The 67500-nt window shown below is 39.6% G+C and overlaps 2 protein-coding genes across 2 annotated transcripts in view; one reads left to right on the forward strand and one right to left on the reverse strand.

Moving 5' to 3' along the window:
• Nucleotides 1-12467: 12467 nt before the first annotated feature.
• On the forward strand, nt 12468-58591 carry LOC137620642 (dynactin subunit 1-like). The gene is made up of 20 exons (XM_068350947.1): nt 12468-12650; nt 16433-16533; nt 21964-22163; nt 22383-22508; nt 24975-25134; nt 25735-25941; nt 26387-26560; nt 28288-28420; nt 30397-30587; nt 32111-32248; nt 32385-32570; nt 34194-34437; nt 40157-40350; nt 40471-40743; nt 41715-41847; nt 42548-42750; nt 42875-42994; nt 43163-43318; nt 52997-53086; nt 57776-58591. Exons 1-20 carry the CDS (start codon nt 12545-12547, stop codon nt 57917-57919), a joined length of 3279 nt encoding a protein of 1092 aa, XP_068207048.1. The 5' UTR covers nt 12468-12544; the 3' UTR covers nt 57920-58591.
• A 7743-nt stretch (nt 58592-66334) lies between these two features.
• The window catches only part of LOC137620864 (uncharacterized), a 9794-nt gene continuing 8628 nt past the window's right edge, over nt 66335-67500 (reverse strand). Inside the window, exon 9 of the mRNA XM_068351311.1 lies at nt 66335-66436. Within this exon, the coding sequence (XP_068207412.1) occupies nt 66335-66436 (102 nt within the window). The remainder of the gene's footprint in view (nt 66437-67500) is intronic.

Raw genomic sequence — 67500 nt, forward strand, 5'->3', positions numbered from 1 at the left:
AGCACATCCATTACAGTACACACCATTCTAATATGGTATGACTGCATCTGATTTGCGTTTCATGTTCGATTTAATTTTACTACGTATTGAATTATCGTATGATCACATTCTCTTTTCGTGTTTTATTTCTTTCTGTGCTGAATTATATATCATATGTAATGCAATGAACAATCAGTAAGAGCAGATATTACTAATTACAGTATTAATGGAATTACAGGTAACAAAATATCGTTTGTTCCGTAACCGAAATACAAACCACGCTATTTACAAAGGGTTATTACTTTTAGCGTAGCTGAAATGGCGAGCCATTAGAATTTAACGAGGGTGTATTACCCCCGCGCTAGTTAGCGGGGGGGTAGGGGAGTGGTAGCTAGCTACCCCTCCTCCCCCTCACACACAGGTGAATACCCACTTTTTCACTTTTGGCTCGGACTGTGACAGACGTCTCTCTGTCTTGGTCCTCGCTTGGCAGCCATTGTCTGTTTTGTCTTTACTTATTCGCTTACTTTTCTTTTACTCAATATATATGTAAACATGTTTTCATGTTTGTATATATATTTGAGTATAGAAATAAGTAAGTTTCCTTTTCAGATGTGTGTGTAGTGTACGATATCTACGTGGAGGCCTCGGCAGTTAGGCCACCACGGCCTAATTTTATGGGTTGCGATCGAGTTTGACTTCGGTCTTTCTCTCTCTCTCTCTCTTGAGGTCGTTCACCCTTTTACTATGTTTTACTACTCCCTTGTAGCTTCCTTCCCGTGTGGGTGGGGTTGCTACGCCGTACATTTTGTCTCAATTAGTTTATGAATCTAATTGTAGTTGTTAATTTTTCAGCTTGTAGAACGATTCCTTTCGGGGTTTTCGTTTTTTTTTTTTTCTTTAGTGTTCATTCATTTTTAAATTACATAATTACATAGTTACATAATTATAATTGTTATAATTCTGTTTTGGTTACAGCTCTCCTTCCGCGAGTGTAAGTGGTTGTGAGGGCACGTGCCTGTTGTGTAATTCTTGTTCCCTTTCCTCGGGATTCCTCTTCGAGCCTTCCCGGGGGAATGAATGTGTACTAATATTATTTGTTTTATTTTTTACAGTTACCGATCTAGTTCGTTTCTGTAATATAGCAACGGTGTGAGCTGTCTGGTTGAGTCCTGGGATTCGGCTGTTGCTGCCTCCCCCCTTGTATTGTCGTCAGGGGCGTGTCTCCTTCTACTGGTAGTACTCCCGTGTCGACGGACAGCTCTCCAGTTCATTTTAGAACAGTCAGGAGGCTTGCCTCCTTGGGCGGATAACTTTCCTTCCGAGGGAAGTTTTTTCCTGTCCAGGCTTGAGCTTTTCCTCTTATGGGGGGTTCTTCTCTTGCCTTTTTTTCGTGCGACTATGCTCTTGGTGCTGAGCGGTCGCACCTGCAGTTTCGCTCAAGGGGCTGGGCAACTGCAAGAGCTCCTCTTCGGAGGATTGCCCCTTTTAGGTCACTGGCTGACCAGTCTCTTCCACGAAGTGTTTCTCTTTCGTTCGCGAGAGAGTACACTCATAGAGACTCCTCTTCGGAGGTTTCTTCTGTTGCTGTTGCTGTTGGCCTCCCTCGCCGTAAGGCCCTCCGTCCGCCTCGTCGTAAGGGCCTCTCATCTCCCTATAAGGGTGCTTGAGGCGCCTTTTTGAATCTCCGTTTGCAGCCTACAACTTCTTTTTCTCGATCTTCCGTCTTGGTGCAGATGGACAGCAGTCTAATCTCGTCTTCCGACGGGCAACGGTCTTCCCGACGGACAACGGTCTTCCCGACGGACAGCGGTCTTCCGACGGACATCAGTCTCCCGGCGGACAACGATCCCTTCGGGGCAAAGGGTTGCCCCCACGGGGGTTCTTCCCTTGCGTGTCAGGGTTTCCCTGCGCGCCCTTCTGTTCGTCAGCGCTCTCCTGTTCGTCAGCGCTTTCAAGATGATCTTCCCTGCGGTTCCTGTTACGTGCCCTGTGCGCCCACGTTCGCCCTCGCGATCTAGAACTTCGGTTCAGGTCGGGGTCAAGGACTCTTCTTTACGCAGGCTTCCACGCGTAGCCTTCTGCTCGTCAGCGATCATCAGCTCGTCAGCGATCATCAGCTCGTCAGCGATCATCAGCTCGCCAGCGATCGTCAGCTCGTCAGCGATCATCAGCTCGCCAGCGATCTCCGGATCGCCCACGTGTGTTACAGCTGGCACGCCAACGTTCTCCAACACTTCTGAAGGAACATGGTTCGCCAGCTACTAGCTCAACTGCGGATGCTGATCGCCATCGCGCGACCCTCAACTGCAGATGCTGATCGCCATCGCGCGACCCTCAACTGCGGATGCTGATCGCCATCGCGCGACCCTCAACTGCGGATGCTGATCGCCATCGCGCGACCCTCAACTGCAGATGCTGATCGCCATCGCGCGACCCTCAACTGCGGATGCTGATCGCCATCGCGTGACCCTCAACTGCGGATGCTGATCGCCATCGCGCGACCCTCAACTGCGGATGCTGATCGCCATCGCGCGACCCTCAACTGCGCGCCATCGCACAACCCTGAACGATTGCCCGCTTACGCATGCTGCTCCTCATCGCACCACCCTGAACGATCGCCCTCCTGCAGATGCTGATCACCATCGCACCCTTTCACGCGATCATTCACCTGCGCATGCTGCTCGCCATCGCACAACCCTGAACGATTGCCCGCTTACGCATGCTGCTCCTCATCGCACAACCCTGAACGATCGCCCTCTTGCGGATGCTGATCACCATCGCACCCTTTCACGCGATCATTCACCTGCGCATGCTGCTTGCCATCGCACAACCCTGAACGATTGCCCGCTTACGCATGCTGCTCCTCATCGCACCACCCTGAACGATCGCCCTCCTGCAGATGCTGATCACCATCGCACCCTTTCACGCGATCATTCACCTACACATGCTGCTCGCCATCGCACAACCCTGCACGATTGCCCGCTTACGCATGCTGCTCCTCATCGCACAACCCTGAACGCTCGCCCTCTTGCGGATGCTGATCACCATCGCACCCTATCACGCGATCATTCACCTACACATGCTGCTCGCCATCGCTTACCGCCAGCGATCTTCTTCACCTACGCGGCAGCACGATCCCTCGCCGTCACGCCCATTCACCCGCGCGATCGCGCGCCCGCGCGATCGCTCGCCCCGCGCGATCGCTCGCCTGCGCGCCCGCGCGATCGCTCGCCTGCGCGCCCGCGCGATCGCTCGCCTGCGCGCCCGCGCGATCGCTCGCCTGCGCGCCCGCGCGACCGCTCGCCTGCGCGCCCGCGCGACCGCTCGCCTGCGCGCCCGCGCGACCACTCGCCTGTGCGCCCGCGCGACCATTCGCCTTTGCGCGACCGTTCGCCCTCGCGCGACCATAGTTCGCGGCGAATTCCACAGCCGGTGGTAGCAGCAGGGACGCCTGCTCCTAGGCGGCACTCGGGATCACCTCCATCCAAGCACAGGTTGGTAGTGCAGGACGAAGACAGGTCAGTACAGCATTCTTCCCACCTTCTTTTCAGGCAGGAACCGTCGTGTCCTCTCCAAAGGATCGCCCGATCCCTTTCACCTTAGCGAGGATTTCGGACTCTGTGTCCTTGGAGCAGCAGACATGGTTTGATCCGCTGGCACGGGCGTTAATGAGGGTTATGAAACCAGCACTCACCGGCCAGGGTAACAAACCAGCGGCTGTCTCTCCTACGCTGAAGAGAAAGAGAGGAGTGGACTTCGTGGTGACTTCCCCCAGGGCGAAGTTGGTTCCCAAGAGGTCGGTCTCGAGGGTCCCCACTCCTGCACGAGTACTCTCTCCTTCTCCCGCCCTGGAAGGATTTTTGGCGGGGGGGCTTTCCGTTGAAGATTTCTCCATCGGACAAGGGGTGACTGCTTACCTCTTCCTCTGGGAGCTTACCAGGTTCTTTCCCTCCTCGGTTACGGCCCGAGGTTTGGTTCAAGGAAGCTACAGGAAGATCAAGGGTACTTTCCTCCTCTCGAGCTCAGGCACCTTGGCCTTTCGTCGTTAAGTATCTACTTGCGGACAAGCTCGATGTTGTACCATCTGGACGCACTGACTGAAGGCTTCCTTCGGGTGTCTCATCTGTGGAGGTCAACGACCTCAGACACCCTTCCATCCTTGAGAAGAGTTTTGTCTTTGCCCAAGGACAGAGTCTTAAACATCTGCTGTGCGGAGTAAATCGACTTCCGGTTTCACTCCTCCAAGGCGCTTTCTTCCAGACTCTGCAGGGCTCCAGCTCCCTTTTCTTTCAACCACGTCGGCCTAAGTTATCGGCTACGACAACTGGGACAAGGTGTCCAATTGCAGTTTCCTCCTGTCAGGAACAGATGGCACGGGAGACTTCCCCGGGGGAGGGCATAGTCCTAAAAGGAGTTCACGAACTCTAGGATTGCAGGTTTTTTCGCTGGGAGGATGCTTAAGGTTACTCATCCGAATGACAGCTTCCCGATGCCCATTCCCGCACAATCTCTGTGAGTAGCCAAGGATATCGCGCCTGCCGTCTCTGTCAGCGAATTCAGTGTCTCTGAACCTCTATGCCATAGCATCAGCAGAGTTGCCCGGTTGGGCAGAATGATCCATACCTTAGGCGAAGGTCTTCCTTAGGATCATCGACGGCTTCACCCCCGGCCCCCTCAGTCGATCCTTTCTTGTAAGGAAGGATCTGAGAGGGGATGTCCATAGTCGACCTCTCAGCCCTGATCAAGTTTGTCGAACAAACTTCGGCCAGCGTAGACCAGCAGAATCGATCAGACTGGTAACGAGGCGACAGGACTCCTTTAACCCTGGATCGGAAGGACGGGCACTTTCAGTTTCCATTCCATCCATCTTCCAGGGTGCTCGTCGAATTCAGCCTAAACTGCAAGTATTCCTGCTTATGATGCAGTGTGGCTATCCCGCCGTGGCATAGCAGGTGTGTTTCCCCAGAGAACTCTCCCTGCCTTCCTTTTGGCCGCTCAGGTGCAGACTTTCGCCTCCTCTGCTGTTTGGAGGGCTGGTCAACTCCGGTAGGCTCGGGTTTCGACCTTCTTCAGCGCCGGGAAAAGCTTCCGAATGCTGACCATGAGTGTGGGCTCATGGTATTTTGCTTGGAGCCTTCTCTTCCTCTGCCTCAACATCTGGAGTATCTGGCCATGATATTGAGTCAACCGCCTTACCACGTTGGAAACCCCGCTTCTCGTCCGTCCAGCGAGGTTAAGCAACGTCGGTACTTGGATGGGTGACCACCTGGGGACGCCAGATTCTGTTACCACATCCTCCGAGCCTTCCTTTCGGTTGACTGTGGCAAGACTGAGGAGAGTCGCAGTACCTGTTCTCAGTCAAGCAGAGTTTTCAGCCCTACCTTGGAACGTTTCCTAGTTCTTCTTTCCTCATTGACCCGTTTATAGTCCGAACGGTCGCCTCAGGATAAGTTCCATGTGGGGCGATCCAAGTTCCGGTGGCTTCAGGCAATGTTTAACCGGACTCCCTGGCCCTATGGGACCAGCGGAACTATTAAACCTGCAATGGGTGTTGACCTATGGAGCCTCTTGATGGTAGTGGATATTCTCGTCCTTTCCCCACATTCTTGATGCGGTTCTCGGACTCGTCAAAGGAAAGGGGGGGGGGGGCATGTTCCGGTCCAGGCCTATGGTCAAGACCTGAAGGATACCTCTCCATCATTCAGGCAGGCTTAAGGGCCTTAGTCTGGCCCCTCTTCAGATCCTACCGCTCCTGCCAAGTCGCCCCGTTGCGTGTCGACTTCATGCTAACCAGCAGGGGACGCATTTTCACACCTTCACATCTTGCAGTAGAGATACCGGGATGATTGAGATTCTCTCAATTCCACCATCGGCTCTCTCATTCCAGGCAGGGGAATGTTTCTCTCAGACTATCCGAGCAGAGCCTCATAGAGAGAGTGTACCTAAGGGTCTTTGACCTTGGGTAACCAGCAAGTGCTGGTCTGGGGGACCTGATCGCGACAGCTTGGAACCTCAAGCTTCCGCTAGTTTTCCCCCCAGTCTCAGACCCCGAGACTCTGGCAAGATGCATTCCGGTGATGGTGGGACAACTTCGACGCCTGCGTCTTCCCTCCTTTTTGTCTGCGGACAATGGGTCTCAACAAAACCAGGTTGTCTGTCAACCTTTCAATGGGAGAGCTCCACTGGGACTATGCGCAGAACGGTTTCTGGACCCTCTGCTTCCCCTGACGGAACTCCCGGGAGAGCTTCTCCCACGGCGCAGACTACTCAAGCAACCACACTGCGACATCTCTCCCGAACCGGGGCGTCGCTTCGGCTTCATGCCTGGAGACACTACGCTTCCTCCTCTAGAAGAGACAACCCGCTACAGTCGCGGTACGGAGGTCGCGTCATCTGCGATAGTCATCCACAGGGGTCTCCCAGGCAAAGTGAAGAGTCTAAGGTGGTTGGTGCCGTGGGAGATATACCTCTTCCCGTGAGGCCTCTTCTCCAGCAATAACGGTCTTATTGCCTTTCGGCGGGAGGAAACTCCTTTCCGCTCTTGGCAATGAAGCCTGTCGCTCAGCCTTTCCCTGACCTTCAGGCTTAAAGGAATAACTTTTTCCTGCCCGCTGGATCTATCCTCGCTCATGCGAAGCTACGATCGTCCCTGCCCTAGTCGGAGGAAGACCTCCGACTTGGAGCATGGCTCGGACTTTTAGTCCTTTAAGAGATCTTCTCAAGACCCTTTTACGACAGGCCTCGGATTGTATTCCGCCTTGGGTCTTCTGCTCACTCTGGCCACGGCCAGTGTGTAAGCAATCTTCTTGGTCTCTTACTACTCCCCCCCTTTCTAAGGAAGAGGAGAAGGCAACATTCAGGCTCGCTCCTGAGTTGTTGGCTAGACTCAGAATCTGAGGGTCCCGACCCTTCGGTCCGATTCATTCAAGATTTTGAGTCTCCATTCTGTGTCTGATGTCCCAAGACCTTCTCTTTCTTGCCAGTACAGGAATCGAGAGGTTAGCGCTGGGAACAGCTGCAGTTTGGCCTCAGTTGCAGCCGATTTGGGAACACAAGGAGGACATGGGGGGAGAGTCACCAGTATACCTCTTCAGCCCGGACTCAAGGACATTCATCTCGACCTGTCTTCAGACCCTCCCCCGTCACGTCGCCCTACAGCACGATGTTGGATACATCGCAACGTCCCTCGCCTTCGAGTAATACTACTCTGTGACGCAGGTGCTACAAGCTGGAGTCTGGAAGCGTCTGATGACCTTCGCAGCCCGCTTCCTGCAGGGCGTGACCCACAGGAGTCTCGATACGTTTTCTATCGCTCTGTGGTGGCTACACAACAGCTGGTCTAACCTCAGGCTCCTTTTTGGACAGGTAGCAGAAGGTTGAGGGCATTGTTATCAGGTTTTAGTCTGCATGAACGAAAGAAGTATGTCTGGCCCTTACTTCTTTCTTCATCATCCCCTCTACGGGGAAGCAGCATCCTGGTCTCTGCATAGCTGACCTCGAACCTCTGCAGGTAAACCATGCTTCCTTGTGTTCCGAGTATTGAGTCAATACTGTCGCGTCCCCCATACCCTGACGAGGTGGTATTGGGAACGTCCTAACCCAGAGTTCCTTCTGGAACTCCAGGTCAACTGCCTAGGACGGGTCACACTTCTTCCTTCACACACAAGCTTACGTAGGCCACATGGTTCCTTGCGGTGCAAGGAACTTGTGAGGTGCAGGGACTCCTTTTCTCGAGTGCGACTCACTCGGATTCTGAGTCCCCGGGTAAAGCCAAAGCCAGTATGGCTGGGGACTTTCCACCCTTCCTAAGGGATAAGTCACCCTTTGTAAATAGCGTGGTTTGTATTTCGGTTACGGAACAAATGACAAATTCGAAGATAATTTGTATTTTTCCTAACCATACAAACCTTAGCTATTTACACATATTTGCCCGCCAGCCCTGTCCCCCAAGACAAGTCCTACCTCTAAGTGAAAGTGAGTATTCACCTGTGTGTGAGGGGGAGGAGGGGTAGCTAGCTACCACTCCCCTACCCCCCCGCTAACTAGCGCGGGGGTAATACACCCTCGTTAAATTCTAATGGCTCGCCATTTCAGCTACGCTAAAAGTAATAACCCTTTGTAAATAGCTAAGGTTTGTATGGTTAGGAAAAATACAAATTATCTTCGAATTTGTCATATTTGGTTATCTGCAGATTTCGCGGTATTTTCGAATTTTCCGGAAAATCCGCGATATGTATATATATATGGGTTATGGGAAAACCCCGCGAAGTGGTGAATCCGCGATTGTCGAACCGCGAAGTAGCGAGGGTTCACTGTATACACATACATTCATATAGTTGAATCTCGTAATAGCAGGTCATGGATACAACCAACCAGTCATGTCCAAAATATTGATTTCTATTTACTGTACTTTTATTTGAATATTTGCGTATATTTACACAGTTATATAAAAATTTAGTAATGTATACAATTTTTTATGATTTTGTTGAATTTTAATTGTTGGGAAAGAGGTCGTACATTAGTTCCAAGATTGACTGCTAATGTTTTCCAATGCTCTTTTGAGTTTTGTTTTGATTCGGTCTCTACTTGCAGTGATCTTTGTTTTCTTGAGTTTTATGTAGTTTATATTCCGTAATTGTATCATCAAAGGGTGAATAATGAAAGTATGTTTATCTCTGCATTAGTGCTAAATTGAAAATTATAAAGAAGTTTGAGTATGGTGCTTCCGTGAACGGTGTTTGCGCCGTATGTAGTTTTTAAAAAGAAACTGTTAGTGACATACATAAGAGTAAGGAAACGCTCAAAGCCTTTTCTGCTCATTTTGATGCTACCTCGGGGAAAGATGAATGTATTTACAAATATTTATACATATACACATTCATTTACAAATGTAGTTTTTATGTTTAGTGTGATTTTGCTTGATGCTTCTGGAATCATATTTTCAATATAATGGACAATTGACCATAACAGATAGCCCTCCCTTCTATTAGTCGGTCATTTTGAGGTTCAACTGTGTATATTATATATACTATATATATATATATATATATATATATATATATATATAATATATATATATATATATATATATATATATATATATATATATATATATATATATATATATATATATATATATATATATATATATATATGCATATATATATATATATATATATATATATATATATATATATATATATATATATATATATATATATATATACAGTATATGCATATATATATATATATATATATATATATATATATATACATATATATATATATATATATATATATATATATATATATATATATATATATATATATATATATTTATTTATTTATATATAATAGAACACACACACACTCTCACTTCATATGTTAATGGATAAATTTGGCAATGACAATTGTATTTTGTTCTATGAAATCTCGCCCTGTAAAATTTCATAGCTTAATGCTAAATAAGATATGAATATAGATAGGTAGATATAACATTTTAGCTGTTGTATACTCTCTTGTTTTATTAAGTTTTGAATAAATATAACTTCTAATTCTTACTTGGGAGACTTTCCTTTTGCCTAACTCTAACGGAAATCTGTGATGTGACCCACATCTTCCTTTGCCATCAAAAGAGAAGCATGGTGCTTTTACCTCTCTAAGTACTTTAACCCTCATTACTCTTATTATCTTGCCTGTACCAGGTTCCCCCTCCTTTCAATCAAATTAATTAAACCAGAGCAGTCATTACTGTAGCTGTAAGGGTCATTCCTCTTTGCAGATTCTGCTTTGCATTTCTGCAAACTAAATCCAAATTTGATTACATTATGCTTTCTATAAAAATATCATGATGTACATGCATCAGGCAGTAGCATCCTTGGCTCTACCCTGTACGCACCCTTTTCCTCCGGATGATGGCGTTGACCCAAGTACAGTATCTCAATATAGAATTCCTTTTTATGTCAGATTAAGGTTCCTGGTACTGGCTAGTGTTCCTCAAAGATCCTGGCTTACCTGTGCCAGTGTAGAGTTCTTGTACCAATGATGATCATCTTTGATCATAGTCAGATGACCCTAGCCTTACCCAAAAAGTCATCTGATAAAAATTATCCTACTATAGATCAATTCCGTTATTATTTAATATTATTTCTCTTTAGGTATATTTTAGGATGTTATTTCGATATATCTAACAGCTTATCTATGATGCTGTTCGGCTGTTCAAGTGACATAACAGGAGAACATGTAGTGACTAACAGCATGAGTTCAGATCTCCCAGTTTCATTTGTTCAAATGTGTGTGCAGCTTTTCATAAATGAAGGTCATATGTAGTCAGTCAAACGTTCCCACTTATTTTTGTTGGTAAATTAACGTTAAAATTACAGATTCAATTGTAACATTTCAAGTTATTTTGAATCGTTTAATTTATTATAACCAAAGAAAAATATATAATCATAAGAGAATCTAGAATACAGTACTTTTATAGAATTTTGTAAGGACATACGAGTTTTAAGGTATTATGGTGGTCATAAACTTCTAGTAAGCAATCAGTGTTACCAGTGTTACAAAGGAAATACCTTTAGTAATTTGAAGACAAAAAAACTTATTATAATACAGTATTTAGATAGATTGGCTCCTTATGAGTAGGTACCTGCTCAGAGTTTATAGGACATATGATACAGGCCTTTGATAAACTAACATGTATCACTAATATACATATATATATATATATATATATATATATATATATATATATATATATATATATATATATATATATATATATATATATATATATAAATTTTTGTGGTTTTTGTGTATGAATTTTCCACCTTATACCTCATTCCCCCTTTGAAGGTTAGGACCAGAAGGTTTAAGACATTTAGTTTCTCTGTAACTCTTTATTGGTGATGTTGTCCATTGTTTTTACCACAGCTGATGACGGTAACCATTTACTACTGAGTGAGTGTGATGGGTAGGCTAATTTGTATTCATATGTTTACTAAATGTGATCCAAACTCTGTAACACTTGTCACATGCTCGCATTGTGTGATGATATGTATATATGTATATACATATGAAATATATATATATATATATATATATATATATATATATATATATATATATATATATATATATATATATATATATATATATATATATATATATATATGTGTGTGTGTGTGTGTGATGATATGTATATATGTATATAAATATGAAATATACAGTATATGTATATGTATATATATATATATATATATATATATATATATATATATATATATATATATATATATATATATATAGATAGATACTAAAGGTATTTTTAATATTTCATCTACATTATTATTTTGTGTTTACTCAGCTATTCTCAAAAATTGAGTTCTAAGGATAAATCCTGTGTGTACTCAAGTGTGAAGTATAGGATAAATTTGGTTAGAAATTATATGTAATTGCTGTATCCTTTGCAATATTTTGAAAGCATGTATTTTAAGTTTGTAAGTTAAGGCCATACAATAGGGTCTTTGCTACCCATCCGATTTTGATGCTCGTCATAAGACCAGACTTCCGAAGGTTCTTATAAACCTAAAGATTATTTTGGTATTAAGAATATTTTTCAATTATATATTTTGATCAAAATTACTTTCCACATCCAGGCTGACATTTAGTGTTTTGAGTGTGTTTTTGCATGTGTGTTTGGGTTGTTTTGGGGAGCTTTTTGTGAAGGATATCTTTAATGAAATAAAAAAAAAATCAGAACGAGTTGTATTTTATTTTTTTTTGTGATGTACAGTATACTGTATGTTTTATTTTCAGCTTAGATGACCTTGGTTATTTAGTTTCAGTTACACTACTTGATAAGATCAAATGAAATTGCCTTGACTTTCCCTTAAAATTATCTCATATATGCACCAGTAGGCTTTAAGTACTCTTTTCACTCACTCACCCCTGATATTTGGGTTAAATATTTGCAGCTTTAGATACACAAATCATTAGAATTTAGCTTTAAAGGGAATTTTTGAAATTGCTCCTGGACTTGAAGAATCGGTTAAACTTAAGGCTTTAATCTTAGGAAGAATTAGTATTAATTTGTTCTTGCCTACCAATATTTTAAGTAATGTAGAGCACTGTACAATGAAAAGGAAGGAAGCTAATATTGTGTTATTTTCTATATTCAGGGTATGTGAATTACAGTGTTCATATAACAGTATAGTAACCAATTTATATCAATTGACTTTTCAGTGTATGTTGTTGTATGTACATAATTGTATACTTCTATCGTTTTGTACATTTGAGTAGTGAATTCATTATTTTACCCTAGGTGCAAGCTCCTAATGTATGGTAGTACCTTGTAAAATTTGTTTTCACTAGTGCTTACGAATTAATGTACAGTGCTTTATAGAATGAAATATTACATATTTTGTGCGGTCATACGTAAATGTGATTTTAGATTTCTTGAGAAATTTAATTGATCTCGCGTTTGAGTAATTTCTTTTATATTCAGACTGGGTTTGTGGAAACACTGACTCCTCAATTTACTCCCGGAGCCCCATCCAGCGCTATGCAGACCTTGGAAGAAAGAGCACAGCTTATTCAGAATCAACAAGAAATGGAGAACCTTCGAGCAGAGATCAGGGATTTGAATGAAAAATTAGAGACTTTGAGAGGTTAGGAACAAGAATTCTTTCAAATAAGATAAACATTTTATTGCTTTTTATTTAATGAAAAATTTAAAGTTTGATTTGATGTTACTTTTATTATTTGAATTAGTAATTAGGGTGAAGATTTTCTGTTTATACATACATACATACATATACCAAGGCACTTCCCCCAATTTTGGGGGGTAGCCGACAATAACAAATGAAACAAAACAAAAAAGGGGACCTTTACTCTCTACGTTCCTCCAGCCTAACAAGGGACTCAACCGAGTTCGGCTGGTACTGCTAGGGTGCCACAGCCCACCCTCCCACATTATCCACCACAGATGAAGCTTCATAATGCTGAATCCCCTACTGCTGCTACCTCCGTGGTCATCTAAGGCATCGGAGGCAGCAGCAGGGCCTACCAGAACTGTGTCACAATCGCTCGCCATTCATTCCTATTTCTAGTACGCTCTCTTGCCTCTCGCATCCTATTACCCAGAGCTTTCTTCACTCCATCCATCCACCCAAACCTTGGCCTTCCTCTTGTACTTCTCCCATCAACTCTTGCATTCATCACCTTCTTTAGCAGACAGCCATTTTCCATTCTCTCAACATGGCCAAACCACCTCAACACATTCATATCCACTCTAGATGCTAACTCATTTCTTACACCCGTTCTCACTCTCACCACTTCGTTCCTAACCCTATCTACTCGAGATACACCAGCCATACTCCTTAGACACTTCATCTCAAACACATTCAATTTCTGTCTCTCCGTCACTTTCATTCCCCACAACTCCGATCCATACATCACAGTTGGTACAATCACTTTCTCATATAGAACTCTTTTTACATTCATGCCTAACCCACTATTTTTTACTACTCCCTTAACTGCCCCCAACACTTTGCAACCTTCATTCACTCTCTGACGTACATCTGCTTCCACTCCACCATTTGCCGCAACAACAGACCCCAAGTACTTAAACTGATCCACTTCCTCAAGTAACTCTCCATTCAACATGACATTCAACCTTGCACCACCTTCCCTTCTCGTACATCTCATAACCTTACTCTTACCCACATTAACTCTCAACTTCCTTCTCTCACACACTCTTCCAAATTCTGTCACTAATCGGCCAAGCTTCTCTTCTGTGTCTGCAACCAGTACAGTATCATCCGCAAACAACAACTGATTTACCTCCCATTCATGGTCATTCTCGTCTACCAGTTTTAATCCTCGCCCAAGCACTCGAGCATTCACCTCTCTCACCACTCCATCAACATACAAGTTAAACAACCACGGCGACATCACACATCCATGTCTCAGCCCCATTCTCACCGGAAACCAATCACTCACTTCATTTCCTATCCTAACACATGCTTTACTACCTTTGTAGAAACTTTTCACTGCTTGCAACAACCTTCCACCAACTCCATATAACATCATCACATTCCACATTGCTTCCCCATCAACTCTATCATACTCTTTCTCCAGATCCATAAACGCAACCTACACCTCCTTACCTTTTGCTAAATATTTCTCGCATATCTGCCTTACTGTAAAAATCTGATTCATACAACCCCTACCTCTTCTAAAACAACCCTGTATTTCTAAGATTGCATTCTCTGTTTTATCCTTGATCCTATTAATCATTACTCTACCATACACTTTTCCAACTACAGTACGCTTAGCAAACTAATACCTCTTGAATTACAACACTCATGCACATCTCCCTTACCCTTATATAGTGGTACAATACATGCACAAATCCAATCTACTGGTACCATTGACAACACGAAACACATATTAAACAATCTCACCAACCATTCAAGTACAGTCACACCCCCTTCCTTCAAGATCTCAGCTCTCACGCCATCCATACCAGACGCTTTTCCTACTCTCGTTTCATCTAGTGCTCTCCTCACTTCATCTATTGTAATCTCTCTCTCATTCTCATCTCCCATCACTGCATCTCAGCTCTCACGCCATCCATACCAGACGCTTTTCCTACTCTCGTTTCATCTAGTGCTCTTCTCACTTCATCTATTGTAATCTCTCTCTCATTCTCATCTCCCATCACTGGCACCTCAACACCTGCAACAGCAATTATATCTGCCTCCCTATTATCCTCATCATTCAGTAAACTTTCAAAATATTCCACCTATCTTTTCCTTGCCTCCTCTCCTTTTAACAACCTCCCATTTCCATCTTTCACTGTCTCTTCAATTCTTGAGCCAGCCCTCCTTACTCTCTTCACTTCTTTCCAAAACTTCTTATTCTCTTCATATGAATGACCCAATCCCTGACCCCACCTCCGGTCAGCTGCCCTCTTTGCCTCACGTACCTTGCGCTTTACTTCTACATTTTTCTCTTTATATTTTTCATACTTCTCTACACCATTACTCTGCAGCCATTCTTCAAAAGCCCTCTTTTTCTCTTCTACTTTTACCTTCACTCCTTCATTCCACCATTCACTGCCCTTCCTAATGCTGCCTCCAACAACCTTCTTGCCACACACATCACTTGCAATCCCAACAAAATTTTCTTTTACTAACTTCCACTCCTCCTCTAAATTGCCAGTTTCTCTTACTTTCACTTCGTCATATGTCATTTTCAACCTTTCCTGATATTTACTTTTTACCCCCGGTTTTATTAGCTCTTCAACCTTCACTACCTCCCTTTTACATTCACCTACTCTATTCCCCCACTCTTTTGCTAAAACTAATTTTCCTTCCACCAAAAAATGATCAGACATACCGTTAGCCATACCCCTAAACACGTGCACGTCTTTCAATCTTCCAAACATACTTTTAATTATCAACACATAATCCATTAATGCCCTTTCTACTACTCTTCCATTTGCCACTCTTACCCGTGTATACTAATTTTTATCATTCTTTTTGAAACAGCTATTACTTATCACCATCTCTTGCTCAACACACATATCCACCAGGCTCTCACCACTCTCATTTTCTGTTTATGGTCTGTAATTTTTGTTACATAAATGAACTGACTTGAGTAATTACTGTACATTAATGCCATCGTTGTTACTACGATTCCTTGCCTTTTCTGACTCTTGGAGATCATAAAAGTGAAATCTTCATCAGATTTGTTCCTTTCCGTATCAAATTGGTAACTTTCATATTGTGGTCAGTGCCTGTCACCTATCCACATTGTGATTTTCACTTTCTGTTTACAGTATTTTCAAGTTAATTTTTCATAAAAAAAAGATTTCATAATTTGCCGGCTGTATAATTCCATGGAGTCCTTTATCTTTTAAGAGCCATTCTCCTTCTGTGCCCTTCTTTATAGGTCTCACCCAAATTATTCCATGGATTTTTATCCTCATTCCCTTAGTAGTGGAAAAACAAACCTAGAATTGTTTTCACATTCTTTCTCCTGGACTTTCTTTTGGAAAAGACTACAATACAGTACTTGAAAAGGTTTTTCTAAAGATGAACAACAAATGTTTTTTAACATTAGCACGCTACTCATTATGGAGCTCTCTCTCTCTCTCTCTCTCTCTCTCTCTCTCTCTCTCTCTCTCTCTCTCTCTCTCTCTCTCTCTCTCTCTCTCTCTCTCTCTCTCTCTCTCCTATTAAATTAAAAATGTGAAATTTTTTTCTTTTGTATACATTTTATCAGTAACAAAGTTGAAAATTTTATCACAAATGTTTAAGATTTGATGGGGATAAAATAAAGGGAAGTGAAGATACAGTGCTCTTTTTGGTACTAACATAAATTACTTTTTTGTTCTACTGAATGCATGATATAGAATATTATGAAAATCTCATTTTTTTTTCAGTTAAACGGCAGGCAGATAAGGATAAGCTCAAAGAAGGAGAGAAAATGAAACTGCAAATTGAACAGCTAATAGAAAATAAGACACGCCTTATGGAAAATCAGGTAAGTTGAAAGCTATGTCATGTTTTCTTACCAGTATTTCCATGACAGTGCAATTAGACCACACTATTTGTGGGTTTGCTATTTGCAGGGAGAGCCTAGCCTTCCATTAAGTCATATTGATGGATATTTATTCATAGTTGCATAGCACCAAATACAGAAAAGGTCTTGATAGAAAAGCCAAAAGGCCATTATAGTAATATAAAAATGCTTAAAATTTCTCCAAAATAACTATCAGTTTTAACTTACTCTCGCCTCTTATGTAACTGAGTATGCTGTACTGTATATAGTCTAATATAGCTCAAGGATTTTATGTCTTTTCAGTTCAGGTGCATTCACACTTAAACTGAGAAAATAAAAAAATGTATTCAGATATATAACACTTTAAGAGGGAATAGTTATCTGAAAAATGGGACCATTGTACTGAAAGGAAGATTCATGAAACAAATATGAAGATGAATGTTTGAAAGAAAATATTAGGCCTCCTGATCCTTGATTTTCTCATCCTTGTCAGTTTTATAAAAATGTGTGCCCGATATTAATTTGTGTATGGTATCTGTAAACCCTGTTATGATTCAGCAGTACAGTATTTAGATTGTAAGCTTTTGATGTCTTAAGCAGTTTTAGGAACATCACTAAGTTTACATTTGTTCCGTCACTCAATACAAATCCTTCGCTCTTTATAGGAGATCTACTTTTGGCGAAGCTGAAAGATGAGCCATTAAGATTTTAGCGAGGGATAACTACCCCAACTGCTAGTTAGCAGGTGGGATGGGGAGTTGCCCGCTACATCGCTCACTCATACACCTGGGCTGAGCACCCACTTTACTTTTTGGCTAGGTAATGTGTGGCTAACATCGAGGACTATGCTTATCTCCCTGGGGCGGTGGGAGAGCTCTCGCTATTCTGAACCTCCGGGCTCTGGTTACACTGAGTCTCCTGGCTCTAGTTACGCTTAGCCTCTGGATGCTCGTGACCCTAGGCCTTCGGGTCCTTGTTACACAGAGCCCTCAGGCTCTCGTGACCGTGAGCCTTCGGGCTCTCTCAATGCTCTCATGACCCTCGTTACTCTGGCCTTTTGGGACCTCATAAACTGGAGCCCTTGGGCTTTTGTTGCGACCCTGGACCTTCAAGTCCACGTTACACAGAACCCTCGGGTTCTCGTGACCCAGAACCTTAGGGTTCTTGTCGCGTTGAGCATCCAGGCTCTCGTGACCCTGAGCCTTCGGGCTCACGTTACGATTTTCCTCTGGGTTTTTGTAACCCAGAATCTCCAGGTTCTCGTCGCGCTGAACCTCGCGGTTCTTGTGACCTCGAGTCTTCAGGCTCTCTTTGCGCTGAAACTCACAGTTCTTGTGACCTCTAGCCTTCGGGCTCTCTTCGCGCTGAACCTCACGGTTCATGTGACCTCAAGCCTGTGGGCTGTCTTCGGGCTCTCTTCGCGCTGAGTCTTCGGGCTCTCTTCACGCTGAGTCTTCGGGCTCTCATCGCTTTGAGCCTTCGGGCTCTCATCGCTTTGAGCCTTCGAGCTCTTGTGACTTTGATCCCCCGGACTCTCGTCGCGTTGATCCTTCGGGCTCTCGTGACTTCGGCCCTTCAGATCCTCGTCATGCTAAACCTTGGGGTTCTCGTGACCTAGACCCTTTGGGCTCGCGTCTCGCTGAGCTTCCGCCTCTTACTATGACAATCCCCTGAGATCTCGTAACTGGACCACTGCTGTCACAGCAAGCATGACCTGCTTTGTCACAACCCAACTGGTCTCTGCAGCAGACAAGCTGGTCTTACCGACTTCACTTCACTCGTCTCTAGGTAAGATACCATCACCTTTCCAGGTGACAAGAGATCGTATTCCCGCACAGGGAAATCGTGTCTCTAGGCGAGATGATCACCAGCGTCGCCAGCCGCGTGACCGACAATCTCCTTTTAGGCGCTCTCTAGCCAAGCACCAGTGACTCTTCCCCAGGGGTCGCAAAACTCCCCCTCAGCACTCAACTGGCTCTCGTCACCTCGCTGCTCGCCTTCTCGTCAATTGCCCTTGCATCGATTCCCAAGACTGACTGCTCCGATTCCCCTAAGGATTGTTATGCACTAGATGGGGTTCAGGGCAATAGACTCAGGGAGGCACCAAAGCAGTCTGCAGCTTCGAGGGATCAACACCTGTCGGTTAGACCGGTGCCACTCCTATCTCAAAGGCTTCTAAGCAACCTTCTTCTCAGGTAACTAGACCCAAGGCTCCTGACTGCCCAAAGGATCCACCTCCCTGTTCATCGAGAGGTAGGGACATCCCATGACTAAGCGCATTATTTAACATAGTGCGGGAGACTATTTCGCTGGTCGTACCCAGTTCTCAATCCTTGGGTGGCACGGCTAGGATCCCCTCTGTTGGCTGCTCTCATTCCTGGTGCCTTCCCTCTTGCAAATCCAAGGAGGAGTTCTGAAGGTTCTGCCTTGGTGGGATCTTCACATAAGGAGAGACACCTCTCCCCTCAGACCAGGAAGCGGGGGGATACAGGCACTGAAGTTCCTGGGAGCCCCTTGTAGTTTTGGGTTCCATCAGTAAAACTAAAGGGGAAAAGGAAAAAGATCAGATCATCTCCATCTCTTCGATAGAGGTGGTCCCACTGGAGTCTTGTCTTCCATCGCAGCATGACCTCATTGCTCCTTATAGAAAGTACCAACATCCTCTCGGGAACGAAAGGGCCGTAAGGCATTCTCTGGTGGAGGAATTCCTGCCCCAGCGCAGGGAGCCGAAGGACCTCTTTACCTTCTTGAAGTCCTCGGCAAGATCTTCCGCGCCTCAGTAAGAGGCCTAGGGAAGTCTCCCCTAGTACGCTAGCTGGAGTTGCCCCGTCAACTGCCTACTTTGATGATTACGTCCCACGCTGAGCTCCTATGAATGAGAGCCTGGAGGTGGATGAGCAATTTGGTCTTGAGGACGAACTTTTGTCCAGAGTCGCTAGCCCTAAGCTCACAGAGGCAGAGCAAAAGGAGTCTGAACATGCCTTCTGGCAGGTCTAATCTGCATTAGATCCATCTTAGGGCTGCCAAACCCATCGACAGCCCCGCAGAATGGGAAAGAGACAAGTCTTGAACCAGGTCAATGGCACTCAAAGACCCCTGAGGGCCACTGCAGCTTTGCCCAGGTCAAAGGGGTTAAAGAGTGCCAGAAAGAAGGCAGTGTTGCAAGCTACAGGCTCTTCTGCCTCCCTCCAAGCAAGCTATTCTTCTAAACTCCTCCTGCCACTTCGTGCAGTAGAGGAGGTATTATGAGATTCTGAATAAGCCTCTTCTGGCCTTGCCTTTCGATCACTATAGAGGCTCTCGCAGGTTATGCCCTTCTAGAAACTAACAAGAATCTCAGTCTCGTACTTGGCCTCAGAGATTATCAACCTGGAGATGGTTGCAAAATATGCCATGGAGGCTACTTCGTGGTTGAACCTCTGGTTGGGATTTGTGAATCATTTAATCAGATCTCATGACTGGTCTTGTGAATCCACAAGGAGGTCAATGGAAACCTTCTGCTTGTCTGGCACCAGGACAATTAAGTTCCTCTCCCATCAGGTTGTTAACCTGTGAGCGAATATCATCCTCAATAGACTGGACTTAATCATTGATAAGTTCCATCGTCAGCTCCCACAGGCCGAGGTCTCTAGGCTGAGACACTCCTCTTTTGAGGGGAGTTGTCTCTCAGAACCGGAAGATGTCGAGCAGATGGCGGAGAGGTGGAGGAAGTCCAACCAGGACTCCCTCCTCCAGAAGGCCTTGTCATCACAGCCATACCAACCTCCGCCACAGAAACAGCCTTCCAGACTGCAGATGTATAGGGTTAGGGGTCTAAAACAGCAGAGCCCTAAAGTGTCTTAAGAAGTCCATTAGAGGCATCCGAAAGGTTCTGAGTCCTATGGAGGTAAAGGGAACAGGGGATCTGGCAGAGGTCAGTCCCATTACGCCAGGCAACAGATCACCACCTTACCCTGAGGATGGTGTTCCTACTCACCTTGGCTTCAGCCAAAGCAGTCAGTGAATTGCATGGTCTATCGTACATCATCCCTCTTTCAAGGGGATGGGGACAGGTAATACTCAACTTCGTCCCTGAGTTTATTAATGAGTCAAAATCCAGGGGTATCAGATCCTAGATTCAGTCGCTTTAGGATTGAGAGTCTTCGTTCTGTAACCGAAGATCCAGACCAACTGATACTTGGCCCAGTAAGGAGTCTGAGTTGTTACCTCAAAAGAACAGCAGCAGCTCGCCCCTCCATTTCAGCACTCTTTGTCAGCACGGGGAAGGTCAAAAGGAGGGTCACGAAGAACACAATCTCATCTTGGATTTGCAAAGTCATTGACCTTGCACTTAATCCTGACCCTCCTCCACAATGTCAACCCAGAGCTCATGACGTTAGGGGCATTGCAACGTCCCTGCCGTTCAAAAAGAACTCTGTGGTGCAGGTACTCCAAGCGGGTGTGTGGAAGTGTCAGACAACCTTCACCGCCCACTACCTGCAAAACGTAACCTACAGGGCATGGAAATGTTTTCCATTGGTCCTGTGATGACTGCACAACAAGTAGTCTAAACACTTCAAGCTCCTTGATGGACAAGTAGCAGAGGGTTAAGGGTTGAAGTCCCCTCGGTTAGTCTGGGGTGAATGAGTAGAATGAATGGCTTCTTTCTTTCCTTCACCTTCTCCCCCTTGGGGAATCAGCATCACAGTACTCAGTACAGGTGACCTCACCTCTCTGCAAGTAAGATTCATTTCCCTTGTTTAACCTCAGCATAGAAATAATACTTGTTGTGTCCCCCAACACCTTTAGTGAGGGGGTGATTGTGTAAAGTCTTAATACTCTCAGATTTCTGTAAATCGAGATCCTATTACTAGACCAGCCACATTGCTAGTGTCACAAACACAGCCTTCACAGCCAGCCAAGTCGTGCAGATCACAATAATTTTAGCGTAGTGCAGGATGCCTACCGCGTACAATCTATATTGTTGGGGAGAGAACCCTGTGTCAAATGCCAAGAGCCAGTTGGCACGGGACTTCCCCCTCCTAAGAGGTAAGTCGTCCCCTATAAATAGCAAAGGGTTTGTATTGAGTAATGGAACAAGTGACAAATTTGGAAGTAATTTGTATTTTTTCTGATACAGTAATACAAACCTGGAGTTATCTATACAAATAGGCCTACCAACCCTATCCCCCTAGAAAGTCCTGCCCAAAAGCAAAGTGGGTGCTCAGCCTAGGTGTTTGAGTGAGCTGGGTAGAGGACTACCCTAGTTATCCCTTGCTAAAATCATTATGGCTCATCTTTGAGCTTCGCCAAAAGTTTATCCCTTATAAATAGCCCCGGGTTTGTATTGTTAGGAAAAATACAAATTACATCCAAATTTGTCATATTTGTTTGATTATGGAGTGCTAAAATTTCTTTAATTTTTGGTTTTAGGCCCAGCTTCAAAATGAAATTAAGAATGCAAAATTAGAAGCCAGGGAGGCCTTGGATGCCAAAGATCGGCACATAGAAGAAACACAAGAATTGTCTGAAAATGTAGAGATGCTTACATTAGATAAGGAGATGGCTGAAGAAAAGGCAGAAACATTACAGTTAGAGCTGGAACAGGCAAGAGAAAAAATAGAAGAGCTAACGTAAGTGATATAAAATTGAATTTTGCCTTTTTATTTTTTGAAATATGAAACTTAACAGCATTTAAGGTGTTATAGAAAATAATCTTCAGTAATTTGGATTTTTTGTAGAAAATAGTGAAATTTTTATGAAATTTGGTAAAATTAGCCTATAGTAAGAAGTAATAAGCAAGCTGTACATCTTGATATTAGTTAATTTTATAAATTACCAACATTTTTCAGGCTTGATTTAGAAATATTGCGTACAGAAATGGGAGGTGGAGGCCCTGCAGGTGATGGAGCAGTTTCATCAGTACAAGTAAAGCAGCTAGAACAGCAGAATTGTCGCCTTCGAGAAACATTAGTAAAGTAAGTACAGTATGCATTTTCTTTGTATTTCAAGACAATTTTTAGACTTCAGCACCATCACTAATTTATAGGCAACAAAGAGTGAATATTGAAAAATTTATGATAATAGGTTATAAGAGTGTATTGAAAAACATGGATTATTGCACAAATTGTGAAAAAAAAAAATATTTTTAAAATATCTGAAAACATGTACTATTCTTAAATAATAATGAAAATTTGAATACAGAAATATTATCTGGTTGTGAAAATGAAGTAATGGCATAGGGAGTTATTATTGAATATGATAAGAAAAAGGACCTTAGTTTATGAGAGATAGAGGTACAATTGTACAAGTTGAGTATTTTTTCAATATAGTAAAACCTCCTTATTTGCGGATTCCCCAACTACTGATATGACTATCCTCTGTTAAACTATTAATACCAATGGTTATAAAAAATATATGGGAAATTTTTTTTATTGCAGTGTTGTTAAATTACAAGAAAATAGACATATATTGCAATTGCACATATAAATTGGTGACTAGATGCTCAATATACTTTTATTTTTTCTATTTAAGAAAAAAATATTAAAAAAAGGATTTTTTTTTCCTTGGAAAATCATCATAACATCACTAAATATTTTTTCATGACAAAACATGCATAGAAAGTAACGAAGGGATAGAGGACATTTGGAGCCTCGGCAATACAAATAGAGTAGAGGAAGGATCTACCGAACCCCAGTAAAACACGTTTACTTTACAATTAAAACAATACTGTACCTCGGAAGTATTAGGAGTAGACAGTAGCTTAGAACAGCCAAGCCATAGAAATATTGAAGATGTCTAGAAACCCCCCCCCCAAAAAAAAGAAAGAAATTAAAATAAATCGCTAAGAATAGAAGATAGAAAACTACAGGTGTTGCAGTGGCACCAACCTCTTGAATATGAAGTGCCGTTTACCTTCTTAGGCTGCGTTTACACCAAGCGAATCGAATCGATTCAATTCATGGAGAATCATCCCAATTCATGATTCGTCATGATTTTCCACGTTAAATTCAATGGAATCGTTTACACCAAGTGAATCGAATCAATTCAAATCGTGGAGATTCATGGCGATTCAGAATCACTGATGCGCGCGGTCCCATTTTTTTATCAGTCAAGGCGAGTCAGCCGAGCAGGAAGCATATATGTATTATGTTTATTCACATTATATTGTCAGTGATTTTATATATTCAATTCAGTTATTTACTCTCTTTTATTTTAAACTTTTTGTCAATCTTCCGTTCCATGCGTTCAGGTCTCTCTCTCTCTCTCTCTCTCTCTCTCTCTCTCTCTCTCTCTCTCTCTCTCTCTCTCTCTCTCTCTCTCTCTCTGGGCATATTTGAGTATGAAAATTGCCGTACGTTGCAGTTTGTATGCCTGCAAGTCATCTAATTTCATACCTTCTTCATTCTTCTTTATCAACGCCTTTCAGCAAGCACTAAGAAGTCATAAAACTTCTCCGGATTATTGACCAAATCTGGGAACAAATGTCCAAAGCTCCCAAATTCAGGTCTTCTGGAATTTATTGGATGCACCCATATATTTGTTGCCTCCACCTCCGTCTACGCTTTCTCAACCACAGCAACAATGCTATTTGTGCAATAGCAAAGACGTCCATACTCCTTGAAGGCTGCCTTGGTACTGAATGATGCGTTAATCAGATTCAGTAGGTTGGAACTATACAGATTCAAAATGACTCGAGTCAAAGGATTCTCCATGATTTGAATTGATTAGATTCGCTTAGTGTAAACGCAGCTTTACTGGGCAAGGCCTCTGGCTTTGTCCTGGCCACAAATCTCTTAGCAGCTTGGTAATGTTTTGGTGGTTGGTTTAGAGGAGGAAGGATGGGACAGCAGTAGTGTTGGAGACACTTCCTTTATTTTTTTGTTTAGAGATTGTCATTTAGCTATTTTCACTTAGTAGCTTGTATTCAAGTATGCTCTCATTTTTTTGCTGTTTATGAAGATTTTGTTTTTGTAATTTATGAATTGTAATTTGTATTGCAAGAGTTGATGGAGAAGTACAAGAGGAAGGCCAAGTTTGGGTGGATGGATGGAGGGAAGAAAGCTCTGGGTGATAGGAGAATAGATGTGAGAGAGGCAAGAGAGCATGCTAGAAATAGGAATGAATGGCGAGAGATTGTGACGCAGTTCCGGTACACCCTGCTGCTTCCTCCGGTCGCCTTGGATGACCGCAGAGGTAGCAGCAGTAGGGGATTCGGCGTTATAAAGCTTCATCTGTGGTGGATAACGGGGGAGGTTGGGCTGTGGCACCCTAGCAGTACCAGCCGAACTCGGTTGAGTCCCTTGTCGGGCTGGGAGGAACCTAGAGAGGGAAGGTCCCCTTTTTTCATTTGTTTTGATGTTGACTAAACCCCAAAATTGGGGAAGTGCCTTGGATATGTATGTATGAATTTTAAATTGTTACAGTAAATGTTTTTGTTACAGGATGCGCGACTTATCAGCACATGATAAGCATGAGTTACAAAGGTTGCAGAAAGACATGGAAGCCAAGAAAGTAGACTTCTCTAGTATTACTAGGGCAAATGAAAAGCTGTCAACCCGAGTTTCAGAGCTAGAGCAAACTATATCGGATCTTCAGGAGCAGGTCTGTTGAAATTGCTTTTTATTTCATTTGAATTTTTTTTTTATTTCACTTCATACTAACAAAGTATACTTTGCAATATTCATTCAGAATTTTCTGCAGAAATCAGGTGGCTGATCATTTTGATATATTATTTTATGATTCTATGAACAGGACATTAAAATCTTATACAGTAAACCTCTAGCTTACAGACCTTAAAATATTATGACGGTATAGTTCTGTGAGGTTATATAATGGTCCTCTCAGCTGCATGCATATATTAGTTTAGAACCTTGAAATGAGGGTTTAAGTCCATTTGGTAGTCTACTGTTAAAGAATGTTCTATTTAAGTGTGAAACTGCAATTGGAAAGGAGATGAGTGATATTTTAATTTGAAACAAGGAACAGAAAGCTATAAAAATTATTCTATATATTTTAAATGTTACTCATGTTATCTTTCAAAAATATCATGTACTTGATTGTTGACAGTTAAATAAATACAATATCACTGCTCTTATAATTTTTATAAATTTGTTACTGTATGGAAATATTAGCTATGTATATGTCTATTTCTCTTTGTAGCTCGGACAGAGAAAAATAATATATAATAATATCTCTTTAAAGGTTGACGCTGCCTTAGGTGCTGAAGAAATGGTCGAGTCACTCACAGATAGGAATTTGAACTTGGAGGAGAGAGTTACTGAGTTGCTTGAAACAGTAGCAGACTTAGAAGCCATTAATGACATGAATGATCAATTACAAGAAAATGCAAGAGAATTAGAGTTAGAATTAAGGGAAGAGTTGGACATGGCCAATGGAAAAATTAGAGAGGTAAGTACTAAATTTTACTATACATATGTTAGTGTTGTATCGTGAAATTACAGCATCATAGTGTCTAACCTAGCATAAGGTCAGTAATGTTAAGAATATAGCTGAGAAATGGTACTAAATATCATTATGGACCAAAAGACCTACAATATTACATTACTGTGCTCATGCCACTGTTAGAGGAAGCCCTCTACATAAACCAATTTGATTTTAATGCAAAGAAGATGCCTTAATTTATCATATAAAAATTGCTGATATAAACTAAATTATGTAATACTTTCAAACAGGACAGAGTAAAGGAAATGAGCATTTTATACTGTTATTGTTGTTATATATTTAAAAAATTTTTTTTAGTATTATAGGTGTTTCAATTTTTTATTCTCCTGAGGATGATATTAAGTACTATTTAAGAATTACTTTTGAGTTTTGAGGTCTTTGCTCTTTTCAGGTGTTGAGGGAACGGGAAGCAGCAAACGAAGTCATTGTAGACCAGGACGCAACAATTAAGAAATTCCGAGAGTTGGTACAAAAGCAACAAGAACAGAATATGGATCTAAGACACTCACTTGAAAAGGAAACCAATAAACCAATAGGAACACCTTCTGAAATCATTGACTTCAAGGTAAGCCCTTTCATTGTTCTTCACTTGTGGTTTACAAATATTTTTTTGCAATGACACTTTATTATGAATGCCAAAGAGGAATTCTTTGCTGTCGACAGGTACTGTATTTGACCTATGTTTTTAAAGGTATTTAATGGATTAATTACAATGTTGTTAGGTTTATCAAAGGTGGAAATAAAGTCTATTCTGTACATAATTATTTTAACTTACATTTATAAATTAGCTAACCTTGTAAACTTCCTGTTCACTTTAGCAACAAAAAGTATTCATAACATAGGGAAATCTTCTATAATGGTTAGGTCTCCTACTGAACAAAATTCTTTGGAATATTTAGAAATTTCAAAAACTATGTAAAAGGAGACAGGTATTTCATAAAGTTTTAACATGATGTAGTTTCATAGTTTATTCATATAATAACCATCAGTTGCCATATGAGTGTGTTGAGAAGTCATACTTTATACTGTGATGGATTTGTTTATTTTTGCATTGCACATTCCGTCAAACTACTGCATCTGATAATTTTCAATAATTTCATAATTTTAAGAATTCCATTTGGTACACATTATGTACAGATATAGCTGTCATTTGGATGTGTTGGAGGATAGTGCTGATAATGCACTTCTCGTGATGTACTGTGAACATTACAAAAGAGTCTTTATAGAATCCCTTTGGTCCAAAGCTGCACCAACTTTCTAGTCTCACAATTTTCCTCTTGTTCCCTCTTCCTCTCTTTTCTAAATAACATCTCCAGCCCCTAATTCTATAAATTCAAATTCCTATACCATATCCAAGACTAGCATCACTTTATTCTCCTGTCACAAGAGCTAGAACTAACCCAAGCTTCATAAAAGTGATAGAAAACAGTTACAGAAAACTGACTGCCAGGTCTCATGGTAAGAGTTAAGCCTCCATTGTGAGAAATCACTCACATGTGTTGTGTTGACTAGCTGATATCTTCTTGGAGGGCAGACTAGATTAACCAGGACCAGCGGTCTGAATTTTCTGTTCTGCACAATTTTGTAATGTTTCCTGTAATCAAAGTATTTGACATGTACATGTAATAAGGTTTTCTAAAAATCATTAGATAACTACAGGACTCTTTAATAAAAATAATAGTATTATAATAAGAAGACCCATGACTGTAATCTGAAAGGTGGATTAGATACAGAGTATTTACAAAATTGAAAGTATGTCTATTTATAGCTTATATATTTTACGCAGACATTCCATTTTTTGGAATGTAGATTTAAAAAATAATGTTTCATTCCTATGATAGATATTTCTGTTTATTTTTTAATCACCTATCAATCACCTTGCTGCAGAGTTTGCAAATTACAATAGATTGCAGTGTGTCATAGTTAGTATTAGACATTTATTCCCAAAATAATATATCATAAAATGTCATCCTTCATTAAATTGGAATTCCTTCATTATTGTCTACCCGGTAATAACCACCTTTTTACAGAGTTTGCAAATTATGATGGATTGCACTGAGTGATAGTTAGTACTAGACATTTATTCTCAAAAGGATATATCATAAAAAGTTATCCTTCAGTAAATTGCAGTTCTATCATTATTGTCCACCCAATGATATAATTTCTCCAAGTAAAATTGTATTTGTTACAGCTTAATGTTCAAGATGGATATACTCAAAAGTTAGGGGGAAATATACTGTATATGTACATACTTTATAATACAATACTATATATTTTTTGTACATCTTTCAGAAAATGTTCACAGAAACAAAGGCTCACAGTAAGGCTATTGACATGGAACTTAGACGACTTGAGGTTGCGCAAGCAAACCAGCATGTGTATTATCTCTCACAATACATGCCTGATAATTTCATGGCACGAGGAGGTAAGCTTACACATATAGTTTGATTAGGTCTATAATAATTGAGTTTATAACGAAGAGGTCTTAATTTTTTATACTGTATCAGAGAATGCAATCTTAGAAGTACAGGGTGGTTTTAGAAGAGGTAGGGGTTGTATGAATCAGATTTTTACAGTAAGGCAGATATGCGAGAAATATTTAGCAAAAGGTAAGGAGGTGTATGTTGCGTTTATGGATCTGGAGAAAGCGTATGATATGAATCAGATTTTTACAGTAAGGCAGATATGCGAGAAATATTTAGCAAAAGGTAAGGAGGTGTATGTTGCGTTTATGGATCTGGAGAAAGCGTATGATAGAGTTCATAGGGAAGCAATGTGGAATGTGATGAGGTTATATGGAGTTGGTGAAAGTTTTTTGCAAGCAGTGAAAAGTTTCTACAAAGGTAGTAAAGCATGTGTTAGCATAGGAATTGAAGTGAGTGATTGGTTTCTGGTGAGAGTGGGGCTGAGACAGGTACGTGTGATGTCGCCGTGGTTGTTTAACTTGTATGTTGATGAAGTGGTGAGAGAGGTGAATGCTCGAGTGCTTGGACGAGGATTAAAACTGGTAGACGAGAATGACTATGAATGGGAGGTAAATCAGTTGTTGTTTGCGGATGATACTGTACTGGTTGCAGACACAGAAGAGAAGCTTGGCCGATTAGTGACAGAATTTGCAAGTGTGTGTGAGAGAAGGAAGTTGAGAGTCAATGTGGGTAAGAGTAAGGTTATGCGATGTACGAGAAGGGAAGGTGGTGCAAGGTTGAATGTCATGTTGAATGGAGAGTTACTTGAGGAAGTGGATCAGTTTAAGTACTTGGGGTCTGTTGTTGCAGCAAATGGTGGAGTGGAAGCAGATGTACGTCAGAGAGTGAATGAAGGTTGCAAAGTGTTGGGGGCAGTTAAGGGAGTAGTAAAACATAGAGGGTTGGGCATGAATGTTAAGAGAGTTCTATATGAGAAAGTGATTGTACCAACTGTGATGTATGGATTGGAGTTGTGGGGAATGAAAGTGATGGAGAGACAGAAATTGAATGTGTTTGAGATGAAGTGTCTAAGGAGTATGGCTGGTGTATCTCGAGTAGATAGGGTTAGAAACGAAGTGGTGAGTGAGAACGGATGTAAGAAATGAGTTAGCAGCTAGAGTGGATATGAATGTCTTGAGGTGGTTTGGCCATGTTGAGAGAATGGAAAATGGCTGTCTGCTAAAGAAGGTGGTGAATGCAAGAGTTGATGGGAGAAGTACAAGAGGAAGGCCAAGGTTTGGGTGGATGGATGGAGTGAAGGAAGCTCTGGGTGATAGGAGGATAGATGTGAGAGAGGCAAGAGAGTGTGCTAGAAATAGGAATGAATGGCGAGCGATTGTGACGCAGTTCCGGTAGGCCCCGCTGCTGCCTCCGATGCCTTAGATGACCGCAGAGGTAGCAGCAGTAGGGGATTCAGTATTATGAAGCTTCATCTGTGGTGGATAACGAGGGAGGGTGGGCTGTGGCACCTTAGCAGTACCAGCTGAACTCAGTTGAGTCCCTTGTTAGGCTGGGAGGAATGTAGAGAGTAGAGGTCCCCTTTTTTGTTTTTGTTTCATTGTTGATGTTGGCTACCCCCCAAAATTGGGGGAAGTGCCTTGGTATATGTATGTATGTATGTATCATTAATTGAAGCTAGAAAATTGCAATACTGTATTAACGTTTATTGTTTGTTGATATAATTTCAAGATTCTGTAGTGTCACTGGATATTCTTTATATAATATTTATAATACAAAAATTTGAATTTTTTAAGCCTTAGATCAAGAAATATTAAATCGCAACTTATGTATTTCTTCAAAACATGAAAAGTATGTTTAGAGTTTTGACTAGTTGTCATGTATAGGATAATTTTTTATAGATGCATGGTTCTGTATGTTTATGTTTATTGTATCTTTAAAATCCTAAGTCTCTATACTTTTAATATGTTCTCTACAGGGGATCACGATGCTGTGTTGACTCTGCTCTTTGTTGCCCGTATGATTTGGAAGGCTGACATTGTTGTAGGGGGTCTGCGGGACAAGTATCCAGTTCCTGAGAATATTGATCGTAATGCTGTGTTGAAATCACACTCAGTCGAGCAATATGCTTTCTCCTCACGACTTCTGCAATTACTGTACACTCTTCAGGTATGTAAATTAGATGTATTGTTTACCAACAGCCGTTTTCCTGTAGTACATGCACAAGACCCCGACACTATAGGTAATTTTTTTTTTTTTCAATTTGACTGTTCACACTGCTACTGTGTTGCTCATCAATGATTTAATCAATCGTTTATGATGGGGGCAGCATAGCATAGCCTATGATATTCCCTAATTCCATATCTGCACTTTTGATATCTATGCATCCATTTAATTTAATCATCCATTTGGGGATTACAGTACTGTATATTAGACTAGAAATTTTGTAGAATCTACAAGTAATTATGATTTAATACATTAATTACTCATATGGCCGAGGATTTGCTTTTCTGACTATTTTGTCATGAAAAGACTAGTTATAGCTCTATTCCAATTCATGTTGGGATTCAAGGAAATATTTACTTTTAACCCTTTTACCCCAAGGCTATTTGGAATTTTCCAACCCTTAACCCCCAGGGGTTATTTTTTTTCAAGCACATTTTGCAGTATATTTTTTTCAAATTGCTCTAACAGCCTTAATTTTTGTCATAGAGAGGTCAGGTTGGTCTCATTCTCTTGGAAAATACCTGAAGTTTCTCAAAAAATTATCAAAAATATACAAAACAATTGTAAATAGCAGTTTTTTGCAAGGACGTACCGGTACGTCCATGGGGGTAAAGGAATGAGTTTTGTGAAACGTACCAGTACGTCCTTTGTGGGTAAAAGGGTTAAGAATAGCAGTGTCAGTGCACCCTACTTGTCCCTTCGGCTTCAGCTGCATCTACTTTTAAGCCTTTTACCTTTCCTCTGTTCCCAATTTCTTTCTTTCATCATGCCTTCCAGCCTCTCAAATTTTACTTCATGATGCAATAGCAATGTTTTATTCCCCCTCCCCCCATTTGCACCACAGTACTAAGTGATTTGTCATATGGCTTAAATTCACAAACCCAAAGTGACTAAAAGTTAAGGTCATTATCTTTCCAAAGATGAGAAGGATTATTATAATCCACAAGAACATTGAGTACATGTCTATCCCATCGATATTTTAGAAGGCAGAATTTATTCTGAGTAAGGTCTTTAGAATGGTTAACTGATTAAATATACTTGGTTTTATTTTGTACAAAGTTTAGTAGACAACCAATGGATTTTTTTTTTTTTTTTTTTTTTTTTTTTTTTTTTTTTTTGTAGCTTAAACAATATTGTCTAATTTTCCCATGTTTCATTTTCTTTTTTATATTTAACAAAAGAATAGGAATGATTAATGAAATAAATCTGAATATTATTCTTCATCTGTATCTTGTCATTGTCTCACTGATTTAATATCTAGCACTAGATGACCATCAGGTTCTCAGTACTAGGGTCTGCAGGTTTCATACCTTTGGTCATATATCTTTTGACTGTATCATTTAACTTTAGATTATCATTGAACCTATGTAAATATCTGAAATTCATGAATAAAGATATTATAATTTATACTGTACATAAATAGCTTTAAATATTATCAATTTCATGATTATGATTTTTCTTTTCAGTCATTACTGCACCAGTACCAGTATGTTCTCAATTCATGTAACATAGAAGTGTTTTTGAAGTTAGGAATCTTATATCCTGAGATGGTCTCCCATGAACGTAACATTGATTTCTACGTTGATCTCCTAAGAAAAGATCAGGTATGTTGAAAAGTTTTTACGTTCTTTCAATTGCTGTTGCCTTTTTTTCAAATAGATTTATAACAAAAATATAGTACAGTACCATCAAAGTAAATATTTGGAATTTTCAATAAATGATAATTTTCTCATTTTTTAGCTCGATGAAAACATTCCATTGGAAAATCTTGAGAAGACTGTAGCTTACTTTTCAACTATATACCAAGCTCACCTGACTGCTGAAAAGATGGAGCAAACTCTGTACCTGACTGATGTTAATCGGGTGTTGTCATCAGCTACTGATGCCATGTCCACTTATTGTTCTGCAATTTTAACAATGCTTCATGTAAGTTTTGTTTAATCTTATTGACTTTAGGTTTTTGGTGATTTAAATTTACAGGTGGTGTGTGTGTATAAAGAACTTATTTGCTTTTTTTTTTAATCTTGAATTTACAAACTATGTGATCACTGGCTCCTCTGGTTTACTTACCCCTGGAGCAGCTGAAGATTAGGATCTTATGAATAGGCTTTAAAGATGATTTTCTGGTAATCATAATAGTCGGTAATTTTTTCATGAGATAATTATTCAACTATAGTCCATTTCTTTTAGCGATGCATATTTGCACCGACTCGCAGCGGTGCCCTTTAAGCTCGGAAAAGTTCCCGGATCGCTGATTGGTTGGACGAGATAATTCCAACCAATCAGCGATCACGAAACTTTTCCGAGCTAAAAGGGTACCGCTGCGAGTCGGTTCAAATATGCATCGCTAAAAGAAATGGACTTTTTTTTTTTATAGTCAGTGTTTTAAAGTTGATTTAGTGTTTGTCCCACTCCACCAACTATGGCCTTAGATAAAATTAGCAAAATATTTATGCCCGAGGCTCCGTTCTTAAGATTTTTTGTCATGTGACCCCATTGGTTTAATTTATACCTAATATTACTTAAATAAGATTGTGGTATACAGTATAAACGAACATAATTCTTTATAGCACATTTGGTATCTTCTCTCCTTGGTCATGAGATTATAAAACCTCAAATATCATAAAAAAATTTTATTTGAAATTACAAAGTAGCAAAGCTATCTCACATTTTTTGACAATTCCTATTGCACATTCATAATGATGTACAGCTTAAATTTGTTTTCATAACTCCCTCACTTTTAATGATATGATTAGAAGGAATAATAATAAAAGCTTCTTAATCATTTCCTTCCCCCCCTCTATTTTGCTGAAGGAAGAGGTAATGTACCCAAACCCCTTTTATCACTGCTCAGAGACTCATATGCCTTATAGGTAGAATGTATGTCATTTGTTCTGCTGAATTTTTCTTTTGAAATTGTGGAATGAGTTTTCTTTTTGCCCAGGTTCATTCGTATTATTTTCTCATGCAAAAGAACTGCATAAGAGACCCACTTATAATGGACAAAGAACCTTTGTTCATTCATTCTAGTTTACCAGTGGAAGTACATATTTTTTTATAAACAATTTTATTCTTATACTTTTCCTTTAGTCTCGTCCTCCATCCATGTCCTTTCACGTGTTTGATTTTCATATGATTGTGCGGAACATTCTTGGGACATTTTTTACAGATCTTTTTGAAAACATTGATATACTTCCTATATATATGTATATATTTTTCTGATTAATTTTGATAGCTTTCAAAATGAGCTCTTCCAATTTGGAGGTTTTTGGGATGACTGAAAAAAAATATGCATACTGTGTATACAGTACTACTGTATAATCATCTATTTGTTGTTTAGTATTGATGACATGCAATCACAACCCCAGATTACCCTCAATTACTTAATCATGGGTTTCTGAACTGACTATATAGTACAGCAAGTCATTGATAGAAATACATTGTATATTGTTTTGGAATTTATTTTTTTATTAATATTTTACACAATTTTATATCATTTGATGAAATGTATATGTGATGACCTTTTTTTTTTGTTTTTCTAATTTTCAGCCTCAACACGAAGCTCATGATGTAGTTTTAGTGTATCGGGATGTCTGCGCAGTCAGCAAAGAGATACAAGCCATGGTTAAAAGAATAAAGCGTCGTATGCCACAGGATGGCTCTGTAGGACCCTTATCCTACCCTCCAGAAATACAGGAATCCCTGACAGCAGTAATGAATCAAATGAACAATGCAGCAAAAGTCATCAGACATGTTTCGAAAGCCTGCATGCAACAGACATCTTTGATAATGGGTAAGGCCAAGTTGAACTTTTTCATTATTAACAGACTGTATCTAAGTAGAGAGATAATTGATATCATGTACAGTAGGGTCCCGAATTATGCGAGAATTTGGTCGATTAATGACCTCGTGTAAATGGAAAATCGCGAATTTCGAAACACACAACTAACAGAAATAATTCCATTGTGGCCATGGCAACCAGCAATTTGCCTATTCAAATGTGTTTACTACCCATTTCCAATACTTTCTTTGTACTATACTGTATTTCTTTATAATATCAAATTGTTTTTGTAAATAAATAAAACATTTAATATACTTTAAAGTTCTAATAACTTGAAAAATGGTTAAAATTATAACCAGGATAGGTGTAAACACCATATATTTCCCGTTACAACACAACCCAAAATACAGACAAATTTTAATGTTTGTCATATCTATTGTATAATACAACTGGTGAATAGCAAAACCATCACTCTATAGACTAGCTTGTTGTATGATTGAAAATCCAGAATTATCAAAATAAAGGCGATTTTATATCATGCGTTTCCTAAACACGCTAAAAAGCAGAATAGAAAACGACAACCAATGTTTTGTTTACGTTTATCGCTGATCACAACGAAGAAACAGACGCATTTATACATCTGTGTTTTTGAATTGACAGCAATTTTACCAAGTATAGATTATATGTTGAATTTGTTATTACCAATGTTCTAATTATTTTTTATTAGAACTTTCAAATAAATGAAATGAATGCCATTTATGAAATGTTTTTCTTTATGATGCCGCCTGAAACGGAAACCTTCCATTTGTTTACGCTCCATCTTCGATCATAATAAACAAACGAATGCATTAAACACACATGATCTAAGTCATAACTAATGATATTACAAACATTTAGTAAACATTATGTTATTACAAATATTTTACTTACCGTATCCATATAAATTCTTAAATTCGTAGCAAAGCTGGAAATTTTTTTTTCCTTATGCGTTTAATCCACAATAGCAAACTGCCGCTAATGACAGAGTGATAACTTACGATAATTCTAAACTGTTACGAAAGATAATTGTCCTTTCCATATCCAAAATACTTTTCCTAACTTCAGTTATAAGTCAACTTGTACCCACCTCAATTATGGATCCATATGCAAAAAAGGTAAAGAAGAAAGTACTAGGCCTATTTTTAAAGTCACCGAACAATTAGGTTACCGCTATAACGTTCGATAAGAGAGAGAGAGAGAGAGAGAGAGAGGAGAGAGAGAGAGAGAGAGAGAAGAGAGAGAGAGAGAGAGAGAGAGGAGGATGGTTTTAAAGTACTAAACAATAAATATGATAGGTTATAACACATTGGTGTTTATGTAATATTAACTGTATAGATGGTTTGAATAAGTTAAGAAATGGTGTAAACAATTCTTTGTTATTGTATTCGCGCGGAAGCTAGACATCAGCTGATGTGATCACAGCCAAAAGTAAAACAAAAATAAGTTAGCAATACTCGATTTTTAAAACACACCCGAAATTTTACAACATAAGTACATGTTTTATTATAGCGCAATTGACATTTAAAGAGTAAAAATTTTCTGGAATAGAATGGTGTTTCCTAAAAAATAGTGGTTTGCTGACGAAATCGGTTACCGTATTTTAAGCTATGATTGAAATGGATGTATACACGGTATAATTTTTTCGTTTTGTATTTAATTGACACTTCAATAAAACCAATTTTGGTTTCTTCATCTATTTGTAAGTATTGTATAACGAGAGAGAGAGAGAGAGAGAGAGAGAGAGAGAGAGAGAGAGAGAGAGATATTATGACGCAGAAGGTTACAGACCTAGAACAGGGGAGTGATGAGATAGGCTGGGTGGACTCGCAGGGGAGACGGTAGGAGACGGGGGAAGGGGGGATTTGGTTGCCAGTGGCTAAAAATAGATTCTGAAAGACGGTAAAGGGAAAAACGAATCCCATCGAATAAACAGAATAAGGAAAGGGAATAAGATTCAGAGGAATAATAGATATAATGGAATGGAAATGACTAGATGGTGTTAGTTGTGATAAGAATAATTTAGATATTTGAAATAAGAGTGTCTGAGGAGGTATAGAAGGAATTCGTGATAAATATAGAGGAATATCAAAGGATACAGTTAGTTTGCATTAAAGGGTTTGTTATCGTTTATCGGCAGTGAATAGCCTAAACTTCGGTAACGAGTCGTCAATATTTTGTCATATTTTAAACAGTATACATTTGATTTGCAAACATTGGTTTTGTAGAGTAGACGGTAAAATAAAATCTAGAGAGAGAGAGAGAGAGAGAGAGAGAGAGAGAGAGAGATTTGATGGCAGAAATCTCTCTCTCTCTCTCTCTCTCTCTCTCTCTCTCTCTCTCTCTCTCTAGATTTTATTTTACCGTCTACTCTACAAAACCAATGTTTGCAAATCAAATGTATAGCCTACTGTTTAAAATATGACAAAATATTGACGACTCGTTACCGAAGTTTAGGCTATTCACTGCCGATAAACGAACCCAGTCTACTCGTGAAAACCTTGAACGCCCAGAGGGAAAAATAAGGCTTTTAAATATACTGTACTAAACAAAAATAATGCTTTAATATACCATCATTAACACTACCATTACAATTATCGTAAGGTTGGAGAAAGATAAAGATTGCCGAGAACGTAACCACATTTCTGTTTACATTTTGTCAGCTGGACTCGCACAGTTAACAGTTGATTTCATTGTTGTGGAATTTTATCCTTAAATAGGCTATTCATCATGAAATTATGTTAATGAAATGTAATGTTAATATTGTTTTGTAACATTTATTATAAATCACCGTATTTAGGGCTACCAATATACTTAAAAAGACTATAGATTTGATACATTTTGTAGTGCTTGACTCGCGAACTTTGAACAGCCTCGTGGATACAGAAAATTTATTTATGAAAAATAGCGATCGGGGAAAAGGGGAATCGTGTAATTCGAACACGCTTAATTCGGGACCCTACTGTACTAATTTTGTATGAAATAAAGTATTGTGTACAAATAATATTTGCAAACTATGTTTTGGCTTGGTCATTTTGCTTTACCACACTTTTATATGAGCCCATAAAAGGGATTTTGACGAAGGAAAAATCTATTTCTGGGGAGAGACCTGTGGCGCCCGGTGAAAAGAGTCCTTCTAATATACCTTTTCTGATAAAACCTTCCAATTATACCAGAGAAAGATAAAAGCATGGAATGCTGAGGTTACAACCCTCGCGCGAGCACCTTTTGGGTATCGTGTATAAAGCAAAGGCGCGTGAAATCCACTATTCACAGGTTGTCTTCCATTTAGTTAATTCCTTCGTCAAAGGGATGGGCCGATACAAAGGCCCTAGCCAACCCACCAGCGCCACACCACCCACGCCCCGACGCGAGCGCCATCTGAACAACATCCTTCTTTTTGGACTTCGACATTGTGAAAATTTGTTGTGGTGCTCTCGGATTTTTTCACTCTCGTGGATTTATTTCGTCATGTCCGAAGCTCCATCTTCACACATTCCAATGTTAAGTACCATAGTTTGTTTTGACAGCTTTTCATAGTACCGGGCTTTTGTTTTATATCCAGTATAGTCTGTTTTATCATTCCCGTCTGGCCCTTCACGGCGGCCATTGTTTGTTCATTTGTCATGGGAATTCATCTTTGTCTGCCCGTTTAGTACTCTGTCACTTAGGTTCTTGGTTAAGTCCCTGGCCTTATGCCTTTGGAACCGTTATTATTTTTTTCGTTATTATGCTCATGGTACTTTTTGCTAGCAAGTCCAGCTTACGAACAAGATAGCGTTCTAGCTTTGTTATTGTTTAGTACCCGCCCCACCGGGGCGTTCGTCACTCGACTTTTCTATTTATTTTAGGTTTTAGCAGATGCTATTCTTCGTTCGTAGTCTTATCTTGATGTACAGTTTTATTTTATACGTTTAGTGTTGTGTGATTATTAGTCCTGATTTTGTGTCCAAGAGAGCGAGTGCTTGGGGTTCCCGTTTTCTGTTCGCAGTCATGAGTTACCCCTTTCTCTCGTTTTCTTTCTTAGCTCCGGTGGGTGAGCGGATTTCCCGTTTTCCGTTTTGTGCGTTCAACGGGTTCTCCCTCCCTCACCTTTCCTCCTACGGGTGTATGATCCTCATGTTATACCAATGGCTTCCTATTTACACTGACCTGATAGTTGTTGGGGAAACTTTTCTTTCATCCCATCCTAACTTTACTTCAATGAATAGAAATTCCAACTCTGACAAGAAGTGGATTGCTCTCGGTCTGCAACAGCACTTAGACCTGGCCATCCTGGCCATGACCCTGATAGCATGAATGAGGATACTGGTACAGTATAAGCAATCTAAGTTCTTACATAGTTATGTTGGAACTTTACTCTTCCCCTTTATGAATGAATGAAAACAAATCCCCAGATAAAATGAAACAAAACATTAGACTTTTTAAAAAGTGAAAGTGGTATAAGGGAAAATTTCATTTTTTTATGAGGTCATAAGGAAGGAAAATATTTTTGATCTTGAAAGTGAAACAAAACTGATGTATTTGAAATGAGTAGTCAACTTATGTGGCATTCAAGAAAATGCAAGCTCTTATTGAAAATGCATTGCATGATTAGGCATTATCATTGCAATGATTTTTACATTAGCTTCTCTCTATTTAGGGTGAGATTTGAAATGACTTCTCTCAACTATTCTGTTCTGTGCTGTTCCTGTCTGTCTATCCTCATAGGTTTATTAGTTTATCTATCCCATTTTTTTCAAAATTTCTTTGGACTTCCTACTGGTTTTTGTTGTGCTACTTAATATCTACTGGCTTTCTGACCAATTATCCTTCACCTCTTGTCATCTTACATCCAAACGTTCTTTGTTTTGGAGTTTTCAGTCTTTTCTTTTGCCCATTCACACCGTATCTCTCCACCAATTCCTCTTTTTGATGTGATCCTTTTTTTTTTTTTTTTTTTTACCTTACTCGAGCTATATTTTTGTCCATATATCTTTCGCTTAGAGTGGTGCAATCCTCAAGTATTTGCCCTAAGTCTTTGTAGTGGCCTGATACCCCGCTTTGTTTTATTCATACTGCAGTTAATTTTCCTTTTCATAATTTAACAGTAACATGAAAGATTCCATTTTTTAGGGGACATTCACTACATTGCTGACTTTTGTTTCACTCAGGAGACTATACTGAAGCTTATGTTTAGCATTCCATCAACCTCAGCTGTATTGCTTTCTTTCTTGTAGTTTCCTATGTTCCCTTTGGACTTTTACAGGGTGATCTAACTTCTGTAATGATGTCTAATTTTATTTTCAGTTCTCATTCAAGAACAAATACTTTAGACAAACCATAGGAGGACCTAGCAGTGTGATATAGTAGATATGTTAAGCATATTACTATTATTTTTTTAGTGAATAATTTTATTTTAAGACAGTATAATTTTTGACTGTGCAAATTCTATCTTTCAGGTAATCGCTACCAAGTAAAACAAGATTTTGTATATTATGGAATATAAGAATTGTATGAAAATATTAAAAAGATTATGTTTTTGAGTAACTTTTTCCTTTGTGTCATTTTTATTTCTGCTTCTTTGGTTTTGATTGTTGTGATGTCTGTAAATCAAGAACTTAGATAAAGAAGAAGTCTTGTAAATTAAGAAATATGGCTTTTGCATTTATACAAACTGCTGTTTGTTTCTAAATTATGTTATTAACTTCTTCAGATGCAGAAAATGGTATTATGGGAGATAAATTGAAGGAACTGACTCATCAAGCAACAGACCTCATATATGGAAGTGAAGACTTAGGTCCAGAGTCACTAAGGCTTTCTCTTCAGAAAACTCAAGGTGATATGACTAAAATAGCCAATGCTCTGGAGAAAGGAGAATACGACTTTGATGGAACTATAGAAGAAAAGGTAATTGTTTTTTAAACATGTACCATGGAGATTGTACTGAAGTGTTGGAAAATGAATGGTATGCAATGAAATTAATTCTTTTCTATAAATTATACAATGTTATTCCTTTTGATATTTCAGTCTGCTCAGCCAGTAACATTAAGAGCCCAGGCTCGTAAAAATGAGATGAAAGACACGGAACATATCAAATATAAGCTAGAGAATAAGGAGCAGGATATCAAGGATCTGAAGTTGAATCTCAGACAGAAGAATGAAGAACTAAGTGAGATGACAGTTCGACGTGATATTGCAGAGAAAAAATTGTCAACAGCTACAAGGGATGCAGATTTAACTATCGAGAAACTTCAGCGGAAATTGGATGATGCACTCATGATGCTAAGAAGAAAAGAAAAGGTAAAGACTTCATGTTCTTTCAAAGATTTAGTGTTCAAGATAAAATAAAATCATGATAAACGATTAGGTTGTTTAAAAGTTTGATTGGAATCAATGTAGAGGATAATGGTACTTTAAGTCTTTTGAAACCAGTGGCCTATTAGATATTTTGAAACTTCCATCATCTTTAGCTGACAAATTAGTAATTGTCTAATACAATACTGTAGTGGTTGTTAGAATATAAATATTCATCCATTTTAGAAATTGACTACAGATTATGAATTTTGGATTTTTCTTTTTGTTCCATTTGAAATTAGGTAGTGAAGTTTTGTTGTTTTCACACCTAGGAGTCATAGGAAATGAGATTAATAGATTGCAAAAAATACCATGTTGAATGGTTCATAAAATATATTGCAGTATCTCATAGGAACTCTTTCCCTAATATAAGGAAAAACATCAAGGAGACGTAGCAGCTTTTATGAGATAGCCTGGCTGGCAGTAGCCAGAAGAGGCTGGAAATTACCAGTTTGAATCTTTCATAGAGGTATTGCAGTAGGTCTCAAATACAGGAGACTGGCCAGTGTCAGATCACAGTTAAACATAATAGTAAAACATTATTTCTTGTTCGTTGGACACCAACAGCCCTTGTGTTTAGAAGATACAGTATATCTTCTCTTAATTCTGGGTTATCAGTGGTAGTTATCTTGCCTCCCATATAACTGAGACGAAGTTCATTCTAATCATAGATGTATTTTTAAATTTACATTGAGAAATAGACTCCTTCACAATATATTTTAAGGCCTTTTCTCAAATTTGATTTTTTAATCCTAATTTACAGCTTCCAAGGTGTGTTATTATATGAGTGGATCTGTAAGGAAGAGATCATAAAGGTTTTAAATTACTTACTTGAAATCCCCTGTGTTGTTTAGAAACAGACTATTTTTTATAAAATCAATCAATTCTTTGATCATAAATGGGAGAAATTCTTGCAGGAGTATGATGAAACTATGGATCACCTCCAGAGTGATATTGAAAGTCTAGAAAATGAAAAGGGAGAACTCCGAGAAAAATTGAAGGCCCTCAATAAAAAGAAAATATATGAAGCTATCTCTCAGTCATTGCCAGGTATGTTGAAATGTGAATTTGATGTATTATGTAAGTGTAGTTAAGAGTTATAATGAATTCTTATTGGTTGAACCAATTAGAGATGCATTTTTATTTCATAAAGTATGTCTGTAGGGATACTAAAAATTTTATGGTGATCTTGGGGCAATGTCTCTAGAGGATTTCTGAAGATATGCTTTATACTAAAAATTTATACGATTGTGAAAAGGTGCAACTGCATAGTGATAGACTCATAGCTGAAGTGGATTGATAATTTCATGTTGCAAATGAGGAACCTGAATATAGGTATCATGTCAAGAAAATTGGTAGATTTGGAAATATTGAAAGAAAAAACTAATTTCGTATCTTGTAAAAGAAGTAAAAATAAAGTATCATATATTTTTTCTCAGTAGTATTAAGGAGGTATTATTGCATCCATCAATTATTGTGGTGATGGAAGTGGTCATTTACAAATAAAGCAAGGGACAAGCTTGAAATTTTGAGAGGCAGGTGGCCTGGGTTTCCCCTTTGTATCACCTGTCACTAACCAACTATTTTTTCAACTATTCAATGTCCATTTCATTGCTGCAGAAGACATATCCCTATTTTGTATAGCTAGTGAATCGAGCACATTTGTAAATGCCATTTACTTTAACCCTCAAAATTCTTATTCAAATATTATGTTGGTACCTATCAGTAAACTTCCAATGTTTGTTTGTAGGTGGCGTATCCCCATCTTCTCCTACCACACCATCTGGCAGTAACCAACCACCTTCTGTTGGTGGAGGTGTTGTTCGGGATTCTCCAATGCTACTACAACAGATACAGGATTTGAGAACTGCTCTTTCTCATGCAACAGATGCTACCCATTGTGCTACTGCGGAACGGATGAAACGCCAGTTAGCGTCACTAAAGCCATTAAAGGTCAGAAAAGTAAAATTAAAGTTTACGGTAATGTTTGAAAAAGGTAATTTTCAAAGTAATTTGTGGTTTATGTAATTAGTAAAACAGTTTCTTTTGTGATGTTGATTTGACTCTGAAATTACAGGTTCAGAAGCTGGGTACATCATCAGAAGAAAAAAGAGATGTTGGTAAAGATGAGAAAGTAGAAAAGGAGACCGTAGACCATATTAACAACCTAGCCCGCAAAACTAATCAAATTCAAAAGGTTTGTAGCTTACCTGTAGTTTTCACCATGCATTATCAAACATTGAAATATGCTAATTATTTTTAATGTTTTCTCTTAGTGTTACAAATAGTTTGAAGAAATGTTCAACCAAAGAAAATTTTGAACTTTATGAATTTTATTCTCAACAATGTTCATCTCTATTTTCAGGAGCTGAACTCCCTAATTACTGGCGTTGAAGTAGTAGACTTGAGTAGACGCAAACCAGCTTCTCCTCCAACCACCGACTCATCGTCACCTGCCCACCATCTCATTAATCATAATAATAAGATCAATCACTTGCGATCTCAAATACAAGGGTTGCAGGTAAACACAAAATTCATTACTTGCTTATGAAATTTTTTGTGCTTTCTGTAGTTGTGGGATTTTATGTTGTTACACATGAAAGTTCATCTGCAACATGTGAGGTAGATTTTAATTGCTTGAACATAATGGTGGTGATTTGAGTCTTAGACAAGTTAGTTATGCAAAATTTGATAATTTACGTTAGTGTTGACATCTCCTTTACATTCAAAATTGATTATATGTTTGTGTTTGAAAATTTACTTTGAAGTTGAAAATAGGTTCCAAATTATTTATCAGTCCCACTCTTTTCTGTATTTTGAAGTACATACTAGAACTTTCTTGGCTATTACTCACTTACAAAAGGGATTTTGACGAAGGAAAAATCTATTTCTAGGGAGAGACCTGTGGCGCCCGGTGAAAAGTCCTTCTTGTATATCTTTTCTGATAAAACCTTCCAATTATACCAGAGAAAGATAAAAGCATAGAATGCTGAGGTTACAACCCTCGCGCGAGCACCTTTTGGGTGTCGTGTATAAAGCAAAGGCGCGTGAAATCCACTATTCACAGGTTGTCTTCCATTTAGTTAATTCCTTCGTCAAAGGGATGGGCCGATACAAAGGCCCTAGCCTAACCCCCATCGCCACACCACCCACGCCACGATGCGAGCGCCATCTGAACAACATCCTTCTGTATTGGCCATGATGGCTTGGAGAGGAAAGGGTGGGATCGTGTAAAATAAAGGGGAAGGGTTTCACCGGGCGCCACAGGTCTCTCCCCAGAAATAGATTTTTCCTTCGTCAAAATCCCTTTTCTGGGTCGACCTGTGGCGCCCGGTGAAAATGTACCAGAGAATGCCTTCCAAGCCCAACAATAACTACTAATTTAATAAGGGGAGAGAAACAACACCATGTAAAGAAAATCATATATAATTAAGGTAAGTAGGCATAAAACATAAACTAGCCACAGGGCATAGTGAGAGTAAGGTTAAACAAACATGATAACAGGGAAACCTCTGAGTATCAGAGGAAAACATGCAACAAAACTGACATGGCTAAGAATATCCCAACCTTATAACAACGGAAAACAATAATAGTTACAATCATATTAACCTAATATGTAATAAACTTAGGGCTAACGAACCACCAAGGAAGCGGCGTCGTGGTGCGAGTGGCGGGTAGGAGGGAGAAGAGAAGAGATGGATGAAAGGAAGAACAAAAGATCAATGGGGAGAGATAAGGCTCCCAGCTGCAACCGTTGGGTATTTAAGAGCCTGTAAGTTCTTTAGATAGTGGCGTTTGAAGACCATAGGAGATTTCCAACCCGTGTACTTCTTAAGGTTATCAAAGTCCATATTCTGGAAATAGTTGATGGAGGTAGCTATCGATCGGATATCATGAGCATGGGGAAATGATCCCGGATTGGCTTGTTTAATGAAGTATAGGATCTGTTACCTAATGCCACGTATGGAAATGGTACCTCCTTGTTCTCTGATAAACAAGGGGCCAGACGATCGGGTAGCAGTCCTGGCTAAAAAGGCCCTGAGAGTGGTGACCGGACATAGAGAAGTATCTTGGAGAAGAGGAATAATCTTCCAAGGGGACCACCTATTTTGGGGGTCCTCGTTCTTAGCTAGGAACGCCCTGTCTGGTGAAAGAAGTACCTCACCTGAAGGGAGGAAATCCATGTTCTCTGAGTTTCGTGAGAGAGCTGCTAGTTCTGAGATTCTGGAACCCGAGGCCAAAGCTGTTAGAAATAAAGTCTTCCTAAGAAGAGTGATATAAGAGCAGGATTCGTTGTCCGTGTCGGAGGGCAGTTTGAGGACATCATTTAGAGACCAAGAGACCTTTTGAGGACGAACCGAAGGTCGAAGCCTAGTACATGCTTTTGGAATAGATGAGAAATAAGACTCCGCCAGGTTAATGTTAAACCCAACCAGGAAGACTTTCCTCAGAGCTGACTTAATGGTGGTTATAGTGCTAGCTGCTAGGCCTTTGTCAAATATGGACCTAAAGAAGGAGATGGCTAAATTAGGAGTCATAACCGAATGGTCTGAAGTCCTTAAGAAATCCGCTAGTTTCTTAACCGCCGAATCATATTGGCGAATCGTTGAGTCCCTTTTGTCTGATTCTATAAAGAGGACATTATCTGGGTCGATGTTTGCGTCCCTACGGGCCGCAAACTTCATGAAATCCACAAAGTTAGGGTTTTGGCTATCCTTGAGGAATCTGACACAGTCCGAGTTTGGACCACCTGGGTCAGTTTGGGGAATGGGATCCGGAAGGGACGTAGTTTCAACTCGAGGAGGAGAGGAAACCAACTGCTCTTTGGCCAGTGAGGTGCCACTAAAGCTACTGCCCCGTTGAAGGAGCGGAGTTTGTGCAAGACTTTCAGTAGAAGATTCACTGGAGGGAATAAGAAGATCTTCTGCCAATGGTTCCAATCCAGGGTTAATGCGTCCATGGCATAAGCCTGAGGGTCCAGGTTCGGTGTCACATAACATGGGAGTTTGTGATTGAGTCGGGTCGCGAATAGATCTACCTGGAGACCTGGAACCAGCCTGAGTATCCACCGGAAGGAGTGCATGTCCAGGGACCACTCCGATTCCAGTGGGCTCGTCCTGGATAATGAGTCTGCTATCACATTCTGGACTCCTGCTAGGTGAGTTGCTGACAGGAACCAGTCTTTGTCGGCTGCCAAGGTGAAGATAGTGACCAGGATCTGATTCAGGTTGGGTGATTTGGACCCCCCCCCTGTTGAGGCAGTGGACTACGGCCGTGCTGTCTGAGACTACTCTGATGTGGGTCGACCTCGGAGGGGAGATTCTCTTCAGGGTCAAGAACACCGCCATGGCTTCGAGAACATTGATATGGAACTGTCTCATGGCGGGTGACCAAGAGCCCTGAAACATCTGATGTTGGGAGTAACCCCCCCAACCACTCAGAGACGCGTCGGTATGAATTGTCACTTGTGAAGAGGTGAACTGTAGAGGAACCGACTTGGAGAGGTTCCTCCGATCGGACCATGGTTGTAGTCTCATTTTCAAGACAGGGGATCTTCGAGGTCTTGTCTCTTAAAGGTATTGTCGCCCTCTTTCTCCAAACTCGATTGATGTCTTTGAGTTTGGCTTTTAATAGGAGATCGGTCAGTGAGGCAAACTGGAGTAGGCCGAGGATTCGTTCTAAAGCTCTTCTGGACACCTGTTTGTGTTTGAGAAAGTTCCTGACCTTGGAAGCTATCTCCCTCACCTTCTTGGGAGGAAGGGAGAGCTTGTGCTTTGAGAGGTCCCAACGGATGCCTAACCATTCGAAGAGGCTTGATGGTTGTAGGCGGGACTTCCGGAGGTTGACTTGGAAGCCCAGTTTGGCGAGAAAATGGAGTACCTTCGACGTAGCTCTGTTGCATTCCTGGTGCGACTGGGCCCAAATGAGCCAATCGTCCAGATAGGCGATGATTTGTATCCCTTGGTGTCTGAGTTGCTCGAGCACCGTCTCCCCCAGTTTCGTGAATACCCTGGGGGCAATGCTGAGACCAAAGGGGATGACTTTGAATGCGAAGGCTCTCTTGCCGAGACGGAAGCCTAGGTAAGGAGAGAAGTTTCGAGCTACTGGGACATGATAATAGGCGTCGGTAAGATCGATAGAGGTGGTGACGGCCCCACGGGGAAGTAAGGTCCGTACCTGAGAGATAGTCAGCATACGGAACTTGTCGCAAAGGATGTAAGAGTTGAGCTTCGACAAGTCCAGAACTACCCTCAACGCCGCCGACGAGTCTTTCTTCGGGACTGTAAACAGGCGGCCTTGGAATTTCAGGGATCGAACCCGCTTGATTGCTCTCTTCTTGAGTAACTCCGCCGTGTACTCTTCCAGGATGGGAGTGGGTGTCTGGAAGAAGGTCACCGGTGGAGGAGGGGATCCCTGTGACCATTTCCAACCCAAGCCCCTTGATATTATGCTGTGAGCCCATGGACTGAAGGTCCAATGGTCCCGGAAGTGATAAAGTCTCCCTCCTACCGGCATCACATCATTGGGAGGGAGTGAACTTAGGGCCCCTCCCTCCACGGGAACCCCTTGCTCTAGGCCCGCCGCGTTGGCGGAACTGTCCTCTACCTCTGAAACTCCCTCTTTGGTATCCACGAAAGGAACCGAAGGATTCGTAGGCAGGGTTGTATGCAGGTGAGGGCATCCAAGAGGGGTTGGGCTGTGTACCAGGGGGAGCAGCGAGGTAGACTACCTGCTGAGGAGTCGTCTGTTGTCGAGAAGTCGAGGCCGCGGAAGGCTGTGGGGACGAGGTACCCCGGGCCGCCTTGTAAGGACTAAACCTCTGCTTCTTCTTGAAGAACGTGTGTCTCTGGGGTTCGAACCTCTTTTTGGCTGAGAGACCCCACCTTACCTCCAAATTCTGGTTTGCCCTCGCTGCGTCCTGAAGAACCTTATCCACCTCGGTCTGAGGGAAAAGGGTCTTACCCCAGCAGGAGGACGCTATCAGTCTGTTCGGCTCATGTCTGATGGTGGCCTCCGACAGAACGAACTTCCTGCAACCAACCCGAGCTGACCAGAAGTCATGGAGATCTATTTGGTAGGATAGCAGCTGGTTCTTTGTGGCGACTCTGAACAGCGTTTCCTCTGGGTAAAGAGATGCTAGGGACTCCATGGAGGTGATGGATTGGAGGGACCTAGCAAGTCTAGTACGGGTCTCGAACTCAGTTTTGAGAAGACTCTCTATTAATCTGGGAAGCTTCTCAGAGAAAAGAGTAGAGGCACAGTCCGGGTCTAGTTTCCCCACCGTGAAGGTAGAAGCCGCAGCATCCCTGGCTGCCGAGGTACCCGGAATAAGCAAAGAGGTGGGGTCCGTCTCCTTGAGAGCCGGCATGGAAGAGCCTTCCTTGATGGCCTGTATAGTCAGCTCTGTGACTTTGTCTATGAGCGGCAAAGAGATGGAGGCCGCTGTCGTAAAAATAGTGTAGGAACCTTTGTGTGGGGTGAGCTTGGAGTTAATACACCCCCACTCTGATAGTGTTCTGGCCCAGATAGCCTGGGCATGCTCTTTTGGAAATATGACCGTTTCCTTCGGTACCTTGTCCATACGGACCAATGCATGTTCCTTTAACCGTACAAAACCATTGAACGGGAATGCTAGGCCCGGGGGATAGAACTCCAGGTCCTCTAGAGGGCGGGTGCCCATGCCCTCCAGAGTTAGGGAACCATCTACGAATGGAGCATGCAAGGCAGACCGCCAAGGATTGTTTTTATCGAAGGGCGGCAGCTTCGATGCGTCTGGAGCAGAAGGGGGAGGAAACTGAGTTCCGGCGCGGATCAGAATAGCCATCATATCCTTAATCTCTGTTATTGCACCAGAGTGATGTTGAACTTGATCCCTGACCAATCCTTTGATCAGTTGGATGGGGAGGAGATCAGCCCAGGGTACCTGAAAGTCACCCGTTGGTTTTTTCTTGGATTTGGTAGACTTAGACTTCTTAGGAGTAGTGGTTTTACGAGGAGCAATATGAATATCAGGAGCTGTCGAGGGTCCGGGGACCGGTGACGTTGATACTGGCAAAGCTGGTCTTATAAGTTCGAAGTGGCTTCACCTTGGGTCGTACGGAGGCAGAGGGATCCCGAGGAGAAGCCTTAGAGTTATCAAAACCTAGAAAGGAAGAGGTAGGAGAGGGAGTAGGAGAGAAAAGGGTTTCCACCAACTCGGCACCACTTACCTGCTCGTCCCTGGGTTCTACGGCTATATCCAGACCCGCCATGTCCATCGGTACGAGGGGTTCGTCCTCCACGGAAATGGTAGCCCTGACTTCTTCAATTAAAGGGGCAGCAAGGTCAGGGGAGACTGCAACAGTAGTCGAGTCTGGGAAGAGGCGGGAGGCCATGTCCCCATCGAGGAGATAGGGTGCGCCAGACGGGGCATTCCTGCCAAAGCCCGACACCCACGGACGAAGAGTAGCCCTTGCTGAACGAAGAGAGACATCATCGGCCTGTAAGATATGCAGTGATTAGTGATGGAGGAGGGGGTTTGCCCTCCCAAATATACTGTGTATATCATATTCATGTCTATATTAGTGTCTGCCAACGAGAAATAAGGAACAAAGGGAAAACCCACTTACATCATCATTCAGCAGAACTGACGACAGCTCGTAACAGAGCGAGCACAAATCCGGGAACCAAACTGGGTATTGGGCCTGTCCCGGTTCCTGGATAAAGGGAATGGAGCAGTGAGCATGAGACCGGCAGAGGTCATGCCCAACGGGGTCGCTGAACGAGGCAGGGCATCCTTCAGCAGTACAACGGGCCTTCTGTAAAAGAAAGGAGACATAAGTCTGGTGTTTCTTGAAACTCTGATAAGGGGATAAAAAACCTATTATTTTAGAGTTCCGGCACTCACTGAATTCCCTAAGCACCCATATTGCATTGACCAAACAACCGAATATTAACTTTAAGTTGATACCGCCCCATACCATTGTTGGCACTTTAATATTCAATTGTCTGTATATTTGCAATGCACCTAATGTCTGTTAATGACATAAGGATAATTAACTTAAAGCAATCCGCCGACCTCCAAGGGTTGGGGAAGCAGTGACATGCCCTTAAAATAAATATAAACACCAGCCTTAGCTAAAGGCAAGGCAAATATAAGTGTGAAGTGTATGGGCGACCTCCGGTGAAGCCGGAGCGTAATGAAATGTCCTGAATAAAGGAGCCTTAGCTAATTAGCTAAGGCAACTATAAGTGTGAAGTGTTTGGGCGACCTCCGGTGACGCCGGAGGATAATGAGATGCCCTGAATAATTCAATTGTGGCTAATAATTCATTTGTGAAAGATAAAAAGCTAAGCCGCAGCTAAAGTCTAAAGCTTAGGTTATAGTAAAGCGTATTTACGATCTCCGGTGAGGCCGGAGGGAGAAGAAAGGTCCTGAATAATTATTGTGAATAACAAACACAGTTGTCATAACAAAGGCTATTGTGGATATGGCCGTGGCCTGAGACCGGAGTAAGGGCCACCGGAGCGTCGTATCTAAACAATATGAAGCCCGTCCCATGTAGTAAACAATATAAATATAACAATAGAACGAAAGTTATTGAGAATCCCTCATGGCTGAGTATAACTCAAGGCGGAGTGAAAAACGTTCATAACTACTCCCGAGCCGTAACGGGGAGAGGACGAAACACGGACCAAAATAACGCTAACAATTGAAAAGTCACGAAAAATAAATAACTCGTAAGTTATCATCCACCCAGAGGGGGAGAGGTGAGGGAGGGAGAACCCGCCGAACGCACAAAACGGAAAACGGGAAATCCGCTCCCCCACCAGAGCTAAGAAAGAAAACGAGAGAAAGGGGTAACTCGTGACTGCGAACAGAAAACGGGGACCCCAAGCTCTCGCTCTCTTAAACACAAAAACAGGACTAAAAAACACACAACACTATTATAAACGTATAAAATAAACCTGTACATCCATAAAACACTACGATCGAAGAATAGCAACTGCTAAAACTTAAAATAAATAGCACAGTTGAGTGACAAACGCCTCGGAGGGGCGGGTACTAAACAAATACAAAGCTAAATCGCTATCTCGTTCGTAGGCTGGACTTATTAGCAAAAAGTACCATGAGCATAAATACACAAAAAAAAATAAAAATAATAACGGTTCTAAAGGCATAAGGCCAGGGACTTAACCAAGAACCTAAGTGACAGAGTACTAAACGGGCAGACAAAGATGAATTCCCAAACAAGTGAACAAACAATGGCCGCCATGAAAGGCCAGACGGGAATAATAAAACAGACTATACTGGATATAAAACAAAAGCCCGGTACAATAAAAAACTGTCAAAACAAACTATGGTACTTTACATTGGAATGTGTGAAGATGGAGCTTCGGACATGACAAAATAAATCCACGATTGATAAAAAAGACCGAGAGCACAACAAAACAATTCAACACTTTGGATTCCAAAAAGAAGGATGTTGTTCAGATGGCGCTCGCGTCGTGGCGATGGGGGTTTGGCTAGGGCCTTTGTATCGGCCCATCCCTTTGACGAAGGAATTAACTAAATGGAAGACAACCTGTGAATAGTGGATTTCACGCGCCTTTGCTTTATACACGACACCCAAAAGGTGCTCGCGCGAGGGTTGTAACCTCAGCATTCCATGCTTTTATCTTTCTCTGGTATAATTGGAAGGTTTTATCAGAAAAGATATACAAGAAGGACTTTTCACCGGGCGCCACAGGTCGACCCAGAAAGGTATTTTTCAATGACCTAGAGAGAATACCTCAGAATCCAAATTAAGATTTAAAAATGGGAGCCACCACACATTCTCCTAATAAAAGACTCTTTGATCAGAGAGACATTTCTCTGAATAATTGCTCTTCTTTCCAAATTAAAGCTAATTGACCGATTTAGTCTTATTCCTTAATTATTGTTATATGCTATTGCAGAAACTCCTGCCTCTTTAATTGATGATGAATTTTAAAAGCACTTACTTTTTTATTAGTTTTATTTTTAGTTATACATTTGCTTCATGTCATAGAAGGCAACATACATTAGAACATATAAGAAGAAAAGGTCTTTGCAATTTATAATGATAGTATCAAATCTTCAACAGTTGTAGAATTTACTGTCATGTCACCACATAAACTAATAAATTATATCCATATTTTTATTTTTAGCACTCGTTTGACCCATTAACATTTGATAAATGACCCCACATGAGCCAATCCCTGTATGCCAAGACTTAAGATCATCATTTTGGGTTAAACACATATTATGTACATTATCAAACTTTAACGAACAACAAATGTTAATTTTGGGATATACATCAATTTAGGAAATTCTTTTAGAATCTTTAACATTTTCAACTTGTACTGTTATTAAATTTAGGAAACACTACAATTTTTAAACAAAATTCAATTTCTAAAGTCACAGAAAACTCTTCAGGTCAGTCGTATTAAAATTGGATGTCTTGACTTATTTATCTCGTTAAAATAACTAATTATAATTGTATACAACATTTATTAATAATTGGCTGATAACTAAATGATAAGAAATTAAAAATATGCAAAATAGAAAGAAGATACAATACCCTGAGGAAATGCTGTGAAAAACTTCTCCAAGGACTAACGTAAAGCTACACTTAATAATACTAGAGGAAATTTAACATTATTAATGTTTTACCTCTTTAGTTTTATTGTTACTTTGAGTTTTCTTGTGATCAGAGAATATAGAAAACTTGCTACCATTGTAGCAAATATACAAATGGAGGATAAGAATGGTGACTTATGTAGTTAGTCAAAACTACCAAAAATTATCTATTTGCTTCATAATTAGACATAATTTTTTTTTAATAGTAACAAGGAACATGTGGCATACTGTAATTATAACATTAATCAAACATGTATTACTTTTTAATATTTTGTAGCATTGAAATTTGGTTTTCTTCCTCATTTAGCCAATATGAATATTATCAACTTTTGTCTTAGAATAAGTGTTGTATGACGACGCTAATTTCCTGATTGGATTTTGGATATAAATGCTTTCTTTCATGAGGCTTAAGAGAATAGTTTCATAATTATAAACTTACCTTTTTAAGTAAATATTGTGCAACATCAAGGCATGGTATTTCGTTAGTAGTGTTTTGTTCTTGAAATGTTAATTGTGTATTCAATAAAACTTCATACTATATTTTGCATTGTATTCCAGGATGAAATTGTTCGATTAGTAGCCACAAGCAAAGCAGGTGGTTCTGTATCTACTGCATTCACAACTTTCCCAACACCTCAGCTTGCTAAGGTATGTATTACACTACTTATGCCCTGTTATCTTCAAATCCATTTCTTTTTATGTTTATTTTGCAAATTATCACTATTAAGGTGTCTGAATTTGAATAAGATATTATAGGTCATAGGCATACTTTCAAATGAATACTTAATGTAGTGTCAAAATTAATTTTCTTTTAAATGCCCAACTGCTTGTTGATATCTATTCAAATTCTGATCCTAATACAGTATGTTGTTCTTATAATTGATATTACTGTATTACACATAATCATCATCATTGGTTCTTGTAGGTTTTTCAATTTACTATATTTTTTAAAAAGTGGGAAAGTCATCCCTCTACTGGAGTTCGCTGAGGACTGTCATGCCATTCTCCAATAAGTTGTTCAAGTTTGGTTGGCAACCTTTTCGGAACTATATCGAACTTCTGATGTTCTACCACCGGCGGGAAAGGGACCCCTTGGTGACAATACGGAGGTTGAAGCATGTGACCTAAATGTGGAAACTTAAGTATTCCTGGAGAAAGACTTCAAAACATTAGTTTGAGTTCTGGTCCATACTTGGGCAACCACTTTATTAGTTTTTATCACATCTCACACAGGCCCTAAAAAATACCTGTTTAAGTGCCTGGGAGACTGACCCTGCCATAGAACTACATACTATACCTGCCTTCTTAGAGATATAGAAGAGTTAAAGATTAAAATAGAACCGCAATTATCGTACTTTATTTGTATTTGAAATAACAATGTAACAAAACTATCCTCAATGAAAAGGGAGAACTGAGTACTATAAGTTAAATAATCTTGGAAGTAGTTGCCTCCAAATGCTTTGATGAAAATCAGCATCAGAACTTACCACAAGTAACTTCAGGTATTTTTCAGCTCTTTTAAAAGGAGATACTTCATCACATTCCTTGTTTTCCTCCGTGTTTTCTTCATCCTTATCTTCCTGGACAGAAGGGTGAACTAAGACATTATTTACTGGCTTTCCCATTTGTTTACAACAGATACAGGAGTTGCTGCACATTTGTTATTAAGACTTATTTTTCAATATTAATCTTACCCGATGATCATGTAGCTGTCAACTCTGTTGCCCGACAGAAAAAATCTAAGGTCGGGATACGCCAGCGATCGCTATACAGGTGGGGGTGTACATCAACAGCGCCATCTGTCGAGCAGGTACTCAAGTACTTCTTGTCAACAAGAACTCAATTTTTCCTCTGTCGTGCCACCGGCAAGACCTACTTGGATACGCTGTTGTTTCTGGAGTTGTTTTTCACACAGAGTGGACCCTTCACAAGAATGTTTGCAGCAGACTATGGGCCCTGTGGGGCCAGCCCACCATAGATCTATTCGCTACCTCGATGACCAAGAGGTTCCCGATGTATTGCTCTCCGATTCCAGACCCAGCAGCAGTTCACGTGGATGCCTTTCTTCTGGACTGGTCCCATCTCGACCTGTATGCGTTCCCTCCGTTCAAGATTGTCAACAGGGTACTTCAGAAGTTCGCCTCTCACGAAGGGACACGGTTGACGTTGGTTGCTCCCCTCTGGCCCGCGAGAGAATGGTTCACCGAGGTACTGCAATGGCTAGTGGACGTTCCCAGGACTCTTCCTCTAAGAGTGGACCTTCTGCGTCAGCCGCACGTAAAGAAGGTACACCCAAGCCTCCACGCTCTTCGTCTGACTGCCTTCAGACTATCGAAAGACACTCAAGAGCTAGAGGCTTTTCGAAGGAGGCAGCCAGAGCGATTGCCAGAGCAAGGAGGACATCCACTCTCAAGGTCTACCAGTCTAAATGGGAAGTCTTCCGAAGCTGGTGCAAGGCGAATGCAGTATCCTCAACCAGTACCTCTGTAACGCAGATAGCTGACTTCCTTGTACATCTAAGGAACGTAAGATCCCTATCAGCTCCTACGATCAAGGGTTACAGAAGTATGTTGGCAGCGGTTTTCCGCCACAGAGGCTTAGATCTTTCCTCCAACAAAGATCTACAGGACCTCCTTAGGTCTTTTGAGACCTCAAAGGAGCGTCGGTTGGCCACACCAGGCTGGAACCTAGACGTGGTTTTGAAGTTCCTGATGTCAGCAAGGTTCGAACCGCTTCAATCAGCCTCTTTTAAGGATCTCACATTGAAGACTCTTTTCCTCGTTTGCTTAGCAACAGCTAAAAGAGTCAGTGAGATTCACGCCTTCAGCAGGAACATAGGTTTTACATCTGAAACGGCTACATGTTCCTTGCAGCTTGGTTTTTTAGCTAAAAACGAGCTTCCTTCTCGTCCCTGGCCCAAGTCGTTCGAGATCCCAAGCCTGTCCAACTTGGTTGGGAACGAACTAGAGAGAGTACTTTGCCCAGTAAGAGCTCTTAAGTACTATTTAAGACGTACAAAGCCATTACGAGGACAATCAGAAGCTTTATGGTGTTCTATCAAGAAACCTGCTTTACCGATGTCTAAGAACGCAGTTTCTTATTACATCAGGCTTTTGATTAGAGAGGCCCATTCTCATCTGAAGGAAGAAGACCTTGCTTTGCTGAAGGTAAGGACACATGAAGTTAGAGCTGTCGCTACTTCAGTGGCCTTCAAACAGAACCGTTCTCTGCAGAGTGTTATGGATGCAACCTATTGGAGAAGCAAGTCAGTGTTCGCATCATTTTACCTCAAAGATGTCCAGTCTCTTTACGAGAACTGCTACACCCTGGGACCATTCGTAGCAGCGAGTGCAGTAGTAGGTGAGGGCTCAACCACTACATTCCCTTAATCCCATAACCTTTTTTAATCTTTCTCTTGAAATGCTTTTTATTGTTGTTTTTGGGTTGTACGGAAGGCTAAGAAGCCTTCCGCATCCTGGTTGATTTGGCGGGTGGTCAAATTCTTTCTTGAGAAGCGCCTAGATTAGAGGTTGTGATGAGGTCCTTTAGTATGGGTTGCAGCCCTTTATACTTCAGCACCTAGGAGTCGCTCAGCATCCTAAGAGGATCGCTAGGCTCAGTAAGGAAGACGTACTTAAGAAAGGCAGAGTAATGGTTCAAGTCGACTTCCTTACCAGGTACTTATTTATTTTATGTTTGTTATTTTGAATAACTGATAAAATGAAATACGGGATACTTAGCTTCTAATGTTAACATGTATACTGGTCTCCACCCACCCCCCTGGGTGTGAATCAGCTACATGATCATCGGGTAAGATTAATATTGAAAAATGTTATTTTCCTTAGTAAAATAAATTTTTGAATATACTTACCCGATGATCATGAATTTAAGGACCCTCCCTTCCTCCCCATAGAGAACCAGTGGACCGAGGAGAAAATTGAGTTCTTGTTGACAAGAAGTACTTGAGTACCTGCTCGACAGATGGCGCTGTTGATGTACACCCCCACCTGTATAGCGATCGCTAGCGTATCCCGACCTTAGATTTTTTCTGTCGGGCAACAGAGTTGACAGCTACATGATCATCGGGTAAGTATATTCAAAAATTTATTTTACTAAGGAAAATAACATTTCAGCAGTATAAGTACTAGAACTTACATTTACCCCCGCTAAAATTAACCTGTGATGAACTTATGGCTAGGCTTGAAAGCTAACGAAGGGCACTGCTATCCACAACAGGATGTGACCGATCAACTGCTGAAACTTTATTAGCAACATTAAGAGTAACACACCATGCCATCCACATATAAAATACGAGGTTTCTCAAGAGGTTATACATTAGCGAGTGGAGGGATATTAGGATCCAGAATACCAACTCAGTCATCTGCTTCACAATCTACCGTTGTTGTCTAAAAAAGCGATTAGGATTGTGGGACTGCAAAGGTTGTCTGGAGAATGGTCTAAAGTAGATAAAGAATTTGAGGTTCTTGGAGAGGATCTCGATTTTGTAAGTAGCAGTGAACCATTAGAACCCTTACTGACAGAAACACTATTTCTGCTAGACCCAACTAGAGAAGTTAGGCTATGGTTAGCAACTGGACAGGTAAGATCAGAATTACTCCCTCTAAGTGAAAACTCACTGTCATTTTGAAATTTAACAAAGGAACCTAATAAGTTAAAGAGTTTTTGAAGCTCACCAATATTAAAACTTGGCTGATTAGGCACTACATTAAGGAACGATGCTGGGATGTCATTATTGTCATCATCCTCACTATAACAATTATTCTAGTCCTCTCTGCATTTGAACTTGAACTAAAAGTAAGTTTCATATTATGCTTTGAACTTGAAAAATACTTTTCCATGAAAAGAACTGTGATATGTTCATGCTTCTCACAACGGTTATTTAACAGTACTCTCCCCTTCCAGTAATAGCTAACAAATCCAAAGTAAGAGATCTTAAAACACGCTAAAACATATAACAATCAGGCGCCTCGAGGACAGTGTCAAACCAATGTGACAGAGAGACTGAAATGACAAAGAGCCTGTGGTGCATCACTGCTTCGCTTCTTGCTATTAAACGCTAGAATGTCTCTTTACTTTACTAGAGACATGTGTCTCTTGAAAGGGAAGATGGGAGATTTTTTCAATTTTACTATTAAGTGGTGATAAGCTGATCTAGAGAAAAAGCAAGCAATATGAACATCAGGGGAGGTTCACAGAAATAATAAATTATTATGGAACAGTTCAATGTATTGGTGGTGTGGTATGTGGGTGGTGATTCCCAAATGCAAGTTTTAAGATTATGTGAAGAATATCAATAATTTTTCCCCTTTTCTTCAGGCAATGGATGAGAAGGAACTCACCTGCATAGGCCGTGTAACTTTTCCAGGAGGGAATGGGGAGCAAGGTACCCCAGCTGAGCCAGTGCGTGTTTTCCTCCAGCCTGAACACCTTACAAAACTACATCTTAGACTCTTAAAATAAGGAAACGGTGCTAATTTTAGACCCAGTAATTTTCTCCACAAAGGATTATTGAATGATGTCTCCTTGGCATTGCTTCCTAAACTCATGTATATACAGTAATTGAATGATATTTTGCTTACATCATGGAGAACCTAGAGTTTTTTAATGTATTAATAAATTCAAGTTAATTGATTTTTTAATGCTAAGAATGATACAAGTGATTGTCTTTACCATCTGATACAGATGAGTGAAATATGTCTGTGATTAATTATTTTTTATTATAGGTAAGGTTAAGATGAAATCATTATTTTCAAACGATGCAAGTCATGTTAAATGATGGGGAGTTTCTTGCTTTTCATAACTTCATACAGGTTAAGCATAAAAATGATATGCAATATTTGAAAAATATTGAATACTGTTTGCCTTGCTTTTTAAGCATATTAGAATTTAAACATATTAACAATTAAATTATATTGTCTTTTGTATAGTTTTATGCTAATGACACCCATAGTACCTTACAAATTTTCACACAAATTGTTTTTTAAGTTTGTGTTACTGTATTTAGAAGCCTCATTGTCGTAGAGTAATATATTTCCAGGATTCTTGTATTTATTGTAGACTTGATGAGATGCTGTTTTTTTATTATGGTGTTTTTAGAGCCAAAGAAACTGATGAACATGGTGATCAATTGTGTATACTGCCTTTATTAATTTAGTCCCTGTTCCTCGGCAGCAAATCCTTGTGCATTATGATATAACGAGGTAATTTAAACGGAACTCATATTACGATGTTTTCTCAGCACAGAAATAAAATGCAAAGTGAAGGTCTTGCAATGTAACAAGTTTTCGTGTAATGAGCATATAGTAATGATAAAATTCCATGTAATAGTTGCAGTACTTTATTAATCAATTGATAGGATAGCAACTTCAAGATATATGGAAATATTTCCAGTTTTTCCATTTATGAACCGTAATCTCTATTTGTTGGAGATCACACAATAGATAAACCTTGAGATGGGATAACTATATCATCTTCTTCCAAAATTATTAACAGACCTTTATGTATTTATTATGAGAAAGAATTACTCAAGGTAAATGAGTCTTGTAATAAATTTTCAATACTAAGGTACAGTAATCATATAGCTTAATGGCTTGACAGTTTATTAATTTTTCTTATTGAAAATTTTAACCTGAACGTTATTTTTTGAAGAAAATGAAAAGGAAAATGAACACAATGAAAATTAAAGGTAATAGTTTACAACACCACGCTCTCAGTTTACTCCAAAATAATGCAATCCTGCAGTTCTCACCTTCTTGCACAATAATTAGGTGGTTAATTAAATTCTGGGAAAGCAATAATTAGCAATATATGTTGAGGAAGGGAGAAGGGGTTATAAAAGGAAATTAGCTCGGTTTCCTCACTAAACAACTTAGAACTGACATGTCAACATAGTCAACCAAACAGAATTCATGATGCCAGCGTACATAAACAGAAGTTCGTGATGGCAGCGTACATTTGATGTACTGTATATTCAAAATATACTTATTTAAGAATGGATTAATTACTCAAAAGTGTCCATAAATATGCAATTTACAAATAGTGACACTTTTGAGTAATCACTCAATTTTTGATTAAGTATATTTTGAATATACAGTATATCAAATGTACGCTGGCATCATGAACTTCTGTTTATGTACGCTGGTATCACGAATTCTGTTTGGTCGACTATGTTGACATGTCAGTTCCAAGTCGTTTAGTGAGGAAACCGAGCTATTTCCTTTTTATAACCCCTTCCTCAACATTTGCTAATTATTGCTTTCCCAGAATTTAAATAACCATCAAATTACTGTGCAAGAAGATGAGAACTGCAGGATTGCATTATGTTGGAGTAAATGGAGAGCGTGGTGTTGTAAACAATTACCAAATTAAGTAATTAAGTGAAGTTAAAATAGTATTTTAATTGAATATTTTTCACAACTGTAAAGAGGAGAAAATTTTCTTGCTATAATGGAAGGAGACCCATATGTACATTTTGTTTAGATAAGATGTAGAAAAAAAAATATATATGAAATAAAAGATATAAAAAGTTTTTAAAATCATAATCTCTAGAACAGAGCAGCTTTTATTGAAACATTTTATGGTTATTTTCATAGTATACATTGTTAAGTACTCACTCTTTGAAGGCTCTATATCAAGTATAGATTGTTATTTCATGGTGATGGGTACGCACAAATAACAGCTTTTGATTTTGATACATTGTTTTCATCAGAAGGTCTACTATAAATAGGCTTAGTGATGTATAACTTTAATGCCGTTATTTAATTTATTTGCTTATGAAAATTAATTTATCTAATTTTTAAGCCTCATTTCCATACAGCTATATATTTTGAAAATTAAAAATAGGTTGACTTTAAACTTTATTATCTTATTATCCTTCTTTGAATGATTCTTATGCTGTCTGTATACAATGCTCATCATTTTATTCAGAGATACAGGATTGTAAATATCAACTTCTAGTTTATTTTGTTGCCTTTTCCAGTCTTTTAAGAAACTTGCCAATCCTTAGCATAACAGATGTTGTATGACACTAATTAGGCTACACTAAATATTTATTTAATCTCTTTGGTTCCTATCTGCATTCTTTTCTCTTTTTAGTCTCAGTGATTGATATGGTTAGTTTGTTAGCAAAGCAGTCTATATGAAAATAGCAGAGGAAGGACCCACAGGAAGGGCCAGGAAATCAAGAAAGAGTTGTAGATTTGAAAGTCTAGACATGGTATGAGTTTATGAGTATAGGACACAAAAAAAAATTGAGAACTCATTTCAAGTCACATCCCCACATAAGAAAAAACTTCTATAATTGTTTCTTCACCTCTATTACTATACAGTATTTACCTTTTCCTTTTTCTGTGAAGTTTCTGGAATGTTGGACTTACCAATTAAGCCTAGTAGAGGTAATGGGGGAGATCGAAGGCATTTCATTTGCATTCCCGATGTAGACGTCAACAGAGGTAATCTTGAGTTGGGGTGTTTTGCGGGTAAAATAAGATTGGTCTTCCCTTTTTCTATGCCAGAGCCTATCTGTATCTGCTGATCTTCGAATGATAATTCAAGGACCTGGAATGGCTATAGTTTGCTTGGGTCCCAATATATTTATTACTTGTTAATCAGTCTTTTATTAACCTGCCAGGCACAAAAATTCAGATACACTTAAGAGAGAGCAGTGTATATTCTTCAATTTATTAATGTTATTAATAGTTATTTCCCTTAAACAGTACCTTATGTTGTGAATCCTCCAGCGATGAAAAACACTTCATTGGTAAATTAGACATTTCGATCAAATGTATCTACTGAACTTCAAGGTATTGATAATAAAAATTATATTTGAAATAATAATATGAATAATAATGATAATTATAATAAGTGAGATGCTCAGAGCTGCACAACCTATTGTAAAATGAAGCTTTTAAGGCATAGCCGGAAGATCTGGGAAAATGTAGTAGAGACTCTAATAAGTACAATATTCAGTCAATGTTTTCGATCAGTATGTGTCATCTCTATTGTTTTTCTATTTGGAGGTGAAACCATATGGTACTGTTATTGCATGGAGATGGCTTGTAAGTGAACTTTAATGTAGTCCAAGGTCCTGTGTAATCTTCTGTCTCTGTTTAAGCCATTATCTGCAATGCCTCAACAATTACTTAGTCTTCTTTTGGGTTTTGTGCATTTATGTTTTCCACTGCAGGTCAGGTTTACATTTGAAAGATTTTAGTAATCCTGTAAATTGGAATGATGAAACATTTATAATTTTGTGTAACGATACAATCGAATCTCTTTTTATCAAATCAAACTAGTAGTATTTCAAACTCAATCCTCTGAACTTTATTTATTTATAATATAAATAGTTGAAGTATAAATAAACATAAGCATATAAAATTGTAATTAGAGTTATGAATATCTTATATATATTCATATGGTTACCTTTTTCTTAGTCCTTTGCATCATGTATGTTGTCTCAGTTTGTGAAAGGATTATCTGAGATGATCCTAGGTTATCATCCTCTCTCTATTACCCTTTTGGCATTAACTATTTGGTGGTCCATATTTCTTTAGTTCATCTTTTAGCCATTTATGTAAACAAACTCATTTGTACCATAACTATGTGTGAGTAACTGTGAAAGTAATTGGTACTGAACTTCTACCTAATATTTTCCTATATTATTCACTGGAATTGAGAGGAAATGCATGGAAGCGGATTTGTTCAAGAGAAAGTTGGATGTATTGGTACTTAGCGGAACAAGGTAAGAGCCATACATTGATTTTATGTTGAGTATCTGATAGATGCATGGGCTGAGGAAGTGTTAGCACTTGTAATGTTGAAAGGATACAGATGTGTTGAAAGATTACAGTATTTGGGTAAGATTGTATATGGCCAGGAGTGAATTTTTTTGTAGAGAACATATATGATCCAGTAATGGAGTCCAGTTTTACCTCAGCTGTAAGTTCTAGAGTTTTCAAACATGCGGCTCCAAGATTATGGAACAAGCTCCGACTAGACATCTGAAGGACTGAAGATATTAAGCCCAAGAAGTTGCAGCAGAGAATGAGATGAACTTTTTGGTAGGTTAGTGTTACTGGTGTAAATAAGAATGAAGTCTTGTGGAAATTTCTTTTGAAAGAACTTAATTTTTGGATATACAGTTTCCCAAAAACATGAACGAGTATACTTAGAAAATAGAAGATGGTAAGGAAATTTTTTTCTATATTGTTAATACATAGTACTGTACTTTGTAGATGTAGCCTAATAATGAAAAAAGGAGAGGTGGGAGATATATTTGATCATTGTTTGACTAAGGTGATGAGAAAAAGAGGTGTGCGAAAAGGTAGGCTATCTCTATAAATGCAATAAAAACAAAATGGACCAGATAAAAGGTTTGATAAGCCTAAAGGTAAAAATGGATCAACTGTAGCTAGGCTTGGAGAAGAAAGATTCGATGGGAAGTTCTTAAATTTCATTTACTTGGTTAACAGGGATTTTATAGATATGGGAGGGTAAGGAGATGGAAAAAAAAGTTTGGGAATGAGATGAAATTTATTATTATTATTACAGTATTATTATTATTATCATTATTATTATTATTATTAGCTAAGCTACAACCTTAGTCGGAAAAGCAGGATGCTATAAGCTAAAGGGCACCAACAGGGAAAAATAGCCCAGTGAAGAAAGGAAATAAACTATACGAGAAGTAATGAGCAATTGAAATGAAATACTTTAAGAAAAGTAACAACATGAAAGCAATCTTTCATAAATAAACTGTAAAAAGAGACATATCAGCCCGTTGAATATAAAAACATTAGTTGCAAGTTTGGACTTCTGAAGTTCTACCTATTCTACTACTAGATTAGGACCAGGTTGTCATTAGTATTTATTTGGATGTGACCCAAGTTTCTTTAATTGTTTTTCTTTTCTACCCCCCATAAAATCAGTCTTATTTTTATTTTGTTTTAGCTGTTTGTCATGTATTCCGCAATACTAATAAGAACGTGGTTTAAATTCTCAGCATCCCTGACTGTCATCCGTTGCCCATATGACCCAAATAAATAAATCTATTCCTAAAATTTGAATGAAAAAAAAAAAAGATATCTGAGGTGCAAATGCAGCATCATAGAAGAGGGAAACAAGTGTAGGAAAAAAGAGACGGATAAGCTAGTCGGGAATAAAATAAAGAGGAAATTAAGTAATAAGAAAGAGACAGTGAATATTTCAGGGAGATTAAGTCGGTGGTTCTCAAGAAAGTGTTCTGGGATTGATGTAGATTGTCTGGTCCCTTTGACAGGCATGTCACGGCCTCTTGGAACTAAGATGGAAGAAGGGCTTGAAACTATATGCAACCCATAAGTGTAGGATATGTTATCTTTCTAAATTAGAACTATGCCGGGTGATTTTCATTCTTCTACATTCCAATATACATCATTTTGCCTCTAATGCTAAAATTAGCTTAAACAAAACTAACAAAGGATTGAACCAAAGAAGTAAAATTTCCTGAAATTTAGTAACATGAAATTGCTGCAGTATCACTAAATTTAAAATGGAAAATGACCGGAAATTCTTTAAACGCCAGCCACAGTAGTTATTCTTTGAGATGATGTCATGCGCTGGTTGAAATTAAAATAGTTTAAAAAAAAACGACATTTTTATAAGTAACGTATAATGGAGCTCTCTACATAAGTTTTATAATTTTTCTTTTCATTTCTGCTAAAGTTACAATGTAAAAACTACAAGTATAATCTTCTCGCAATACATTTTCTATTTCTATAACTGCTCGTCTACTCTAAAATCTGTAGTAAAGTTGCTTATGTAGCCAGTGCTGTAGGCCTACTTATATCCGGTTTTATTATTAGCATTTATATCCTTAGCGCATTTCAAAAGATGAGTTATCTTAAATCATAATTCTGTACAGTACCGCCTTTTACCAGTAATATAGCTGTGATATAATGACGCAATTATAATAATGACTCACCAAACCTTAAATCATAGAGATGACCGGATCATAAAATCAAAATCTATAATAATTCGGGTTCTGCATTCTTATAATTTTATTGACATTAATGATGGGTTGCAAGAGGTAGTTCTGCGGGCTCCTGCATTAGAATGGTAAAATACGTATAAATTTATTTAATGTGGCGATGATTTTGGACATCAGTGGATTAAACACACATTGATCGGAACTCGTATATTCGGGAAGGCGAATCACTGATTCACTGCAGTCTTGTAACTGTCAGAGTTACGTAAGGCTATTATCATTTGATGCTTTCTTATACTACAGACTGAAAGCAAGTAGTCAATTAAGTTTTTTTTCTTTTTACACAGGAAACGTCTGAAAGAAGATTGATAAAACAATAATGAACAATTCTACAAGCTGTTTTAGGCTTCTCTCTGCTAACAAGTATGTAGAATAACATGATATGTGGAGAGTCGGCAGAGAAAGTTAATTGATGTTGTTTAATAAATCAAATCTCTATAATAGAACAGAGCAAAACTCAATTGAGCGCACCATAGGTCGCAACTCTGAGAGAAGCGGTAGTGACAGTGTCAGCTGTTCGGCGATAGTAAACTAAGTAAAGGGAAAATCAACTTTATAGTGAGATTGCAGTATTTCCCCACATTATTTATTGCATTGAATGGTCTTTCCAACACTAGCAGCTTGATGCTGATAAGCCTCCTAGGTACCATCACCAGGTCATATGGCCCAAATATCATAAAGCAATCAACCAAAATAAAATAAAAAAGTAAGAAATGGCAACTCTGAGTGGGTCCTGACCAAAGACTATATACTGAAGGAAGATAGGAAGGCTCAGGCTTCTAACACACAAATGAGTGTGCTATGAAAAGATGCCAGATACTCCCATGCGAAACAAATGGCGCCATCTCTTGAGCGAGCAACCAAACATTCAGAGCGGTAATGCTTACGGGTATATAGGATGGAATTCGATTGTAAATTTTGAAACATATTTGTTCATAATTTGCATTACTATGTCAGTATATTTTACTCACATATTCATGATATTCTTAAATTTTAGGTAACTAAATTGCAAATCATGTTTCTCAGTCTACTTTTCAGAAATTTAATAGCCATATCTCTTATGATTTAGTTAATTTTTTTGCAAATTTAAGTATTGTACAGTATATTACAACCATTTTTAAATGTTCTATACAATACCACATACGAATAAATTAAAACATACTGTATATCTGATTTGTTGAACTTAGCCACAAATGCTTATGAGTAGGCATACATTTAATTACAGTTTGTAGGCCACTGTAAGATGGAGAGATATTAGGTGTATAAAAACACAATTATATTTTATTTTTTATTGAAATGGAAAAGCATGATGCACACATGTATAGTTTAGTATTATAAACTAATAAATGTATAAATGTACAATCAAAAGGAACAAAATAACACAAAATTGTATCACACACAAAAATAATCAAAAGGGTGTTGGAAATAGAAATTAAAAAGCATACAAGCCAACACAAAATGCAAGACAAATCACATGAAGATGAACTTTGATAAATTATATATAAATAAAAATATTGCTCATATAAAAATTGTAGACTAAAAAGAAAAAAAAACATACTAGCAAACCAAAATTGCATGATAAATTACATGCAAATAAACAAATATAATAATAAATATGAGAAAACAATACTAAAAAAAGGTTTCCTTCAAGAATTAGATACATAGAGCAAACATAAGCAAAGCAAGTATGCAAACATAGAAAGCACAGACAGTAAACACACATTCAATATACATGAAAATACAAATACAAACAAATACCTAAAATGTTAGTTTTTCTTTAGGGAATAGAAAAAAATAAGAAGACAAGGGACACTAGCAAAATATGTTGAAGCAGTATACTCCTGTAATGGTACTCAGGTGTGCAAACATGCTGAAATATTCATGCACTTAGAAGTTAAAGCAAAGTTAAATATAATACATACCAATAATGTTCCTAACGCCAAATATGTCAGCTCCTGAGAAATATTTTATTTTGATAGCTTTATGACAAAAAAAAAAAAAATGCATAATGTATAAATGTACAAACAAAAGGAACAAAATGCACTAAATTGTATCACACAAAAATAATCAAAAGGGAGTTGGAAATAGAAATTAGAAAGCATACAAGCCAACCACAAAATGCAAGACAAATCACATGCAAATCAAGTTTGATGAAATATAGATAAGAGAAAAATTTCTCAGTAAATAATATTCCTCATATATATAAAATGGAGAGTTACTTGAGGAGGTGGATCAGTTTAAGTACTTGGGGTCTGTTGTTGCAGAAAATGGTGGAGTGGAAGCAGATGTACGTCAGAGAGTGAATGAAGGTTGCAAGGTGTTGGGGGCAGTTAAGGGAGTAGTAAAAAATAGACGGTTGGGCATGAATGTAAAGAGAGTTCTGTTTGAGAAAGTGATTGTACCAACTGTGATGTATGGATCGGAGTTGTTGGGAATGTAAGTGATGGAGAGACAGAAATTGAATGTGTTTGAGATGAAGTGTCTGAGGAGTATGGCTGGTGTATCTCGAGTAGATAGGGTGAGAACGGGTGTAAGAAATGAGTTAGCGGCTAGAGTGGATATGAATGTGTTGAGGTGGTTTGGCCATGTTGAGAGAATGGAAAATGGCTGTCTGCTAAAGAAGGTGATGAATGCAAGAGTTGATGGGAGAAGTACAAGAGGAAGGCCAAAGTTTGGGTGGATGGATGGTGTGAAGAAAGCTCTGGGTGATAGGAGGATAGATGTGAGAGAGGCAAGAGAGCGTGCTAGAAATAGGAATGAATGGCGAGCGATTGTGACGCAGTTCCGGTAGGCCCTGCTGCTTCCTCCGGTGCCTTAGATGACCGCGGAGGTAGCAGCAGTAGGGGATTCAGCATTATGAAGCTTCATCTGTGGTGGAAAATGTGGGAGGTTGGGCTGTGGCACCCTAGCAGTACCAGCTGAACTCGGCTGAGTCCCTGGTTAGGCTGGAGGAACGTAGAGAGTAGAGGTCCCCTTTTTTGTTTTTGTTTTGTTTCTTTGTTGATGTCGGCTACCCCCC

The sequence above is a fragment of the Palaemon carinicauda genome, chromosome 27 (assembly GCF_036898095.1).
Source record: "Palaemon carinicauda isolate YSFRI2023 chromosome 27, ASM3689809v2, whole genome shotgun sequence".
Classification (NCBI taxonomy): Eukaryota; Metazoa; Arthropoda; class Malacostraca; order Decapoda; family Palaemonidae; genus Palaemon; species Palaemon carinicauda.

Bases quoted from the DNA above. Each gene is read 5' to 3' on its own strand.
- LOC137620642 (XM_068350947.1), top strand. From the start codon at position 12,545: ATGCAGACCTTGGAAGAAAGAGCACAGCTTATTCAGAATCAACAAGAA. The intron at 41,848-42,547 runs GTATGTTGAAAT...GTTTGTTTGTAG, and splicing joins TATCTCTCAGTCATTGCCAG to GTGGCGTATCCCCATCTTCT. The intron at 42,995-43,162 runs GTTTGTAGCTTA...CTCTATTTTCAG, and splicing joins AAACTAATCAAATTCAAAAG to GAGCTGAACTCCCTAATTAC.